This window comes from Dermacentor silvarum, chromosome 7, assembly GCF_013339745.2.
Source record: "Dermacentor silvarum isolate Dsil-2018 chromosome 7, BIME_Dsil_1.4, whole genome shotgun sequence".
NCBI classification, from domain to species: domain Eukaryota; kingdom Metazoa; phylum Arthropoda; class Arachnida; order Ixodida; family Ixodidae; genus Dermacentor; species Dermacentor silvarum.
Window position 1 is genome coordinate 25,641,921 of NC_051160.1, and position 67,935 is coordinate 25,709,855.

A 67,935-nucleotide genomic window follows, 5' to 3' on the forward strand; every position below is an offset into this window, starting at 1 on the left:
AAGTAGGTTACCATCGGTTTCCTTGCATAAAACAAGTAAAAATGAGAAAACACGCAATTCGCTCGCGATCACAAGTGCTAGCTCCTGCTGCTGATAAGGAACCGTGCGCGCTGTTGAACGACAGTGAAAACTTGAATGCAAGGATGCAATAATTGCTCAATTACGGTTTAGAAGAAAGGCGGCGGGTGTTCGACATTTACACTGCGCCTGAAAAATCTGAGGTAACATTTCAATGAGCAACACGAGAAAAGTGGCGTTTTGCCATTAGGCATTAAACATGTCTCCTAACCGGACAGCTTCTTGATTTTCACAGTGGCGTTCCTCTTCGAATATGGGTAAACGCAACACCGTAATACATGAGCCACATTCACGAAGGTGTTTGTCGCGGAGTTTTCGTCGATTGGTCGGTACTCGTCTCGTGCCACCTTTGCAGTGACGACGTCTCATAAATCGTCCTCATGGCGGAGCATATGTCAATTCGGAAGCCATTCGATGTAGATAGGATGCCTGATATGTTTTTGTCGTTGTATGTATGGCAAGCTACAGCAGTCATGTAACATCTAATTTTGCAAGTTTCAATGAGATAACTTCACTTTTCTGCCCAGAATATAATATTACCTTAAGGTGAAAAAAAAAGTACCAGCGGTGTGGGAACTTCTTTCTGTGGTTTTCGTGCCAAAACCAGTTCCGATTATGAGGCACGTGGTAGTGGAGGGCTCCGGATTAATTTTGACCACCTGGGGTTTTTTAATGTGCACTACAACGCAAGCACACGGGCGTTTTCGCATTTCGCCTCCATCGAAATGCCGCCGCCGCGGCCGGGATTCAATCCCGCGACCTCGTGCTCAGCAGCGCAATGCCTTAGCTGACTGAGCCACCCCGGCGGGTGGTGTGTGAACTGATGCATTTCGTAATATAATGCAGATATCAGCAGAATGCTGCTTGTTTCAACAGCGAAGGTGATGCTACTTTAAAGAAAAAAATTGAAGAATTGGTTGCTTGTTCCTACGAAAGTACTTCATAGATATTTGTGTGTCTCCTGAAGAATCGTCTGTAAGGCTGGCCATAAAACGCATTGTATTGTAGTCAGGTATATCAGCGCACCTTATTTGTTGCGAGAAAAGTTCTGTACTGATTTGGTGAACGAATCATACCTATTTTTCAGAATCTCACTTTTCAAACGTTGCCACGTCTGTATTGAACATCAGAAAAAAAGATGTTCGTAAATATTCACAACTTATAATAAGGAGTCTCGTAAAAAAGATCAAAATATGCGGAAATATAATGTAGGTGTTAAGCAAAAGAAAAAAAATCACGCACCATTCCACTGCGATGAGGGTGGATGACCAGCGAAGCAGATTAGCACACGACGTAGAGGTGACACACAATTTAGATGAAAGGTATGAGCAAATGTTTAAGGCGAAAGCCATAGGTGTCTATGTTGGCGGAGTCCTTGGCGGTGACCTTGCGGTGACCTTGGCGAAACGGCGCCGTGATGAAAAATGGCCAATGCCGCAAAGAGTAAAAACCCGTCTTAAAATGCTCGGATTGACGTCTCATTTCTCAGGGAGGTTCCTGTAAACAAAGTAAGTTAGGGGCTCTTAAAGATGATTTGGTACATTTCGGTTTGGGTGGGAAATAAACCCGGGCGTGCGCGGTACGAGACGAGCACGCTTCCCTGGAGCCATAGCTGCTCCGTGGTTCTCAGACTGAAATAAGAAATGTGCAAAATGATAACATAAACCTGAAAATGATGCAACTTTTTGGCGAAGCTGTGCACAACCTCCGGGATCGGCCCAAGCAAGAGGCCGCGCTTCTTCCAGAAAGCTCGCCTTCGGGAATAGCTTTCACCGCCAGGGTTTTCCGGTGAACATGACGGTTAAATTACGGCAGCTGCCGGGAGGCTTGAGAAGCAGTCAGGGATCTTTGAATGCTATCGCGTTGCATTCGTAAGGGCGAACCTTAAGCTTCCTCCAGCAACCTATTTTCCCTATATGATGACGGGCCCTCTTTCATTCTTCACTTCATTGCTGTCTGTTTGACGGGGCCGACAATGCGAATGTTTTTCGCGTCTTGCTGCTGATTCTTTCTGCATCTCGCGCTATGCGCAACGCATTTATTTTAGTGTCTACCCTAGTGGACTCCAATAAACCTGATACTTCAAACGGCAATATTTTTCCACTACTGTATTTACAGCTACATCAACCTTTCCTCTTTCCGATTATAGGTCCTGGCCACGGTTCTATCGGCGGCAACAACACCGGTAATAAACCGCTTCCGGGACTTTCAGGCAGTTCAGGTGAGTACGGCTGCAACATATCCTTATAGATATATATAGCCCGCCGTTGACGCTATAATCGAGTGCATGGATCTTGCTTTTAATTTTAAACATGCGTTGTGGTTATGTTAACTGTTCGTAGTCTTATATTAACTGAGCACCATTCCTACAGAACAATAGCATTTACAGATTGCTTAAGTCAGTAATATTAAACCTTAAAGTTATACCAAGATCACGATGTGTACGGAAGGTTGAAAAAAAAAACATCCTTTCTGCCTTCAGGTTTTCGTCCATGCCCGAAAGATGAAGGCCGATTGCATTGTCTTAAAGCCATGCCAGCTCGTTCTAATAGATGATGTCAAGTTTAATGAAGTATTCACTCTACGCCTTGCCTTACTGCCCAGAAACATCGCAGATTTTTCGCTCATTGGCACAACGGGCTCCCCGCACGCCTCTCCGTTTTGGTGCCCCTAAGGACACGTGACACTCCACGTAATCATCCGTTCTGGGCTTGAAAGGGGCCACCAATTCTTCACAGTGCGCCACTCTAAGAAGCGCAAGATTTCAATCTTGCGTTCAAAAGCAGACATGCCAATTACTCGCTCATGTAAGAGGAACAAGGTCGCAATGCATAAGCTGCAGTTGACGGCAAGCTTGAGAAGCAGTCAGGGATCTTTGAATGTTATCGCGTTCCACTCTGATAGGCGAAGCTTAAGCGTCCTTCGATTTTCTTTAGCTACTTCGACGACTTTTGATGGTTGGGCGATCACGTACAATAACTCGGACTCAAGCTGTCCTCGCGCTCTATCTCGCGCTCTAGATATCAAACTCCAGACGTCCCCTACATCTACTCACCCTCGTAATGGCATTCTGTCGAAGCATAATTCCTCTACTTCCTCCTCTCTTCTTTCAATCCTCCTTCTCCCTTCCCCACACGCCTTTTCTCTTCTCCATATACTCGGTGCGCTTATATTATACCTTTACGGAAAATGACGGTGCCACATGCTCTCGTACCTAAACAATTTACCTGTATTCGGGGAACACTCGACGAAGCCGTAGGATGACAGCTCAAATCTAGGTCACGATAATCTCAGTTTGTATGAAAGAGGTTCGTTCAAGAGCGGTAATGTCACAAGTTGATCACAAGTTGCCATGGCACAATGTCACAAGTTGAATGACTCAAGTTGGTCTGACGGTTGGTTTCAACTTATGTACAGCTCAAGAACCCACGGGCCCAGGGTTTCAAACCGGGTTTCAAATTCGGTTCCTTCAGGAAAGAAGCGATATGCTCAACCTATTAGACCATGGACTACCCTGTGACGCAACTTGGCGTGGTCGGGGAAAACGGTTATACACACACACAGAGAGAGACACGCACAGAATGGACTCCAATAAATCTTATGCTTCAACCGACAAACTTTTGCCACTAATGTATTTACAGATCAATCAACCTTTCCTTTTTTTATTATTATAGGACCTGGCTATGGTTTCATCAGCGGAAACAACAACGGTAGTAAGCCACTTCCGGGCCTTTCAGGCAGTTCAGGTGAGTGCGGCTGCTTCATATCCTTATATATACGCCACCATTGACGGTATAATCGAGTGCATGGACCTTGCTTTAAAAGTTTGACCGTGCGATGAGCTTATGTCAATGTCTCGTAGTCTCACATCAACGGAGCACCATTCCGTCAGAACAATTGCAGTTACAGCGGTCAATCAAACTTCATTGGAAGTAGTGATGAGCAGGAGACGGAGGCTCCTTTTTCAACTAGCAATGAGGTCAGCGCCTTGAAAGAGATGTCCCAGGGGAAAGCGGCAGGAGAAGGTAGAATAACAGCCGATTTAATCATAGATCGAGGAGATACTCTGCCTGAAAAGCTTGCGACCATTTACCCGCAATGCCTCAACACTTAAAGTGTACCAGAGAGCTGGAAGAATGCCAACATTATACCAGGGGCCGGAAACTCCCTATACCTCCCATGGGACGCTCGGTCCCATGCTGATACGCGGCGGCAGCGCCGCTTCCATGACTGGCGGCTGCCGGATATCCTACTGGAAATAATTCACAAACAAAACAATGCTTCCATGACGTCACTGATGAGGTCAGAAGGTAGAGGGAGAGGGTAGAGGGAATCCTGCATTGGCAACGCGGGAAAATTTGGAAAACCTTCAATGAAACGTTCAGGATGTGCCGTGGCGATCCAGTTTGTTAAGTCGTACGCTAGAATCAGTTGCAAAAATGTTCCACAAGCCGGGTGAATTCATGATTTAAAAACTGCTTTACTCCGACTTAACATAACAAATTATTAACAAAAGAGTATAGATGTTTCATCACCCGCGCAAGTGGCATCTTCAATATATGCACTGACACAAATGAGGGGAGGTCCCAGCCTAATCATCACACACGTCCTTGTAAACGTCCGGCAAGGGGCCATGGTTGGTGTTAAACGCTGATGCGTCACGACGCGTGAGTCAGGCTTCCAGGAGTTTTCTTTGCCCCCATTTTTTCTATCGGACCAGCGTCGTCCCATTGTCAAGGTCGAAACTATGCCCTGTCGTTCAGCAGTGTTCGACAAGTTCCGTCTTAGAACGCGTTGCATGGGTGGCCTCGGCAACGTCTCCTTTGTGTTGTTCTTTCAATCTCGTTGCCTCTTTTCTGCCCGTTTCGCCAATATAAGTCGCGTCACAATCCCAGCATTGGACTGTGTAGATGACCTTGCTGTGATCATCCGCAGAGGTGCGGTCTTTCGGTTTCGTGAATACATTTTCCAAGGTATCATGATCATCAGCCTATATTTTATGTCCACTGCAGGACGAAGGCCTCTCCCTGCAATCCCAATTACCCCTGTCTTGCGCTAGCTGATTCCAACTTGTGCCTGCAAATTTCCTAACTTAATCACCTCACCTAGTCTTCTGGGATCCCCGACTGCTGTTCCCTTCTCCTGGCACCCATTCTGTAACTCTAATGGTCCACGGGTTATCTACCCTAGAGCACTGCACGGGCCGATTTTTTCAGACCGGGCCCGGCCCGGGCCCGTTTTTACGTTGGGCTGCCCACCCGAGCCCGATCAAAACTTTTATGGCGAGACCCGTGCCCAGCCCGGGCCCGGAAATAATCTACGTTACCCGCCCGGCCCGGCCCGCCACCCCTTTACCTTAGGCCCGAGCCCGGCTCGAAATCGGCCCGAACCCGGCCCGAGACCAAAAAATATATGTTTTTCACTGTTGAGACGCCCGAGAATAACTCGCTGCACGTTACATACACACCACCAGAAAGCCCGAGCCCGACCCGGGCCCGCGTCAAAAAACCCGAGCCCGGCCCGGGCCCGGGTCAAAAAGCACACGCCGTGCCCGAGCCCGGCCCGAGCCCGAGAAAAAACTGCTCTACCCGGCCCGGCCCATGAGCCGGGCCCGTGCTTTCGGGTAAGCCCGAGCCCGTGCAGTGCTCTAATCTACCCAACGCCTTACATGGCCTGCCTAGCTCCATTTCTTTCTCTTAAGGCCAACTAGTGTATCCGCTTTGCCCATTTGCTCTCTGATCCACACCACTCTCTTCCTGTCTATTAACGTAAGGCCTAACATTTTTCGTTCCGTCGCTCTTTGTGCGGTCCTTAACTTGTTCTCGAGTTTCTTTGTTAACCGCCAAGTTTCGGCCCCATGTGTTAGCAGAATGCAATGCTTGTATACTTTTCGTTTCAACGACAGTGGTACACTCCCAGTGAGTACGAACTTTATTGAGGTCCTGAGGAGAAAGAATTAAAGCGGGGCCGGAGGCCCCGCCAATCAATCCGGTGGCTCCACCCAGGTAGGGGCCGGTAGACAGAGTACTTCGGCGACGGCCCGGGCACTCTGGACAGCCTTGAACTGAGCGATGAGCTCTGTACTTCTGAGCGCTGAGTTCCAGGAGGACTGGTCAGGAAAGCACCCAATCAGCGCTTATAACTTCATCGCTAGTTAAAGAAGGAGCCTCGTATCCTGTTGAGTACTACTTCGAATGAAAGTAGCTTGGCTGCTCTGGGGAACTGTACAGATCAGCATAAAATTCTTCCGCTGCTTTTACTATGTCATCGAAATTGCTGATGATATTGCCCTGCTTATCTTTCAGAGCATACATATTGCCTTGTCCTGCGCCAAGATTTCTTCTCACTTATTTCATGCTGCGTCCATATTTTACTGCTTCCTCGATCTTTTCCACATTTTAATTTCGGATATTCCTTACTTTCTTCGTGTTGATCAGTTTCGAAAGTTCAGTGAATTCTATCTGATCTCTCGAGTTTGACACTTTCATGTTTGGCCGTTTTTTTATTAAGTCCTTTGTTACTTGGTAGAGCTTACCTACTGGTTGCCTTGGCGCTTTATCTCCTACTTTAATTGCTGCTTCTGAGATAAGCCTAGTTACAGTTTCATTCATTACCTCTATGTTGTCTTCATCTTCCTGTTCTAAAGCTGCACATTTGTTTGCGAGCACCAGCCTGAATGGGTCTGCTTCTACCCTTACTGCGTCTAGGTTGGCCTGTTTCTTCTTGACTAATTCTATTATTTCTCTTTCTCTTCAAATTGAGAGAAATCCTAGACCTTACTAACCTATGGTCACTGCACTTTACCCTTCCTAACACTTCTACATCCTGCACTGCTGGGTTTGGTGGAGAGTACGAAACCTACTTCATTCCTTGTTTCTCCATTAGAGCTTTTCCAGGTCCACTTCCTGTTGTTGCGCTTCCTGAAGTAGGTATTCATTATTGGGGAGCCTATTCCTTTTCGCGAATTCAACCGACATCTCTCGTCTAGCGTTCCTAGAATCGATACCGCTGTTGCCAGTTGCTCACCAGCCTGCGTTTTCCCCACTATTGCACTAAAATCGCCCATGAATACAGTATACTGAGTTTGCACTTTTCTCATCGTTAATTCAATATGTTAGTACGGGTAGAAGACGTCCCATGGCGCCTCATATCTCTCAGCATTATAAGTATGCATCATCATCATCAGCCCATATTTATGTCCACTGCAGGACGAAGGCCTCTCCCTGCGACCTCCATTTACCCCGGCCTTACACTAGCCGATTCCAACTTGCGCCTGTTAATTTTCTAACTTCATCATGCCACCTAGTTTTCTGTCGTCCGCGACTGCGCTTCCTTTATCTTGGTACCCATTCTGTAACTCTAATGGTCCACCGATTATCCATCCTACGCATTACATGACCTGTCTCGCTCTTTGGATTGACTTTATTTACATATTGAATGGGGGAAAGTCCGAACTAAAAGTGAAAATGAATTCACTTGACCGAGTTTCGGACCCCCTTTACAAGGCATACAGTAGGATAAACTCTGATTATCTTTGAGTGCATACATATTGCCTTTTCCTATGCCAAGCTGTCTTCTAGCTGATTTCATGCTGCGTCCATATTTTACGGCTTCCTCAATATTTGCCACGTTATAAATTTGTGAGCCCAAGAAGCGTTACAAACAAAGCAACATACATTTCACTATCGAAATTCCAGGCACGTACTATTGCTTCACACATTCTCTGTTAGAAAGAACTACAGAAAATGCAAAGAGTTGCGGGGTTACACACACAAAATGCATGTTAGTTTTCGGACAAGCACATTCACACCGAACAGCTGACGGTATCGTGAACGTGTCGCAAAGATCGAGGGCAGTGTGTTTTTTTTTCTGACAATTATGATATCAATCTTTCTTTCATTAAAAAAAATTAGAAGTGCAGGTATACTGGCCGCGACGGCCGCATTTCGATGGAGGCGAAATTCAAAAACTCCCCTGTGCTTACGTTGTATATTGCACGTTAAAGAACCCCAGATGGTCAAAATTTATCCGGAGCTCTCCACTACGGCGTTCCTCATAATCAGGACTGGTTTTGGCACGTAAAACTCCAGGAAGAAGAAGAATATCCTTAGATGCGTGTTTTGTATATCGGTATCCTAATCTTCAACTGCGATAGCGACATTATGATGTCTTCCCTAGTATTCATGCTATGTTTACATCGTATGGCCAAATTATATGAATAGAGATTACGAACAGGTATTTTATTAAACCGCCTGAGAAGTTGCTTTGTAAATACATTGAAGGGCACGCCAGCTACGTGTCTAACGGTATTTTTCTGAAGTACACACAACTGGTGTAAACTGGATGACGTAGTCTTGCCCCGTACCATTGTAAACCAGTAATTTGGTACTAGGTGATAGGTGATAGAAAAAAATGTAATTTAGCCAAAATGCCCGATAGTCCTTGAAAGTTTGGGAATAATGTGCTGATTATGGTATGATTCATTTCTTACCCTGAATGTCAATTATAATATCGGCTATACCCATTTGCTCTCTGATCCTCACCACCACGTAACAACATATAGCAGAACAAATGATCACATCTCCATCGAAAATATAATATGACCCATAACCGTCATGTGCAATAATCCCATCTGATGATATTAGATCCTTTATAAAAACATGTGTCCATATTAAACGCATAGTATTATTGAATTCGTCAGTTAAAGACCTAAAGTAATATAGGGTTACCTTCTGTACTAAGTTTACCTGAAAATTCGTCCAAGAGACGCACTGCAACAAAGACATCGTTTTTGTCCTAATATAATTTCAAAGGAGCGGTAAAACATGAGAACTTCTTCCTGGAAACCATTTCTTATAAAAGTGCACCGACGTAATGTCTTCGTTCCTGCAGAAGCATATTTATTTATTTATTTAAAATACCTTACAGGCCCATTTAAGGGCATTGGTTAAGGGGGGTACACAGAGTAAGTATTTCAACGGGAGTAAACAACATAAATATTAATACAGGCAGTCACAAGATGGGTAAAGCAAAGTTCAAAAATGTTTGTCTAGGCTAAGCTTTAGACAGCGTAAACACAGTACACATTCAAACACTCATACACACAAAAATAGAAAAATACAAGTATGAAAAACAGGGAAGGAAATCAGGTCAACAACATCCTTATACAATGTTTCTACTGGAAGCTTTGCAATTCTTCGCGAAAGGCTTCACGATTTGTTAAGCACGCAATGTTCCATACTGTTATGACACGTGGCAGTGCTGATGCGTTAAATGACAGTGTATTGCCAAATATACCCAAGAGATGCGCAGGATGTGTGATCAATAATTATAGCAAGAAATTTTTAAAAAGTAGTATTATAAATTAATGTATTTCCATGGCTCACACGCAGTGGACAGTGTCGTTACATTTACGGCTACCTGCTCAAAGCTGATTTCCTCTATGCATTTCACCGAGAGTTGCTACATCATAGTAACCGGAATGCCAACTGGGAATTCGTTGCGCGAGGCCGCCAGTATGCAGTCATTTTCATGCGCACTTCGCAGGTCCCGTGACCACTTTGACTAATGCTAACCCATCAAAGTGTCCTCTAAGATGCACAGATGTCTGCTTGCCGCGACTAGAATTGATTTTTGCTGTTTTCTTTCTTGTAGCTCCTTCGGACAAACTCAAATGCTCGGTGAACGAAACACGAACGACTGAATCGCCCGACTGCGGCGAGTGCAACTGCCTCTACTTAAACCGTGCGGACGCGAGACCTCCTAAATGCACCTTGAAGTTGGTACTAGGCTGCTTTTGCAGAGAACAATCTTTCTGTCGCACAAGCGACAGAACCAAATGCGTTCTCGCGCGAGATTGCTACTGACGAGAGAATCCTCGTTCTGCGAATGAATAAACATGTAGATCATTGTTCTTGAACGAGGTATGCTTTCTTTTGTTTGTTTATGGCTCTTTTCTTCAGCCTTCACTTTCTCGTCTTGAAGAACAGCAAAAGGCATTCAGGAAGACAGACACTTGGCAGTAAGTGACTTGAGGCGCAGGGTAGTCAACGACGGCAGACCGAAAACAGCCCGACGACGACCACGACGAAGGCAGCGGCATGACGACCACACTTCATTGCCATGAAATACAGGATGTTCGTTATATATCGCTCTCAGTCTGTCCGTGAGATCGATAAAAAGTGTGTTACACCACAACTACGCACAACCGTGGTACAATATGGCGGTGCACGACAGCGTTAGAAGGCGAGCGTCGCTCTCTAGCGTTGAGCTCAAACTCGCTTTCTTTGGGCATTACCGATTTGTGCAGTAAAATGGGAAAACACGCGCAAGCAGTATTAATATGTCTTCCTTGCGAGTTAAAGCCATTGACGAGAATTGTGATGATGATGGCGGTGAGGGCGGTGATGATTATGATGATTTCTGTTGTCTTATCCCTCCGCCTTTTTCATGTTCATTAAAACCTCTATCTCGATATTGTACAGCTACGTATGTCTGTAACCAGTCCGGATATATTTCTATTTTTCGTACATTTTTACTACCAATACTGTAAACGCATCTTGCTTATCTCGACTCCTGACACGTTAATATGTTTCCAACAGCGTTGAATCCAAGCGCTGATGGAAGGTGGACATTCCCTGTCCATGAATACCAGCGCTTCAAGCTGCGGCAAACTTTGAACAAGCTCCTGAAACGCCTTCCTTGGCCAAACTATGTTGTCACACAAGTCATGAAATGAACTTTAGCCCAGAAAAATTCAATTTTATACCCACGTCATGCATCCCACCGTAATCACCCTTTTTTGTAGCCTGAATATTAATGCGATATAAGTTGAAGTGTGGCGCGACGCAGCAGGTGAGGGAGCCGCTGCTGCGCAGAAGAGCCAAACCCTTGAAAGAACACAATGCTGGTGCGATGAGAAGCGCCGGCAGCCGTTTCGCAGGCGTGGTACCTTGATGTGGAATGCGCGTAATTAGAGCGGCCGAAAACCACTTGCTTCTCTCAGCGCCCAACAAAAGCATTGGATAATATCGCTTCACATTTTTCTGTACGTTCCGCTCAGGGCAGTGTATGCACGGTCTAGTATGGGTGCAGCTGCTCGGTAGGAATTTTATGGAGTGCGCCCGCACAATGCCCATGTCAGCAGCGGAACGCAGAACGTTAACCTGCCTTCTACACAGCAGATTCAGCGGAGCGTGACGGCACTTACACTTGGCTTGTTTTTTTTTTTTTTTTTTCCTTTTTTTTTGAGCCATTCAAAAGCACAGCGCATCTGTGGAGAAATTCAAACTACCCACGCTTGGGCCGCGCATGCGTAAGAGATACCCTAACAGTACGACGGCGCTACCGGTACACGGGTGTCCTTATAATTGCTACTGTAATAATACCAACGCAGGCGGCGACAGAGGCTCCAAATTAAATGATGCAGTGGGCAGAAGAAACTTTTGCACAAGACGATGCGAAATGTAGGTATGCGAAGGACCGCAGTGCTTCGGTGATGTCCCGTTTTTTTCCTATCTGTTTGTTGATGACAACTACTACCACTGCCATGACAAACATATTCTAGATTTGCACTTGCTCGTAATTCCCATAGACTAGGTGTTCCTTTAAAGAAGTACCGAGTTATATACGAGGGTTAAACCGGCTCAAACCTTCATAAGTAGCACCCTCTTGTTGAGTTGTTGAGTGTGCACCAGCATGGAGGAAGGAAATAAACTATAGGAGAGTCCATAACGTTACGCAGCCAGCCTTGGCAAGCGAACTCTCCGTGAAGCAGGTCCCATAACTTTTTAGTTCTCAGTATCGGCCCAACACTTGGCCTCTGAGACTCGGCGTACGGGCCGAGAATGTTTGGTTCCTTATAGCTTTTTTTTAGATGGTGTCCGAAACCCGAAGTCTATGACATAATTCTGGCTACCGCATTCGCTTCCGCCGCATGCAACCAGCAAACGCATACCCTTCGAGATCTGCATCTGCCTGTCCAGATGCGCCACCACGGATCTGGACACCACCAATCCATGCCTAACACGTGACATCTGAGAGCCAGCGTATTGGCCGGAGATGTTTGGTTCCTGGTAGTTTTTAATTGGAGCGCAGTTGTTCGGCTGCCCTGCTGTAGCGCAGCCTGCAGAGCGGAAGCACTAACGCCTACCGCGCACTCTGACGTCACGATCACGTGTCGGGCCGATACGTTAGGCTTTAGTCGTGCCGCACAATGCTCTCTCCTAATTCTTGCCCTCCTCCATGTATACCAGTATATCAATTCGAGTAGCAGTTTGGTTCATATAATTTGGAGCGCTTCGGCTTTGTATAACACTTACATTGTATCCCCGCCTCTTTTGTTTGAGGTTGGGCCAGAGCAGATATTTGATACGCGGCAAATAAATATAAAAGCCCTGCCGATGTACGATGCGATGTCCGATCCTGCCGATGTACGCGTGGTGCCGCCAAAACGGGGTGATTCCGCATCGCTTCGGCTGCATAAAGACCCGCGTAATCAGTTTTGGGCACTGCGATGCCCTGGGACACCCCTTAAATCCTTCACGGCCCGTCGTCGACGGTGTCTTTCGCGTCGTAGTGGCCCATCCTTAGACGGCACTTCCGCAGCATTCGGCGTCCTGGAAGTTTGGGGGTTCAAATCCGTGCGACGCGAGGAAGCTGCGCCTAACGTAAAAAAACAAATAAAATTTTTTATGCATCTTATACATAGTAACGCCATCAACTTCCCGCTATGTGGCATTACACACTACCCCACTACATAAGCCTTATAGTATAGTCTTCGCCATACTTAACCCTAACCCTCCTCGAACACTTTTCTGCCTCTAGTGTGGAGCGCGCATCAGGTTTCTGGTTCAGTGACTTGATTGTGCTGACTCAATGTGTTGACTCAGTGTGTGTGCCTTCCACAGCATTCGGTGCTTGCTCTTTACGGGCTTCCTTTTTTAAATTATAAGCCCCTAGAAATGTATATTCATTCAGCAGAGCAAAAAAATGGGCAAATGGGATTAAATTCATGGTTTTGACCAGCGCAAGAGGCGAAGACGAACAAAGCGAGATGACAAACATCAGTTCCATGTTTGTCGTCTTTCTTTCTTCGTCTTCGTCTCCTTTGCGCTAACCACAACCATGAAATTGTATTCATTGTTAGGGCTAAGTATAACAGTGAGTGTATACTTCGGACACCAAGACGCCGGCAAAAAATATTCATACAATCAAACTCACTACTTTAGGCATTCAATGTTTACGTAGAAGTTGACTCAATGCCAAGATGGGTGCCAACAGATGTAAACACACTGTAGTGTAAAAGTTGTATATAAAAAGAGGTAAACTGCCTCAGACAGGCTGGCCGATGTTCCAAAGATGAACCTAACTTTATCGAAGACGCCCTCGTCATCCCTGGCGTGTTAGTTGGCGTGTCAAGTAAACGTCGGCCAGCCTGTTTGTTTACCCTGTTTATACAACTTTCGCACTACCGTATCAGAATATAAGTAGATAAGTAAGAAATTGTAGTTGCGAATATACTTGTGTGTTCTAGGTGGTGTAAGCGTTCCAAAATAACGCCACCAGGGCTATTACACAGCGTCTGTTTCGCCCATGTTTTGTTGTTCCGTAAGCTATTGTAAGCTTTCTCATGTTACTTGTCCAAATAATCATTCATATCAAATCGCGGTTTACTGTAAACGCAGGTGTGAGCAGCCACGTTGTTTGCTCCACCTTGTGGCGCATACATTATATTTAGAGAGGGCGCGGAGCTATTACTCCAGTGACCAACAGTTTTTTTACTTAGGTGCTGGTGTAAAGCGTCGGTAGCGAAATAATCACTGCCGTGCAGCCATCTTTTTTTTTTATCATTGGTTTACCACACCTATGTAACACAATAAACGTTTCTAATGCAGTGAACTACGACAAAGCGTCACAAGATGTCGCTACCGGTGTTGTTACTGCCGTCGACGTCACCGGTAACCCGGTTAGTCTACTGAAACCCGGTTTTCCGTAAAAATCAGGGTCCTTCAATACTTCTCTTCTGGTCAGGAAACTCCAGCGTACCCATATAGGGGCGTTTCCTAAGGCCCCCGCAGTGGACGCACAGCGGAGGAAGGAAGCTGCCGCGCCGCGTCGAACAATGGTTCGCTCATGCCAGCCGAGATGTGTTCGCTGACACTACCTAGCACTTTCCGCCACCGACTCTGATCAGCGACGGTTTGGCCACACAGAATCTGACGCACCGAGCGCCTGCGACTACCGCAAGGGCGGAGCGCAGAGCCACTCAGCAAGCCGCACCGACGCGAGCTGGCAAAGCACGTGAATGTCCCAAGATAAGGGAGTTGAGGGCCCAAATAAGACGGTCGCTCACGTACCTTGCCGCTTGGGTCTCGTGATTGGCGCTAGGCCTTCATTCTGCTCGAGTTCCCGCGCGCCGTGACTATACAGTGTACTATAATGTTCTAGTTCACTATACCGTGACCGTGCTAGCCCCGTCAAAGCCTCTCCCCTACGTCACGCGCCACGACCCAATCGGAGGCCCGCGTTGCATGACGCCTCGGGACGCGGCCGCGGGGCTGGGGAAAACAGCACGGGGCCGAGGGACAGGCGTTCGGAGGTTGCTCGCACTGGCGAATGAGCCCGGAGCCAGATAAGATTCCTATACCACCAGAGGCACAGCAGCGCCTCTGGTGGCACCTTCTGTCCCCATATGAAATCTCGAAGGAGGTTTCCTCATTCGAAATAAAAGTACTGAAGGACCCTGGTAGTACGTATATAGACAAGGTAAAACTTCCTGATAACAGGCCACCTACATTTTGCGTTCCGTTTAGGCACCGGGTTCCAAATCGGTACCAATATATCCGCCAGAAATTGGAGGACCGATGTACTACTGAAATCGACGACCCGTTCAGGAGCTCCATTATTTCCGGGTTCCAGATCTCTCTTATGTGCCGAGTAGATGCGCAACGCGTTGAGGACGTAGGCGTACATTTTCTTCTCCCTCTTTACGGCATCCTTTGCTACCAGTGTCAGCACCAATGAAAATACGCCCGCGGCAAAACTGAGCCAGACCATGAAGGTGACGAAACTGCCTTCGCTGAACTCGTACATAGCCTGCGAAAAGGCGAAGGCAAGCACTGATGGATAGGATGAATAAACAACCAGTTACAATGTTCGAGAGTTACGGAGACCAAACATCTTAGTTCTTGAATGTGAACTTCAAGTTTAGTTTGTTAATCTTAAAAAAAAAGATGGACAGCGAACCTAAGGCGTTATTAACACCTCACTAAAGCCTGCCCTATCAAACAATAAGAAAATGCAAACGTTGGCAGGTGATAATCACATATTGGTTACAATAGTAGTGTGAGCATATACAGTAATGGTAAAACAAGTACACCTTATCAAGAAAGCGCCAAATACAGGTTATCGAAAACAGTGCTACATGCGCAGAGAAAGGTCTCGCTAGGACAAACTGAAACAGTCCAGTAGCGACTATGAAGCGGCGGCGCGGCTTTCAAGTTCAGTTGCTGTAATATATATATTTCGGCAGACTCTATTGGCGTGAGTTGTCTCGGATATCAATGCAAATACACATGGCCAGTTTTTCAAGTTACATGGCAAACAAAAATATTGCACATAGTGACGGGACCGCTTAAAAGACTGTTGACAACGGTGATTCTTTGGTACCCTTTTACCTCAGTTATACTACGAACAGCAGTTATGCGAAAGACCCAGCACCAGCGGCTCTCCGGCATCTGGTCCGATGACGGGCGTGTTGTTTTCTGTGGCATCATTCTGCACTGATACCGAGTGAGTCCTTAATATCGAGAGCCGACACTAATAGTTCAAAAATGGCTCGCCACCCCGGCACTACGAGAGTGGATATCCAGCCAAGTTGTTGCAAAACCACCACTACAACTGCTGAGGGTGATATGCGATGCTTTATCGAAGGTTCGGATGCTTGTTTTGAGCTTGTTCTTTATTGAATAAACGTATGCTGTTCTGCGTGTTGCATGGGTGATTTCAATGAATGTATGCACTATTCGCTTCACTTTGCTGAGTGCTCGCAGCCCCTGCATTACGAGGGGGATGAGCCGTTGCATGTTTGCTTACTTAGGGGTTAGGAGTTATTACTGATGATGATAATTTTTTCTTCGCGGACAGGACACCAAAAATGCCGGCCACCGAGAAGCTAACAGCTTCGGTGTAAAAGAGAGCTTTCTTCGCGAACTCTCCCGACCTTTGCTGACCGTGGTTGCCAACGCAACCGTCGCTATACACGCGTCATGTGAGGTAGCACTTGCGCCCTCAAACACCGGTTTCGGTAGGACTCGCGGACCAATAAAGAAACCGGCAAACAATACTTATCCTTGGCCCTGCTCCCGTTCTCCGTCGTGCTTCTCTCTTACACCTCTCCTCAACTTTCTTCCCTCAACAAACATCAGGCATTGACTTCGTCCAACTGACATCACTGCATCGACGTCTCATGACACGCATTCACAAAAACTCATGTTCTCTGCTTCGGCACAGCTTGTAAATGCGTGCAAACATATTGGCACATGAATAGTTTACATTTTTTAATGAACGACGCCTTTTTTTGTGTGTGTGTCTGAGCCAGTCGGTGTTGCAGTGTTGTCTCCCAGCACAAGGTGCACCTTTTAGTATCGGAAGTTTCTTCAAATGTCCTCTCAGGTTCTATGCGTTGTCTTTTATAAGCGAACCTTGTGTAATCCAATTGTATGCGCGACACGAACTGTGTAGTACTTTCTGGAAGGAAGGCGACCACCAGCAATTATAGGCTGGAACCTTCGACGCACCACGCATGAAGGCCGACGCACTCGACCCGCAGATAATATTTCGAAGATCGACGAATGTGCTCGTCACTGTGGTCCTGCCGGAGTGTAGCTTCTTTTGCTGAGCACAAGGTTCGCCCTACGACGACTTAGTTTTGTGACTTCGCCGTTATGCAATCAATTCTTCACTGGTACGACAACATGACCGGTATTTTATGCCATTTTATGACCTTTGTGATGCATAAACGTAAACGTATGCATGTAATTACACGCCGCATAGGATGACAATAAAAAAAATGTACGCATCGCATTTAGTTTTCATTTGTTTGGTAGGACTCGATCGATTAACCGCTTCGCGAAAGATTCGCTTCACATAAATTAATTAAGGACTGATACTTACTGATACTGACTGATACTCACATGAATAATTAAGGACTGCTACTTACAGCGCGAGACGGGAATACAGAAGAGAAGGAACATGAAGAAAGCTTGAGCGTAATAGAACTTTTGCAAGCCTGCTATATTAAGAAAAGTAGTAACACCTGTATGAGTGACGCGACTGCATCGCTGTATGGCGCGAAAAGGTCATTTTTGAATTATAATGTGCTTTCTAGATACAAAAATTCAGTGTCATTTCACTCTGTGAAGGTGGATGACCAGCAAAGCTGTGTTATGTGGTGATTGACCGTGGCTCCGGTGAAAACTTCCATGTTGGCGGGATTCACTTCTACGCTGCCAACAACCGCGCTCGTCGCTCGTCCGCACCGTCTCTTATCTCCACACGGCTCTGACCTTTATGCGCCGTGCATTCGCCACTCAGTTTCCGTTGAAGCGATAGACCGCACGTACCTTCGCCCGCTGCGGCGTATATACGCTCGCTGCCAGCGTTTTGACAGTCGTTGTCTGCAGTCGTTCAGTGTGATCTATTCCTGTTTGTTTGTGCGCGCTCACACCACGCTTGTTCATTCAGTTAGTAATAGTCGGGCCACATTTTCCAACGCACACTACACATGCAATGCGCCCGGATCGGCAGTGCAGCACTACAGGTGTGTCCCTTCGCACGCGATGCCCACGGGAAGCGCTTCTCATCAACACCACGGTTTCACACGCGCCTTCTCGTGGTCATCGAGTCTCTCTTCATGTCGGTCTACTTACGCCGCAGCACACCTGCTTACTTAATCAGCTCATGTTTACTACAATTCATATTGCTACCAAAGCCGCTCACCTTACTTCGTATGACATTGCTGTGTTGCTATCGCATTCATTGCTTCACCCTTAGGGCGAAACTGCACATTTTTTTGAAAGACGGATACACCAAGAGCAGCGCGCGTACTACCGCTGACGCGCTCACGTGGCCCCAGGGATGAGCTACGTTACGTAATGAAGAAGTAAACATAAGTTCCTGCGAAAAGTGCGGTGTGGTGCACTAGTTTTTTTTTACAATCCCGAAGTTTAAAAACGCCGCCATCGCGACGTTTTCATACGACGCCACAAGGTGGCACTACGCGTATACTTCCGGTCTGTTTCCGGACGCGATCTCCTGGAACGTAGCCTATAACAGCGTCTGAAATTGTTTTACGATCCCGAAGTTTAAAAACGCCGCCATCCCGACGGGTCTGAAATTGGTGATCTATCTACTTCCGTTGCCGGGCGCGATCTCCTGGAACTATAGCCTCTAACAGCTTCGTTGTAATATTGTGCTTCCCTCAAGCTTTCTTCATGTTTCTTCTCTCTGTGTTGTCCGTTTACCGTCTCGCGCAATAAGTATCCGTCCTTAATAATGAACTCAATAGGCCCACAAGATGTTCTGCTATACGTTACTATTTTTATATAACTTCTGGCGTCATAGTTATACCTGCAAAGAGCGACGAAACACTAATGACAAATAAAGGCGAAGGAAATAGACAAGACACGCACTGTGCTTACAAGCCTCTTAGATAGCTTAAGGATCCTAGATAAGATTCCAGATAGCGCTATTCTGCCTTTCCCGGTCCTCTCCTCATCTAATCGTACTTCTATGTAGAGCGACGCTAGCACCCCCAAAAAGTTGTAAACATCTCGACACGCGTACAAAAAGGAGTTTCTAGTTCGTGTCGTACTACATTCATTATCAATACTCGTTTCTAAACTCTATTCCATGCAATAAATCCTTATTCATGTGTATGCTAGCGTGAACCATGCTACATGAAAAACTTTGGAACCTTTTGGGGCACTAGCAGTCACGTGGAAATGCGACGTGACCTCACTACGCCAATCACGCACGGCCAAGTACGGGAGTGTGCAAGGATGAAGGGGATGGGCGGTGGATAGATGAAAGGGTAGCGTTACTTTGAAACTGTGTCTAGGGACCTAATTATAGCTATGACTCGTAAACCCAGGGATAGTTATGAACCCGCATCCACTTGCAAACCTTTCAGTCACCTCTGGTCTTAACGACCATATGCCAAAGTCCATTCATTCGCCACTGCACATCGTTGTGGGCAGCCATAAAAATTCACCGACGATTACGATGCTCCCTAATGCGAAATTTGAACGCAGCTTTCCGAGTGTTTTGAATTCTACCGGTTGCGCCACTCATTGTTCAGAAAGAAAGCGCGAACGAGGAACGCATGTCTCGCGCGGAGCGCATTCTCACGCGCATTCTCTAGCGGCGGCTGCGCGGGTGAGGTAGCGCATGCGCAGTGGGTCCGAAGGACACGCCGGCGTATTGTTTCCATATATAATATCGCTGGACGCGCTCGCCCAGCGCTCGCCGCATGCCTAGTAATTACGTCATCGGCGCGCTACGGCGCAGGCTACTACGGCGCCATCGCGTAGTCTCGTGTGGCACTCTGCTTTCCTCCTCACCTTTTTGCCGTACTCGCCTCCTCGCGCTCTCTTCGCTATCGCCATCTTTCATCCCCCGTTGCGCTCCGCTTTCGCTCTTTGATCCTTCGCTGTGCTCGTTCGCTCGGTTACGCCGAGGTACGCCGACGCTCAACGCGGGAACGGGCGCCTGCGCTCTAAATTAAGTTCAGCGGCGGATGGATGCGCTCGACCCATTTCCTGGCTTATCTCTATAAAAGGCGAAGGCGGAGTAGCGGTTACGGATACTATTACCAGATGCTGTGTAGTCCATTAAAGATGCAAAGAACAAGACCTAAAGATTTCGCAGCAGCTCGCCATTATCTTACGGATTTTTACAGCAAATACCGGGGTCTGTTTGACTGTCTGGATGTAAAGGAGGATAACGTGACATTCTAAGGGAATCAGACTCACTCTGCCATTTTTTAGAACTATTTTGCACCAAAACGGCTCAAGTAGAAAACATCCTGCGCCCGTTCTGTCGCACCGGCGCTGATGTTCTCACGTGAATTTTAACTATAAGGAAGTTTTAATTTCTGAGGCTGAGTATTGACTGCTTCATTCCAGCTTTATTCCAGAGAAGCATGTGCATATGCATGGCCCTCAGGACAAAAGGCCGGGTGGGGGGGGGGGGGGCGCAGCGGCTTCGCGGTGCTTCCTTCCCCAGATGTGCGTGGGGTATGGCGGTACGCGCAAGCCAATGAGTATAGATACAAGTGAAAGATCATTTTATGAACCTCCCCGCCATTCAAAAATTACGCAACGTAACATGAACTAAAAAGAAAGCAACTACGTAATATCGACATAACATGTTTTCAATACTAAATGAAGAAGAGTAGCAGAGCAATGCAAAGCAAACACACATACTAATGAAAAAATTTTCACCGAACTGGGAGAGAGATCGCTGATCGAGGTGCGACATAATCGAAACACGTTTAGTGCGGAGGGCTCTGCTTTGTTTTTTTTTTTTTCTACTTAGTGAAAGCAAAACCAGATTTCGAAATAATATTTTACCAGCCTAAACTTATTTAGGGTCTTAATAATTGTTTCTGATGTAATGTCATGTTTCTGTTCAGGTTATGCATGTACATCAAGGTCAAGCCATGCTTTATTTATTTATTTACAGAATACCTGCGTCGCCTCGAAGGCACTATCGCAGGGGGGGGGGGGGGGGGGGGGGTTCCAGAAAGATGCGGTAAATCATTCACAGAAATAAACCATAAATACACAATGCAAAGTAACATCAAGGTGGAACATACAATGAGTTAAAATTTTCTATCTGATTTCCGCGCCTCTATCAAGCTGCAGCTCGCAGCTTCCAGCCATTCAAACCAGTCCAATATTGATATTGGGGAAAAAAATTCGTTGGCCCTTCCTCTACCGGGAACACGGGGCACGCGAAGCTTGTGGTAACCTCTTAATTGGGTGTCGCGTTCCCTGGCCTTGGCGTTCGCTACCCTTCGTTGACGCTGGCCTTCTGTAAGACGGGCTTTTGACGTGGGATCCGCTGTCTGCCGCTGTAACCGAGCTCGGGCTTGGGCTGCCTTTAACTCAAGAACGGCACGGCGAGCGCGAGCCTGTTCCCGGCGACGTTTACATCGTTTCTTGTCGAAAGCCTGTTCCGCTACTGACCAAACAACGCGTAGTCTTCCCATCCGTTTGCCGAGCGTGCACTGAAAAGGGGACCCGACGCAACGCGCGCGAGGCCCTTTGCTTCCTTTGCCCATCCCCCAGCGCGCGCCCCCTCCTGATTGGGTGCTCCCGTCGCGTGTTAACGGGCGCGCTCCTCCAGCACTGTACCTCCCTAACGTTTGTATCTCCAGTGTTTTACCAGAGGTTATAGCCTTTCCCGCCGTTTTCCTTCACTTGCGCGAGACGGTTTTATTTTCGGTAACACCTTCAACGACAGACACTTGTGAGGCAAGGCAAGCTTCGCCTGAAAAAAAAATGTAGGAATTGATTTAGTGTCCACTTAATGAAAACGCCTTTTCATAAATACCTGATGGCACACGAAGCAGCATATTCCCATGGGCGCGATTTCTGAAAGCAACATGTGCAATATGCTTCGCGTCCTTATCGATTTTCAATAATTCGCTGTTTCATTGTGAGGGAGCGACGACCATTGTACGGGATGACGAATTAGTTGTGTCGCTTCATACCTCGACCTTGTGGCCGTTCTCAGACTCTGCAAGCCGCACATACAGGCGGGCCCCCCAGCACGGCGTTGTGACGTTCGGCGACGTCGGGCACGAATCCAAGAGCGGCTGGCGAACCGTGTTTGGGCCTTGCAGCGCGCAGGTGAGGTGTTTGCTGAAACTTTCGTAGGTCGCCAGCAAGCCCGCCAGGAGGAACCACGAGAGCATCTCCTGTGGTCAAAAGGCGTTGAAGTCTGGTTATGTTAAAGCGCGATAGCTTTTTTTTTTTTTGGCTGTGCCGCATACTTAACGGTTTGTGTGCTTCTGTCTGGCCGTTTATGTGCGCTTGGCAGGGGCCTACATACATACACGCATGTATGCATGCTTGTTTGTACACACACATACATACATACATACATACATACATACATACATACATACATACATACATACATACATACATACATACATACATACATACATACATACATACATACATACATACATACATACATACATACATACATACATACATACATACATACATACATACATACATACATACATACATACATACATACATACATACATACATACATACATACATACATACATATAATGTGAATCTTCCACAGCGCTTCATTGTGCCTTCGATATATATATAAAACCATTATGCCATGGACGCAAAACACCTTTACTAATTTCTCGTGCAACTTACTTTTGACGCCACCCCGTACAAATCTTTTATCGGGGAAGAGGCCACAAGCCTCAGACAAATCCAAACCGATGTTTATCCGCATCTCTTACAACTCCACGCAATCTCCCCTACACAGTATCAATCTAGATGCCCGTGGTGTGGAGTCAGACCAACCCCTTCCCACATTTATGCCCGCCGAATTAAAATGTTCGAAGTAGTCGAATGTCAAATCTTCAAGTAGAAAACCCCGATTCGAAACAAAACTATTCAAAAAATTTCTGGCAGAACTCCGTGGCTATTCAAGTATGAGGCTAGCATTCTTTTGCGACAAAAACTCGGAAAAATAAAAAAAAATTCATTAGAGACCGCCATGGACGAGGTCACGCCCACATTTTACACCTCACTGTATGTCTCCGTGATCGGCCCATATTTTTATACTAAATTTTTGGGATAGGCCGACATTTTTAGACTGCGCTGTCTTCGGGGTCGGCCGACGAGAACGGTTAGGTAGGTAGCCGGAAAGAAAACTTGTCAGGCAATGGTCAGAACGCTATTGGCTTTAAGATAAACCGAACATGAAGCCGACGCTGCAAGTGCGGATGGAGTCTCTTTACAGTTGCTATGGCAACCAAAATCGAGCGTCACGCACTCACCGCGATGCCGCGCAGGAGCAGCGCGACGTTTGCAATGCACGCGGTGAACAGGAGCGCATTCAGCAGGAGCACGAGAGTTGACGCGAGCCACGGGTATAGGTGACGGTTCCTGATGGCGCGCAGCTCGCCCGCTACCCAGTACACCAGCTGCGCCAGGCCGGAGTACAGCGTCGCCGTGCTTATCACCCGAATGGCGAGGTCCAAGCCGAGCAGCGTTGTCGGCAGCATCGGACGGACAAGGGGCCACGTCTCCTGCAGCAGACGCGCCCAAAACAGGAGCCACCGATGAAACGTATCCAAGAGCACGCCGCAAACCAGCGCTAGATATATTAGCCTACACTAATGGATTACTCTTTCGAATCTTTTTTGGAAGAAAATCTGAAGAAGTCAAGAGCAAGCTTCCCTTCTTTTTCAGCATTTTGCGGCGAAAGTAGCGAGATGAAGTCTTTCATTAGCGTAAAACGCCGGGTACTCGGTTTTTCTTTCTTTTGTTTTCTTCTTCTTTTATTTTTTTGGGGGGTTACGGGCAAGCATTTGTTCTTGCTGTGGTAGAAATCGCACAAAAAATACGAAATATAAATGTGCCCGACAACACAGGTTCCTGTTGTCTACTCTCTGCGTTTCGTGTTCTACCAAGATGACTATGTACCAACTAGACCAACAGCAAGTCCTACTCAAGCGTTTGTTTAAAGCACATTTATTTATTTATTTATTTATTTATTTATTTATTTATTTATTTATTTATTTATTTATTTATTTATTTATTTATTTATTTATTTATTTATTTATTTATTTATTTATTTATTAGTATACCCTCAAGACCCAGAGGGCGTTACAGAGGGGGTGGGTACAATGAAAATAAAAAACAAAACAATAAAAGGAATTCACAGGAAAACAACAACATAAGTTTGCAGCTACACCAGTAAGTGTTCGGTAACTGCAGACTTGAACAATGCTTGGTCCTCAGTGGCAGCGATGGAGGGAGGAAGGTAATTCCACTCTCTACTTGTCTTCGGAAGAAAAGAATGTAAAAAAAGATTAGTGCGGCACAAAGGAACGGCTTCTTTATTTGGGTGGTCAACACGTGATGAAAAGTAGGCAGGTTCTGAGATGAATTCCTGTCGAAGTACTTGATTATGAAAAAAAAATTTATGAAAAAGCAGGAGACGGGAAATCCGCCTTCTCATTACCAGGTCTGGAAGTTGAAGAGTGGATTTCATCAAGGTGACACTGGCAGTACGAGCATAATTATTGAGTATAAATCGAGCTGAACGGTTCTGGACCGATTCTAAGGTGTCAATTAGCGTTGATTGAGCGGGATCACATACGGCTGAAGCGTACTCGAGCTTTGGACGGATTAATGTTTGATATAGCTGTAGTTTAAGGTGTGCTGGTGCTTGGCGAAAGTTTCGGCGAAGGTAACCAAGAGTACGACAAGCATTGTTAGTAATGTAGTTAATGTGAGAGTGCCATGATAAATCATTGGATATGTAAACACCAAGGTACTTGTAAGTACTAACCTGCTCCAATTTAGTTCCATTCAAGGTGTAGGTAAAAGGTTCAGAAGTGTTAGAAAGACGCGAGATTGCCATACTTTTACATTTATTTACGTTAAGAGTCATAAGCCATGTACTACACCAGTCAGAGACGCGATTAAGGTCGGCTTGAAGAAGGTAGTTATCTTTTTCGTTAGTTATTCTACGGTACAGGACACAGTCATCTGCAAACAGTTTTATGGATGACTTGATGTTATGCGGAAGGTCATTGATTTATATTAAAAAGAGCAAAGGACCTAAAACTGATCCTTGTGGAACGCCAGATTTAAGTGCGCAGGGATGTGAGGAACAATCATTAGCTGTTACGTACTGAGTGCGGTTAGTCAGAAAGCATTCTATCCATTTGAGGATATTGGGGTCGATGTTTAGCGTGCTGAGCTTAAGTAGTAATAGTTGGTGCGACACTTTATCAAAGGCTTTTGCGAAATCTAAAAACATACAATCAACCGGAATTCTATTATCTAGCGCTAAGATGACATCATGCGTAAAAGACAGAAGCTGAGTTTCGCACGAGTGGTGCTTACGAAAGCCGTGTTGGAACCTGCTGAAGAATGAGTTGGTTTCAAGAAATGTTATAAGGTTAGAATAGATTACATGTTCAAGCATCTTACAGGGGATACTTGTTAACGAAATTGGTCGGTAGTTTAAGGCAGAGTGTTGGTTACCGGATTTAAAGACGGGAATCACCTTCCCCACCTTCCAATCAGGTGGCAAAGTGGAGCACTGAAGAGACTGCATGAAAATGTGTGACAAAATTATGGAAGAGTACATTTCAGTGTTTTTCAGAAATTTCGCGTTTATCTCATCGGTGCCGCAGGCAGACGACAGCTTAAGTTTCCGGATTAAGTTAATGACTCCTTCAAATTCAATCACGAGAAAATCCATTGGAAAAAACCCGCGGTCGCATAGCTGCGGCACCGAAATTGCTCTTGAATCAGAAAAACATTGCGAAAAAACATTGTTAAGAACGAAACAGCATTCTTCGTTGCGCAGTGCACGCCCATCGTAATCAGTAAGTGTTATTACAGTGTCTTTCATTGGTTTAACGCTTTTCCAAAACTTGGATGGGTCAGTAGACAACAGCGAAGGAAGCGTAATGTTGAGATAGTCACTCCTGGCGTTTTTGATAGAAGTGCGATATGCGGAAAGAGCTTCGCGATAAGCGTGCCAACGAAAAACACTGCTGCCGAGCTTTGCAGACCGGAAGAGGCGCTTTTTCTTATTAAGAAGCCTTTTTAGGTTTGTTGTAAACCATGGCGCTCGCTGCTTTTTGGATATAACTTGTAGTGGTACGTGCCTGTCGATCAATGAAGCGACTTCGTCTCTAAAGAGGCTCCAATTCTGCTCGAGTGACCTGTCAGAAAAGCCAGGCATATAATTATCGATGAACTGTTCCAGTTCCTTATTTATCGCTGCATAGTCCCCTTTCTTGTAGTTTCTTATAGTTTTGGTAATAGTAGTCCGGGGTGAAATGTCGACGTTTAAGGTAAATTCAAGGCAGCAATGGTCACTAAGACCAGGAAAGTAAGTCAGTGAGTGCACTAAGTTTGGTGTCGTGGTCAGGATCAAATCCAACACGTTAGCAGACGTAAGGCCTACTCTTGTTGGTTAGGCATACGGAACCCGATCGGAACCCGATCGCAGTAGTGGTTCGTTAAAGCACGTAAATACGATCTTGTATCTCACCGATTATTTAAAACCGGGTATTTGAACCAGCAGGGTCATTATACTAAAACATTATTTTCACGCAAACATAATTCCTTGTCCGTCACGTAGTACTGGAAGCACTGCAAACGACTTCTTTACCTTTATTCCTGTTCCTAATGTGTACGGGGGAAGGACAGTTAAAGAATAATGGAGCCATAGTTTGAAACTTTCTACTCCTCTATTTGAGAACCTAAATTATTTAGTAAAACAGCAGTAGATCAGCTCAGATCTAGCAGAATATGCGGTGCGGGCGACCGCCACCACAGCCAGTGCAAGCGTATTTGTTGGCAGAGTAGAAGCTGCTCCCCCCCCCCCTCCCTCCCACGTTGCCTTCCCGCTTTTTTGCTTTCGCGTGGGAGATTGCGTTGCCAGTTCTGCATCTCTTCGATAAAACTCCTGCCTATTAGCACGCTGCGCTACTCTTCAGCCCGCTATTGCAATTGTCATTTCATAGAGTATGTTTTTGTGCAACATCAGTTCTGATCTGTGTGTCCTTGCCGTCATTGTATCCCCAATGACTTGCCTTGCTTCTTAGTTGTAATTACCAATTCGACACAGTAAAAAAAGCTCTTTTTTATTCCAGTGTAGGATCTGTGAAATGCATATAAGCAATTAAATTAAATTCAAAAGCAGTGAGTAGGCGCCACCAAGTTTCGACACGTTAAGGAGAACTGGGGCGTGAAATTCAGGAAGGCATGGCCGCCTGTCTTTCGTTAAAGTCATTTTGGGCATTATTAGGGTTTCACTTCATGAACTACAGCCTCATTTGAATTTCCGAAAGTGTAATCTGTCAACCAAAGTTAACTTCACGTTTACTAATGAAACAGACTGTTGAAGGAATTGGTACAAGTTCGTAGCTACAAAACCGCGCATGAATCGAGAACAAAAAAGAAGAAAGACTGAACTAGCTCCTGTCCAGTGGCCCTGTTGTCCTTGTTTTCGTCCCTTGCTTGATTTCTTAGCTAGGTACGTGCTTATGTTTGGCATACCTTTAATATAGCATTAAACATTGATAACTCAAACCGTACAGGTATTGGAACTCTTCGAAAAGTTCCATCTCGGTGCTGCTGAGCTCGATGTCGCGGGTTCAAACCCGGCCGAAGTTCCCGCATTCCTATGGGGACGGTGAACAAAAACGCTCTTGTACTACATTGGATGCACGCTGAAGAACCCCAGGGGGGTCAAAATTATCCCGGAGTGCCACGCTACGGCGTGCCTCAATCCATATTGTGGTTTCAGCACGTAAAACCCCACAGTTACTTTTTTTTCTATCTGCATTCGCCCAGCGAAATAAGCCATGGTAGCACAAAAAAAAATACGGAGCCATACCTTTTCATTACGTCTTTTGTCCAAATAGCAGCGATGGTGACGTCAGTGTTACGTCACGTACATAGCAGTATTTTGTAATTCACCCGCTGTGGTGGGTCAGTGACTCCGGTGCTGAGCACGAGGTCCAGGGTTCGATTGCTAGCCTCGTTGGCCTCGTTCCGTTGGGGACGGAATAGAAAAACGCCCGTGTTCTTAGATTTAGGGAAGTGTTAAAGAACCGGAGGTGGTAGAAATTATATCGAAGTCCCAAATTATGACGGCCCTTGTAGCTCGCTTTATAACTCACTATATGCGGTTTCGAGACTTAGAACGTGGAATCTTTTCGCAACTTCCTGCGGCACCAAAACTTCTGAGAAGTTAAGCTCATTTTTTTTATCAATTCGGATCCGCAAGACGACTTGTCTTCTGACTCCTGCCTTGATAAAGACAGTCTCTCTTGCGAACGTTCGTTCTTTCCTGAAGCTCTCTTTGTTCGCCCGTCGTTGATAAAATAAAGTCTCGATTTCCATGTGATCCCATTATCTTTTTTTAATAACGAAACAGTCAGTTCTCTAACGATACCTTCAATGCGCACTGTGTTAGTCCAATGAAATGTTGCATTTCATTAAAATATATTAATTAATCATATAGGAGGTTATTACATTCTAGTGCAATTTTTATTAGTTCCCTGTCAATTCAGTAGGAATTCGCACTGGGTGCATATTAGTCTATATGGAAGTACTATTAGTGCTTGTAGAGTGTGATGGATCTTGCTGATAGGCTAAGAGAAATATTTATTAGGCAAGCCATCAATTAGGACAAACAGCTGGTAAAGCTTTCTGACCATGTAAGTTGTAGTAGCAGAATAAGCTCATGTACATTTAGTGTTGGATCTTGTATCGTCATTGTAGCCAAATGACAGTTGGTTTTGATGGGGTTTGATGGTTGCACGTGGTGAAACGATAGGTGAGTAATTGAAGTGAATTGCCATTGCGTGTTTGCGTATAAGTTTCGCAAACTTAGCGTCAACATTTGGCGGACCTAGTGAGGCAAATGGCTACCAATCTGCTAAACGGGTCCTAATTAAGGCCAACGTTTCCAACTGAAAATCCCGACATTTTACTGGGCTGAGGCTATTGGGCACCAAGAAACAAATGGACTCCTGGTTCTACCTACAAGAACTTATTAGGCTAATAGGCTATTACTTGTATTATAGGCCACTTGCCTTTCTATTGGAAACTTCGCTAGGATTAGTCGCGAACCCATTTGGCTGATCTTGCATATAATGGTCACACAGTTTGTTACCACAGCACAGGAGGCAAGAGACAAACGTTTTTTGTGCTGCAAAGGCCTAAGCGCAACGTTTTAGACTTGGAGGTGACTCTACTGTGATCACTAAGCAGTGCGTTTTCGACTCACCCAGCAGCAAAAGAGATAGCACAGGTCGTCCAAGTCGAGGGGGCCTTCGGGTTCCGGCAGGTCGTCGCAATCGCGCTGGCTGTTCCTAGAAGACGTGTGACGCTCCCGGTCCGGCTCGGTCAACTCGGTGTCCGCTTGTGCCTTGGCTGCTCCTTGTTTTTCGACTGTCTTTCCTTCGTCTTGTTCACCTGGCGGCGCGTCGTCCCCTGCTTCATCGCGATTCCGTAGCAGCACCCACCCGTCGTCTGCATCAAAGTCGGCTTGCTGCTCTTCCCGGTCGCACGGAGCCATGACCTCGCCTTGTCTCTGGTGGAACTCCGGGAAACGGCCAGCTGAGGCCTCTGACCCCGGAGTGTGCGCGGGTGGTCACAGGCACCCACCCCCCAACCTCGCGATGTTGTTCTTGACCGTTAAATATATGGCTCGTACCCTCTATGGGGATTAGCCAGAAAGCTAGCGGTTAAAGTGCGGGGATAGATAAAAAAAACATAAAGCACAATTAAGTAATACAAATAATAATAAATATATTTATTATCACGGGGCAGTAAGTATTGAGAAACAGGTATGATTTACATAAGTATATGTGAAGGTGAAGTGATTTGGAATACTATCGAACATTTTTAGAGGGGATCGCAATATATTTCCATGACCACGTACACGTTCCTGTGGCTGAATCCGAATGTAGAGGCTCCGAAGGCGAGAATACATATTCTCAGGATTTAGAGCAATACTTAATAACCGAACACCATGTGTATATATGCTTTCCTGTGGCTTGTGAATCGACGGCTGGTTAGCAGAAATGGTCAACGGATTCGGGTTAATTGCAGGTTTGGTGCTGCTCGGAAGCCACACTTGCTGTTCTTCTTATTTGTCCCGACATTGATTGCTCATAGCCAGAGGTGTGCTGAGAATTGTATAAACGATCCATAATGATAGCAGCAGTCAAAATCCTGGCATAATCAGAGCACCCGGAGCTTCTCTGGATGACGTCACACTATAAAACTGCGCAGACATTTATTGTGGTTTCTCATGTTTGACAGTCTTTCACGTTACTGACGGCTTGGTTTCCACCACAGGTCGTCTGGCGAAAGACAAGCGGAGCCATGAAGCTCGTCTTTTTTTTTAAGACAAGAACAAAACCGCGATCACTAAAGAAGCATAACTGATCTAACGAACCATTCTACATTTCAGATCATAGTATTCGCCTCTTAAGAACGCCCAGAGAATGGTTTCTTCAAAACTGAAAATACACTTCTGTGAGTTCGATGCCTTCAATGGAAAACTTCCCGCAGAAACTTTTGAAGATGACGTAATAATGAAGGATATGTGAAGAGCTTCGTGTTTAGTTTTGTATTCCTGTACAAAATGTTTTCTTTCAGCTTAGGTGATACCGGTAGCAATGTTCTGCCTGTTGCTGCTTCGTTAATTTTATTGCGTTAGCATTATTTTTCATCCAATTACTCCTCTTTCGTGACTTCACGCACTTTTTAGTATGATGTCCAGTTCTGACCCCTTTCACGGCAACTTGATCCACTTGGTGTGCGCCCAAAAAGGCAAGTTCAGAAAAGACAACTTGGACCATTTGGTATGTTCGACTGGGGTAAGGCATGTTGTTGGCCCTGGTCGGTTCATAGATTCAGCAAAATACCTCAACTAAAATAACTAAACAAAATGTCTACTCCGGGCTCTTTTATTCCGCCCAACAACCTGCGCTTTCTATGTTTCTGTTCACATCTTGTCTTCTTCGCGCAGTGTAAATACTGTGCAACTGGGCCGGTGTCTCCGGGTATGTGCAAAAATAGGCAACTTGGGTATATGAGTATGTGCGACTGCGCATGTGGCACCAAGTATGCGCGCATTCTAGGCCAATCCTCGAAAATGGGTATACGTGCTGGTGCGGCGGTGCCCGGATAGACAAGCAGAACAAGTTGCACCAAGTGAAAAATGTCACAGTTTCGCCCTAAGGGCGAAGCAATGAATGCGATAGCAACACAGCAATGTCATACGAAGTAAGGTGAGCGGCTTTGGTAGCAATATGAATTGTAGTAAACATGAGCTGATTAAGTAAGCAGGTGTGCTGCGGCGTAAGTAGACCGACATGAAGAGAGACTCGATGACCACGAGAAGGCGCGTGTGAAACGCTGGTGTTGATGAGAAGCGCTGCCCGTGGGCAGCGCGTGCGAAGGGACACACACCTGTAGCGCTGCACTGCCGATCCGGGCAGCATTGCGTGTGTAGCGTGCGTTGGAAAATGTGGCCCGACTATTACTAACTGTGGTGTGAGCGCGCACAAACAAGCACGAATAGATCACACTGAATGACTGCAGACAACGACCGTCAAAACTCTGGCAGCAAGCTCATACGCCGCAGCGGCGAAGGTACGTGCGGTCTATCGCTTCAACGGAAACTGAGCGGCGAATGCACGGCGCATAAATGTCAGAGCCGTGTGGAGATAAGAGACGGTGCGAGCGACGAGCGCGGTTGTTGGCAGAGTAGAAGTGCCCCCCCCCCCCCCCCCGCTCCCTCCGGCGCTGGCTTCCTGCTTCCTTGCTTGCGCGTGGGAGATGAGTGCGTTCGCTCTCCGTGATAGCGCGCGTCCCCGCACGCTTCCGCTCGGGCATACGGCGCGCGGCGAAGATTTTATCTATACGGAACCTCACGGCGACGGCGACGGCGACGCCGACGGCAGAAATCCGGTGGAAGTGTCCATATAATTGCTATCGCAATAAAAATATAGGCAACGGAAAATTTAACTCAGATACAGAAAATTGAAAAAATAGGCCGCCTCAAACACAATCGAGTGTGGGCAAAGAAGTGAAGTGAACAGAAGGGCACCAGAATGTATTAATAACGGGAATAGCGTTGTGAGCGGTTATCACCGATCAACCCGTCCTATATGCTGGCTTTCGTCCTTAAAAGATCCAGCTGGACGTCTCAGTCGGTGGTCGGTATGCTCTAGGGCTCCAAGAGTACTCTTACACAGTGGTGTATAAGACAGGCTGACCCCATGAGGACGCCGATTGCTTGTCGTCCAGTCGACCCAACAGACCTTCCTGAGACCGGCGAGTCAACTTGCGCCCTCGCGCATACCGCGTTTGGCGACATCGCCGATGAGCAACGACGTGACCCTTACCTGAGAGACATCAATTTCAGCCTGACGGACCTGACCACTTCCCCCTCTTTGCGTGTGTTTGTGCTGCAAGGTTGTACATTGTACCGTCACAACATGCACCCTGATGGCCCTGAACTGCTGCTGGTCGCGCGCACGGGCTTCATCTTGTATGCCTGTCTTCTGCCCGTTCTATATAACTTGCAAATAAGGGTGTTTCAGCGAACACTTTCAAAATTTATTAAAGGTTACCTGTGTCAGATAGCCCAATTCTAGTTAATGAGCTGGTCTACTCGAAGAGGCGGACATTACTTGCACAAAAAATTGAAATGCATAATCGACTAATTACCCAAAAATCGTTAATTAAGTTTTAACTAATTACCTGATGGCCCATATTGCAGTTTACAAATTCTAGCCGTGGAGTTGGCAAGGCAGATCCACTTGGAATTAATTCTCGGGATGACACCAGTTTCGAGATATTAATTCCCGAACTTTGCGGAGAAATGTATTGGCGTTCCAGTTAACTTTGTGCTTCAATGCATAAAGCGATGTTTTTTGCCAAACTGCCAATGCATTTCTCCGCAAAGTTCGGAAACTATTATCTCGAAACTGGTGTCATCCCGAGAATTCATTCCAAGTGGATCCGCCGTGAGAACTCCACGGCTACAATTTGTAAATTACGACATGGGTCATGAGGTAATTAGTTACGAACTTAATTAGTAAATTTTTGTTAATTAGTCGATTATGCATTTCAATTTCGTGCGCAATTAATACCACCTCTTCGAGTAGAGCAGCTCATGAACTAGAATTGTGCTATCTGCCACAGGTAACCTTTAAGAATTTTTGAAAGTGTTCGCTGAAACACCCTGTATATTGACAGGCGCCTTTTCTCCCCGTAACAATATTAACGATTAGGATTCATTTGTTATCTCATTCTTCACACAATCGTCCTCATACCGTCGTCATGCCATTGTCGTAACTCCAGCGTCCTCATCTCATGTTTGTCACGCCGCCGTCGTTACAACACCACCTCCTAACCGCCGTCGTCACTCTATAGCGTCGTCATACCGTGATCGTGATGTAGTCGTCGTCCCATTATCGTCGCCATATCACTGTCACCACTTCTTCTTCTCCACACGCATTGGATGTTGGAAGCACGAGCGACGCCACACTCGCGCTGCTAAGCAAAGCAATTGCTCCCCCGCTGGAAAAGTCTCCTCGAAGTGTTGGCTGCAGTCGACATTCCGTGTGGAACCCCAGCAAACTATTTATTACTGTACATTGTTAATCATGCAGGAACGCAGTTGCCTTATTTCTGGGTTAATAACGCTGAGATGAAACAAATGTAGGCCGCATTGCAGCGAGGGCACCAGAATGTCTCCAGTACAGCATCAGGTAGCAATATTTTCTAAACGGACAACGTCATTTACGTATTTCTACGCATCCTTGACCATGCAGGAACAAGGTTGCCTTTTTTCTAGTGAAATTTATTCCAATTGAAAGAAGATTGCTGCAAAATTTTGTCGAAGGCACTAGCTATTACTGAACATCGCCATCGCATATTAGTGTACATTTTTGACCTTGACGGAACCGAGTTCTTTTTTTTCTGTAACAATGCATTCGAAATGAAAAAAATCAGAGCCCGCTCACTACTGTGAAGATACAGCGAATTTGGGACTATGGTGGCTCTGCTGTAGTGAATATTGCCCCCATAATGAGAAAGGGCGTTTCGTCGTTGGGCATCACCCAACCGAACATGTCTATCATTAACTTTCGATGTCTTTCGTATGCGTTGCAGGGGGAACGTACACAGTGGCGATCACCATACCATCCAAGCGTTTTATTAAAGACGGCTACGCCAATCGCGGCGCGCACACAAGCGCGAACGTGCTCACGTGGTCACGAAATTCGGCGAAAACCGCGGTATAACGCACTCTTCTTTACAACCCTAAGTTTGAAAACGCCGCTAACCCGGCGTTTTGATACGATTCCACGAGGTGGCGCCGAGTCGGCGGGACGCAAAGAAGGAACGCCGCCGGCTTAGCCTCGGGATCCTCCCAGCAGGGCTCAACTCTAGTCTGGCGCAGCTTCTAGCAGGCTTGCCACGCTAGCCTCGCAGCCGAGCCCAACTCTACTTCAGGGGGGAACGCGGCATAAAAGAAGGTCGACTGGCGCAATTGAAGAGGGATAGCGGGGGCTCAGCCGGTCGGGATCGGAGGAGGGTCCATGCGCTCAAAAGGACGAGGACGCTGGAGCCGATGCTGATGATGATAGTTTTTGTAGCGTTAGCTACACTGGCCTAGCCAAGCCCGTTTCGCCCGGCACATCAAGAGCCGTGCTGCGCATGCGCAAGGATCAGTGATGTCACACGGCTTGCGCACCGGAGCCACCGGAGCCGGCACCTCTCGCGCACTCCGCCGCCGCCGCGCGCGACTCACCGCCGCCGGTCTGCGCATTCCAGAGGAGTGACGTCGTAGCCGTGGTAGACGCACTGGCGCCGGCGCGCGCTCGCTGTGCAGTCGCCGTCTGACACTGCGCTGGAGCCGCTGCGCTTCTGACTGGCATTTGCCAGTGTGGTATAGCCATGGAGAAGGAGAGCGCAAATGCTGCTCAACAGCGCAGAAGAACGGAGAAGCTTGACTCATCGGATCCCGAAGTAGTTGCCTGGCAATTAGCGGTTGAGCGTAGGAGGAATGAACAGAAGAAGGCTAAACGTGCTGCGGAGACACTGGAGCAAAGGGACGAACGTCTAGCAAAGCGGCGTCGCCAGGAGGCTGAGCGACGTGCCCGACCACCCCTGCAGCAACAACAAAACGCCGTCGATGACGTTAAGGCTCGCCGATCGACTGAATATACTGTGAAACTCAGCGAAAGCGCCAGTGCGACTCGGACCTTCAGCTGAACCTTTGCTAACGCTACGTATATCCTGGCATAGCCGAGCTAAGCCACTGCAACTATTTTTTTCTACGCGCGGGCGCGATCCTGAGGGACCCTAGCACTCAACAGCTTCGCTATAAAAAAACATTTACGGGAAGTAGCCCCAAAAGCACCGCAGCGTCTCGCTTCGTAGACGCCGCATCTGGTTTCAGGAATCTCGTGGCCAGGGAGAGCTGCACACAAAAATAAGTGTAATACCGCATGGACATCTCATAAACAAGTATGACTTTTTTTTAGATTTCTATTAAGGGGGAACCACAGGGGATAACAGGCCGAAAAATCATCAAAAGAAATAAAGTTCCGGAAAAAAGAGCTTTCAGAAACTACATCTATTCATCTCTTTGTCTCCCAAGTTCATTTTATGCCATATGTCGATATTTCAGCCGTAATATCAATTTTACAGCATGAAGGGCAGGGGTCTTTCACCTACGCTAAAACGGCAGATATTTGACACAGCGCTCGCGTTCTAGGGCCTCGCGTGCCGCTGTCAGCCAATGTTCTTGAAGACTACTAAAGCGTGAACGTGTACCCATCTATGACTGGTCTTGATTGGATGTGACATTCTTGTTTTCTTCATTTTCTCAAAATACTGGAGTGGTGGAGTTGTCTTGTAGCTACAGGTAGGTTTAGCCTGGCAATCGAGGCTGGCAGTTGCTTTTTAGAAAATAATAAGTGCTTCTTTAGAATGAGAAGAAGAATCTTAGCAGGCCCCTTAACTTTTATGATGTATACCTAAAAAAAGACAGCCTGAATTCAAACCGATGTTACCCTTTAATGCGAACGGCGTTCCTGGCATTGTCAGGCCCGCTTACTTTCCGGCTATATAACCGATCTCGCGAAGCCCCCAGAAAGATCTTGATCATCAATTTCAGCACACGGATGTTATCAACAGCCCCGATAATGCTAGCTTCGATAATGCGAATGATAATGATAAGGCATCGTACCGAGCAAGTGGAAACACAGGACGATCCAGAGCTCTGACACTTTATCCCTGCGGTTCGGAGAAATGCGCCGCCTATGCACTGAGCAGGTGCGCATTGACGTCAGTAGTGACGCACATCGCGCTCGCTCTGCCCTAAGCGCGTAGGGAGTGGCATCAGGTTCTCGGAACCGCGCTCACTCTGAAAGACACTTCTTGCGAATCGAGCTCCGCCTTTGGCGAGCGTGCGTTACATCACGTGCTCTATAAATTAGAGGAGCCTCCTGTTCCACTTCCCTCTGCCCTGGTTCCTGCGTCGAGAACTAGTGCACCACTTAGGTGCACCATCTAATTAGGGGTACACGGTGTGTAAAGTTTACAACGTGTATAAATTGTGCATGGAACAACAAACACTCACTCAGTGTGCCATGAACTCATTTTTATTTCAATAGAATGCTATTCGCATACTTGGACAGTCATCGTAGACGCGGTCTGCCCGAATTTTAATTTTAGTTTTTTCTAAATGCGTACCCAGCGCTGTCGAGTCACGGCCTGTCCGAGGACAGGACTTGCACGATCCACTGCAGCAGCGCTTCGTTTATGATGTAGCTCGGCGTCCACTCCTAGCGAGTCGGTGGATATCCTTCCGCGAGGTATTCCTGTATGATCTCGCCGATTGCGTCAAACTCCGGGGTGTACACCTCTCGGAGGTGGAGCAAAATAGTGCCCCACGTGGCCTCGACATCGGCGTATATTCCAATCATCGAAATGCCCAGCATAAGTGTGCCGAAGAATGTGAGGATATCCACTATGTCGGTGAGCCCCTGGTAGCGCTCGAGATGAAACCTGTACAGCCTCGAGCGATATGGCATTTCCTGCGGAAATGGGCCGCGAGTGCGAACAGGGGCACTTTCGAGTGAAATGAAACAAACCAGCCGCGGGGTTAGTCTGTAACTGCACTACAATTGGCCAACTGCAACTAAATCTCACTTTGACCAAGTCTGTTCTGAATGAACAGTATAAACCACTAAAGCAATGTTGGCAAAGCTGCAAGGCTGGTAATTGCACAGTTTTCTAGTTGTCGTTAGACAGGACCTAAGCAGACGGCTAGTACACCTGGTGGTTGTCGCTACGACGCGAGTCCCACGCATGCAGCCTTCGAGATTTTGGCACCGCCTTTTCGCGGACGTCATCCCACGGAGCCGGGTGTCTAGGTCATGCGTCACTTCCGGAGAGCAGTAACGGTGGTGTTTTGTTAAGTTTCGATATACATGACGGTTGCTTTTGCGAGCTTTTCGTGAAGCTACCGCACGTATACTTCAACATCAGACTTTGCACAGAGGTTCCTCAATACTTACACAATCTTAAACTAGGCTTTTTACGCGGCCCAAAATTTTCTTGCAGTAGGTCTTTAAGTCGCACGCAACACAACTCAATATTTTCCAAGTAGAAAGTGAGTTATATAAAATTGCGCTTTGTAGCACAGTGGGACAACAACCCCTTTTCACTACTTGCAGGGTCCGTTCGCATAGCAGGAGCAGGCATGCCTCCCGCTAGGCAACGGTAGTGTTCCTGTATATGCTTTCAACAGTTTCGCAAAGATCTGCCATCTTGCGATTATCTTTCATGTGGGGAAGGCGCTGTTCGCGTTTGCGGTTGACAGGCTATAAAAATGTGGAAAGAATCTGTAGCAGTTTATATTATAATGGTGACTCGAACAACACTTGGTGATTGTGCACTTGGAATTACCCTCTTTGAAAACATTAGTTGTCGATATTCAACTCCGTGTCATCTGTTACAGGAATAATGCCTCCGCAGCAATGGTTCCTCTACCCTACAACAGATGGCGTGACAGCTTTCAATCAGGCATTTTTGTTAGTTATGCTTCGCTGTCGAGTACGAGAGTTAATTTTAAAAAGAACAAGCACTGTTAATAAATGTAAGATAATTCTAGAGAAAGCATTCAGGCGATGGTCGTCCATGTGCTGAGTTAGCCCTCGGCTAAAATTTGAGCGTGGGCCAACTTACATTTGGGGGCGGGACAACTTAAATTTGGGGGTGTGCAAATTTAAAGTTTGGACATGGGCAAACTTGCATTTCGGGGTGGGTCAGCTTGGAATTTGCAAGTGGCCCAACTTAAATTTGGGGATGGTCAACTTCAAATTTGTGGGTGAGCGAACTTGAACTTTGCATGTGAGACAGCTTCAATTTCGGGGTGGACCAACTTGAAATGGGGGGTTGGCACCACTGAAATGGGGGCTTGGGTCAACTTGAAATTTGGGGGTGGACCTACTTAAATTTGGGGGTAGGATAGCTAGACACTTGGGTGTGGGTCAACTTGATATTTTGGGGTGGTGCAATGTCCAAATGAACGCAGCTGTGCGTCCTTCGAGTTAGTAGTAGAAGTAGTAGTAGTAGTAGTCTCCCCTCACGCAACACCTCTCGCGCTACTGCGGCGGCAGCTGGTGGTTCCTTTCGCCCGCTCTGCTCCGTCGAGGTGCGCTCGTGCCCTGGCGTTCCGGGTCAATTGGTGCGATCGCTTTGAAGGGGCCGGATGTGGAGAGAAATTCTGACAATCATCTACTGAAGCCTAAGCATTCTTTGCCACCAGAAAGGTCATGGGTAGACGCGCATAAGCTAGCAAACGTAAGTAAGCAAAATCGAAGTCACAGCCAAGCCAAGCAATGCTTACGCATTAGTAGACAATCCTCAGAATTTCTGACGCTTTTTCTCAGAATATGGCAGTACTGAAACTAAGTCTCACCGTGGAACTGGCACGCAACTCGGAATACCAAGTTGCGAAATTCGCCAGTAGCGTCCCCAGGTTCATCACCGCCAGTATTAGCAGCAGATGGAGCATCTCCGGTTGCTTGACAACGCTCGCCTTCGCTGCCGACCAGAAGATAAAGCGCGCCATGCAGGAAAACACGGCTGCCCTGAACACTACGCGCATTATGCGCTTTAGGCAGGTCCGCAGGAGTCGAACAGGGTTTTCGTCCTCCAGCGACGGCTCGCAGACCCCTGGGAACAGGTGCAGGCCCTGCGCACAAGACACCAGCCCACGGAATAAAGTACCAACATTAGAGAAAGAAAACTGTACCTTACACAGTGGTACGAAAATAAGAAGCGGCAGCACATGGAACTTACGCAAGCATAATACAGATGGTGCTGCTCAAATGGGAAGCGGAAATGAAGTTTTTATGTTTTTATTTAGAGCAAAATTCAATATGGCCGCTTTTTACCGGTAGCGTACGCTGGTACGCGCCATGCTCGCCCGGCTGGCTTTGCGGCATGCCGCACTGCCTTGGCCGCCGCGTAGTTTTTGCGTTCTAATTGCCAGGAGACCAAAGAGCCTCCTACTGACGCCCATAAAAACAAGCCACAAGTGAGTGAACGGAAAGTGCGACTTTATTGGCAGAAGACAAGCAGTGCACCTTCTCGTACAAGAGCAGAAATATAATTTGCATGTCGAGATACGCTGGAATCATTATTGCAAGCTCGTAAACGGCTCGCCTTCGTCATCGCACATGGCGGTCTGGTAACGAGCGACAACCAGCAGTGCAACCAGATTGGAGAGTACCCCACCTGTTTGCACCGACAGTCGCCGTTGAAGATGAGCAACTTGCATTGCGAGGCAATTGGGTGACGCAGGCATATGCTGCCGCAGCCAACATAGCGGCATGGACTACCCGGTAATTTAGCGTTATCTTCGTTTTTTTTTTTTCGGAAGCCGCTAATGTGTAGCTCACACTTGGTGCCCCTCTATCTCTCAGAGCGGACATGGTCGGTTTCGTGGGCATCACCTTCGGCAGCCACTTATGCGGGCATTTCCACCTAGGTGGCTATCAACTTCACACACGTCAGACCATGTAAGCACGTATGCTGGTCTACGATTTGGGAAGTTACCGCAAAAAACACACGAGACGAAGAAAGAGACAACCCAAAGCGGTACTGACAACTGTTGATCAAATGAAACGAACGCCGAGCTTATATAGATCAGACACACGTGTGCACCCGAAAAGCAACGAGAAAACCAATGAAAACACAGAGCAACCTTCAACAGGGCTTCGATACAAATGCTAAGATAAACGCTGATAGACTACTGAGGCACCTTACACGTGTGTATCACGTGGAAAGAAACAAAAGTTATTTCTGGGTAACAGCAACTGACAGCGAACTAGCGCAATCATGATCCTGAAAGCGTCACATGGCTACTGCCTCTGCAATCTCTCTTTCCAGCTGGCCATTTTTTCTGCCTATAATCTGCTGTTACCCAGAAAGAACTTTTGTTTCTTTCCACGTGATACACACCTGTTAGGTGCCTCAGTAGTCTATCAGCATTTGTATCGCACCCCTGTTGAAGGTCGCTCATTGTTTTTATTGGTTTTCTTGTTGCTGTCCAGGTGCGCACACGTGTGTCTGATATATATAAGCCCGGCGTTCGTTCAATTAAATCAATAGTTGTCAGTACCGCTTCGTGTTCTCGTGCTTTCACCGTCCCGAGTGTCTTTTCGCGGTAACTTCCCAAATCATGAATCACCAACTGGCCCGCAACCACACTCTCCTAAATACTGGTATACGCTCATGCCAAATCGTGGCCGAGGAAGACCACGTGCGCAATTTGCCACGGCTGCAGCAGGAAAGGACCGAACGGGGAGCACCAGTCACGGTGCGCGTAAATTGGGAGTCTATGTCGTTGTGCGGACTACAGGAGTAAATGCTTACCTCGGGAGACTGCTTCCCAATGCAGCTGGCGAGGCCACCACATCCGAGAAACGCAACACGGCGACCATAACCAAGTGAAATAACAGTGAAATGAGACTCTGCAATCAATGACCGCATAACGTTCAGACTATACATTATACATTGGTTAAGATCCATGCGGTCACTTACATGGGTCGCTTACGGCACATTCAGCTGTCCGACTACAGGCATAGTGCTTGCCTCCGTCACACATGGTGGTCTGGTAACGACCGACAGCAAGCAGCGCAAACAGATTGGGCGGCGTGTCCCACCTATTTACAGTGACGGTCACCGTTGAAGATAAGCAACTTGCATTGCGAAGCAATCGGGTGACGCAGGCATGCGCTGCCGCAGTCAACACAGCGACATGGACTACCCGGCATTTTAACGTTAACTCCTTTCCAGCCTGCACGTTTCTTTTCTTTCGGGGGCCGCTAATGGGTGGCTCACACTTGTTGCCCCATTTTGTCTCAATGTGGACAAGTCGGCTTCATGTGCATCATCTTCGGCAGCCACTTTTGCGGGCCATTCCACCCAGGTGGCTATCAACTTCATGCACGTCGGACCATGCAAGTACGTATGCTGGTCTGTCTTCCCCACCAAATCGCGACTGACGAAGGCCACAAGCAAAATGGCCTTCGTCAGCAAAATGGGGGGGGGGGGGGGGGGGGGGGGGGTTGTCCTGCCCCACCAGTCCAACGTGCACCTTCAGTGATCTGTTCACATTGTCATAACTCAGGAGGTGGCTTGAGGTCGAATTTTCCTGATTAACAAAAACACTCTATCACTGTCTTGTATTTATTCATTCACTCTTAAATTACTTCGAGTAAAACTGCTGCAGAAATATACCTCGTCATCATCCTTGGTGTCATTATTATTATACCTATTAGGCATTTCATTTGCTGTTGGATTCCTCTGGCTAAAGCAAGGAAATTTCATATTATGCAAAGTGCTTGCTTCCCCCCCCCCCCTCACCATAACAATTCACCCCCCCCCCCCCCTGGCAGACATCCTGGTTGCGCTACTGTGACACAGTCCTCCGTAGACTTGATATCTCATCTAAATACTTCTGCATCCGCTTCTTTGTTTGTGGTGTGAAAGCCTTGCAAATTCGGTTCCAGCCCCTTCCTGTTGGTGTAGATGGGGGCTCCTGTGATGAAGACCAAGATGTGCTTCGTGCAGACTTTGTTGGGGCAGAACAGTAACACATGAGATACAGCACAGATTAGCCGAACTCATTTAGCGTTTTCTTTTATGTTTGAACCAATTATGCAGAACCGTAAATATGAACAAACATTCATATCACCAGCTACAAACAAATGACATGTATCTCAAGAGTAGCAAGCCAATACAGCATATATCAAGCATATTTATTTCTGAACCTGGTGTTGTTTACCTTCTAGTAGCAGCCAAAGTCAACACAATGGCCTTGTTGTAGCAGGAAGTAGCTTGTGTTTACTTCGTGGAGTGTGCTGCTATTATACTGGTGCCATCCTCTTTACTGCATGTCTGGAATAACAATTTTGACTGCATCAGAAATTGAAAAAGCAGAATCTTGCAATATGAAATGCAAGAAGGTGTGACCACGGTGTAAGATATATACTCTTTAGGTAATGACACTCGCCAGACGCGATCGACCAGATAAAGTAGCAAATGCGCACGCCGATAGGCCCGGTGACGGCAGCGGATACCTATCGGTAGTACGACGCAACTTCAACACAGAAAACTTTTTATTGGTCTAATCTCCCGTTGGCATAGCAACCGGCGCTTCGCGGGAAATCCTAAATGATTGAGTGACGCGCGAAAGCAGGTCACCGGGGAGAAGGGATAACTTGGGGGAGAGGGCATGCGCGCGTTCCTTGTCCGCGCAAGATCTCGCCTGCGTTCTAACTGAAGTTGCGTCGTCACCGGCCCGATAGACGCGCGCCGTTGCTACTTTACCTGGTCGATCGCGTCTATCAAGCAAGCCGAGAAGTGTCCCCACCTATCGAGTAATATATCTTACACCGTGGGTGTGACATATACGTTGTAATGTTTTTAGACTGCAGAACACATGCAAATGTACACTGTTCTAGTGTGCTTAAACAACATGGTAATTAAATGAATATTGCTACTGTCCATAAAATTGATGTCTGTCTAACTAAAATGCGTGTCAACAGCCTAAGTGTTATTAGGATCACAAACGAGAGCATGTGTGCGCTCATTTATACACTAGAAGATATCACACTGCTGGTTCCACAAGCAAATGCATGACATACATGAAGCTATTAGAACTGATGCATTCTTTTTCTGCACGAACGTGATGCACTGCTTCCTCACTTAAAGAATAAAAGCCCTAAAGTAAATCAAACGGATGATGATGATGATGATGATGATGATGATGATGATGATGATGATCAATGGATTTCATTGCCGCAAGGGCCAGATATGGCCAAAGAGCGACAAACTTAACTGCAAGAACACTTGGAACCAACACGCACAAAATAGGGGCGAAGTATCATGCGTGCAAGTGTGTAATACATTAAATTCACTACCTTGACTTCAATTTACCAAAGGGTTATCCGGTTTTGCAGGCGAAAGAAGTTGCCGGCGGACTCGAAATATATATATTGATAAGGCTACTCAGTCGCCCCCGGCCACGGCTACAACGAGATGGAAAATGTGACGCGCGTTCCCATATCGCTGTCTTTCTTTCGTGTTTGTGTGTATAACGACAGCCTCGCAACTTAAGATTTATTTCGGAAACAGCAACGGAGGGTCCTGACGGTCCATATGTAATGCAGGATCTAGTTCGTTAACTTGTCTCCGCCTGTAAGTTAACGAGACGAATACTACATAACGATTCAAGCAACGATGTTGAACGACTCACCGGTATTGCCGTCCTCAGTAGCAGCAGAATCCAGCTCCTCTTTCGATGGAGCCTTGATCCGCGTGGCTCACGACCGAAACCTAGCTTTCGGGCTTACATCTCCGCTCGCAAGCACGTCACTTCACCCCAAGTTAAATAACACGAGGTATCGAAGCGCAATGAACTGCTTTTAGCACAAAATAAGCAGCCAGCATAAGTGTACGATTCTATGAGTCCGTCCTTACCATGTACGCGTAAATACTGGTAAAATTTTTAAATCCAGGCTACAGGTCACGTGGGAGGTCGATGATGCTGAACGTTATTTTGCGAGTATAATGACAAAAAAAAACAACGGAGTTACTACTCAATAGCACAATGTATAACCCCTTCAGTCACAAATTATGATAGACTTTCGATAAATGTATGAAATGTACAAATATTTATGCCAAGGTACTGCATGCTCCATTGAAAGCAAATCTAGGTAGTGGAAGGACTCCTTGTGCAAATTATGATGACTCATTATAATTATAGAGTAATCGAATATCTGCTTAGTGATCGGTCAGTCATACTACGTTTCTTCATAAAATAAATTTAGTAAACCGCTCGAATTACATACACAATTTAATTATTCGCTGCAAGCATTACTAGAAAGGTAAAAAAAGTAATTTCACAGCTGCTACCAAACCGCTTCACGTCGAACAGCCCGTCAAACACGGTAGTTCCTTCACCAAAGCGGTCGTCTATAGTGACACATTGCACTCAGATATAAAATGGAGGTGCATTAGGTAAGCGGAACTTTCAGGTTACTATAAGCTTAATGTTCGTGATCTATTCCTTGACACCACTGCAGAGAAATTGCGAAAATAAGTCGCGTACACAAATGTGTACGCCGTGACTGAAGGGGATAATTAAGAATATTAATTTTGTGCTCTTTGTCATAAAATAAAGACGCTTCCATAAGTGTGGGAGTAAGTTTTCAGGTTAAAATTGCACTTATTACAGCGCCTCTAGCGGCAGCTATTGCACTCACGTAGGCATATTTTCGAGTGGATGTACTATGCTAGGTTTATTAGCAGTGCCGCGCGGTCGATGTTTTCGCCCTCTGTGGCTATTTGGTGAACTCGAGAGCGTGCGGGGCCTGGCCAGCCGTTATCAGGAATAAGCCAAGCTTGAACCCACAGCTCAATCACAAAACCGCTGCGCCACCTAACGGCGTTCTAAAAGGGATACTAAAAGCAAATATTAGGTCAAGCTAAAGTGATAGATCAGTGCTCGAAAACGTCTAAGATGCCCATATTATCGCCAACAGAGCTTTAGTAATCGTGAAATTGAGCTAAATGCAGGACACGATTAGAGACTCCCCCGGGACATTCAAGCCCGATAACGAAGGCACTCCTCATTGCTATTATTTCATTGGTACTCAAGCACTCGTAACAAAACGGTCACTGTACTGCATTATAAGACGAAAGAAAATGCTAAGTGGGCAGTTCTATTTGATATTTAGAAAGAAGAACTCATTGATGTTACCCTTGACAACGACGCGGGCGGCAGACGAAAAAGTTTCGTTTTCTCCCCTCTGCGTCGCCCGCCCTTTCGTGGTACAGTAGTTTCGTTATCGCGCAGCGCTGCGCCGGTTTTGCTTCCTCGCCAAACACGCACAAACTGCAAGTAGGGTTTACATGTAGGTTAGATCCCTAACTGCAACTGACAGATAACACCACGTCCATGTGATGTCGTGAGATTCCAGAGCAGAGGCCGCGGCGAATCCTACGCTCTGCCTTGGCTCGGTTTCTCCATGGCCGTGCGTTTGCGTTTTGCGCAGAAAACCGTATAGCGCAGTCTGCCGGACACCGTTTTAATCACCAATGGCAGTAAATTGCGGCGATGGCGTTTGCACGTCACCACTCCTCGTTATGGGGGGCGAATGATTCGAATTGCTCTAATGGCATGCGGACCCTTCAGACGCAATTGTCTCGTAAACAAGGTCTTTGCTTGGCACGAAACAAGCTCTACGAGTATTCTAGAATGGTATTTTAGCAGTTCACGTCGACGTAGTATTTGCCTTTAGTGTCCCTTTAAGCGCCCAACACGTCAAGGTCGGAAATAACCGATCCGCTATATATACAACTGGGGGCACCCACGCTTCCAACAGATTTCCAACAGGCCGAGAAGTGACTTTTCCAGCGCCTACTCCGAAGGAGCGGATGGTTCTTACGCACGCGTATGTTTCCGTAGTCGGTGATGACCTCGCGATGGCCACTTTAAGGATTTTGTGAATCTTGTGATACCAATACATTTCTGCTTTAATCAGGGTTGCTTATTTCAATTATGACCACCGCGTATACTAGTATATACGACTGTGTACTTTACTACTAATACTTAATCGTCCCCGGCGTGCGCGCAGAGAGCGTCGGTACATTGTGACGTTGCAGTGACAGTGAAGAACTGCATGGTACCAAAGCAGCGAGTCGCAAATTGAACTCTTTGTTGGGCCAACTTGTGACCAGACAAACAAGTGACAATGAAAGCGCAGTGATAGCGGCCAGCGTAGTCGTCAAAAGTCGAAATGTGATATACGGGTCAAACACCTAAACTACTTATACATGACTCCTCGTACATTCCAGCGTAATGGCTAGTGCTCGCCTAGTGTTCGAGAATGTACGCCTCTATTCGCGTCGCGCACGAAATCTGATTAGACAAGGTTCCATCGCTGCAAAATTGATGACAACAATCGACCGAGTAACATGTTATACGTGAAGGCACGTCCTGCTTTGACCGATATAGATTTAACATTTGTACACGGGTGGAAAAGGGTCCACGAAAAATATAAACGAGTATCCGTGTCAATAACTTATGCGGCTTGGTGCGTACATGAGCCAAACGAGAACAACGTGAAATCAGGAGCCAACATTTCGACAAGTGCACTCGTCTTTTCAAAGCGAGATATGCTCTCCTCGGCAAAGTATATATATATATATATATATATATATATATATATATATATATATATATATATATATATATATAAGTACGGTTCTTCTAAAGTGGAGAGCGGGTAAGGCAGGTGGGCGATCCAACGACCGAGGGTGTGTTGGCGGGGAGGGTGTAGAATTGAAAAAGAAAGCTGGGCTACTCGACGTCGGTGGAGAAATGTGAGGTAGCGCCGTGTGTCAGCCGGTTTGAGGTGTCACTGTAGGTTCCCCCTTTTCGAGGAAGGGGCCTGGACAGGCCCTTTCCTGTGTAAACTATGGTGTCAACTCACCCGGATCGCAGGGAAGGGGCTGTAGAAGACATCCCAGATGGCGCTGCGGACGCTACCCTCGTCGCGCGCCGAGGGCTGCAACTCCGTGCGCTTTTCTGTAGCTTGGGCGCTCTTCGGCAGCTCAGCTGCACTCCAAAGGCTTTCCTCCTTGCCTTTGGCGTCGCCAACTCGCTCCTTGACTCGGTCGCCGTCGTGCTGCAGAAAGATCCAGTCTTCGTCTGCCCGCGGCTGAGCCTCTGTCTGCCGATGGTCTGACGTGGCCATGACCTGTGCTTCCCCGTCTCCCTCGCGGAATCCGGGGCTGCTCGGCCGCGTTCGTTTGTCCCTCCTAGAAGGGACCAGCCGTCTCTGGCGGCTCCGTTATCCGACGGAGCTGCTGCGGCAAGCTCGGAGGCTGGGCCGCCCGCGTACAAGCGGGGCTCTTCTGCGCAGGCTTCTCTGTCAGAATGGCGGAACCATCATTGCGGTCAAGCTGAATATGCGATGGCGATGTAGATTGCTGGCGGTGCTGTTGCCGCTTTCTGACGCACTCTGATTCAAGTGTTCGTCATAGAAGAATTGGAGGTTATTTAATTTGTGCAAAACAGTTGCCGCCACATTTGTTTCTCCTTATTGCATGAGAAATTTGGCACGTACTCACGAAGGAGGATTGTCCAGGGTCGGCCGTGAATGTAGAGTAAGTATTCCTCAATATCCAGCCACTTCGTTCTCCAATTTAGTGGATAGGTCCGGTAGCGAGTCAGCGGAGGTGTGTGGAGGAATGGTCTATGAGGTGGAACGCGTGGTTAAAATAGTAATGTGTATTCGAATATTTGAAAATGCACTAGCCCGACGGTGATGACGTAAATTGCTTCAAAATGGCAGCATTTAGAAAAGACTTAGCTTAGGAATGCAGATGAGATACGATTAATGCGGTCTCACATTCTTGTTTCACGAAAAATTTGACGTTCATTTGATGCAAGCGTATAGTAAGAGATAATGGTTTGATAGAATTTCCCAAATGCGATTGAAATTGCATATTTCACATGTGAGAGTGTGAGAAGTTTGGAGGTCAATAATACGTTTTGCTGCATAACCCTGCGTAGTGTGTGCTCCTACTGCGTTGGCGACATTAGCGACACCCCATTGGTACGAAACCGCCAGGGTGTGACCATCCACTGCTACGTTTACTAGATGCCTTGTCTCCTCTCACACTACCGGTTGTCTCATGCTTGGGAAGCTGCTTCGACTGATTGGAGCGCTTTCTAGACAAGTGTCCTTACCTAGCTGTTGGTGCATTTTTAACAAAATCTGGGCTGCGTTCCTTCGAGAACACGCCTCCACAACCATTAGTGAAATTTAGCATAGCATTACCGTTTTACCGCTACCGTTACACCGGATATCACGAATGCACATGCGCCGAACTTACCGTGCTCTGGTAACCACTGGAATGGCTGCCGTCGGTTGTTACCGCGAAAGCGTAACGACATGACAGTTCCCAGGTTGCCCACTTCCAGCCTAATTCGCCCATGCTACTAACTGTCGGTCGCGATAAGAAGACGTAAATTGTAAAGTCAACAATACCACAGAATCATCTCACGCCGAGGATGAAGTATGAGCGAGGGCTCGTAGTTATGAATGCATTAGCATTCTTAGGGCACTTTCCGGGAACTATCAATGTTTGTATCTATGTACCTATCTATGTTTGCATCCAACCATTTCCCGCCCACTTGGGTCACTGGTTAGTCCGTAGTTCAATGGGTATCGCATCGGGCTGCTGTGCTGAGGAACAGGGTCCGAAACCAACCGTCGGAACAACTTGGGCCACTGAGTATGTGGCAATGTGTACATAAGTGCCGCTCTTCGAAGAGCCTCTTTCTCGCCGACAACGGTCCCTGTAAAAGCGGAACTTGGAATGTACCGCTCTTCAATAAAACTCTTTGACGCCGACCTCGGACACTGGCTTTGCGCTAGTCGGTCTTTACTGGTCTTCAGTGTACCGTTGCGTCCCGAATTGGCAGGGCTCATTCTTTGGTTGTTTCCATCGAGGCAGCCCCTTTCGTCAGCGTCGCTCACACGGCGACAGTACCCGACACCGACTGTGATGGGCAAACAAGCGTGCCAAATTGGCAGTGCGCATCCTTGGGGTGTTTCCCCCCGTTCATCAGTGCCGTCCAGACGGCGACAGTGGCCGACACCGACCATGACAAGCCGACCGTCACGGACATGCCACGGATTGACGCGAGAGGCCAACTTCTTGGAATTACTACCGCGGGAACGGCGACGATCTCGGCTTCCCAGATGGCCCCGCAACTGCGGCAAATGCGAGGGCAAGGATGCAGCATTAGAGGCGGAGTTCAGTGAACAGCACTACCCCTCTGACTGGCCGCACCAAGGTCATCAGATTCCCTAGTCGGCTCAACTAGGGAAGACGACTGCTTTATAAGCGGACACATTTGGTTCATTCGGGGTGGCCTGACGTGTTCTTGTGTGTACCGAGACATCTAGTGATGCTGAGAGTCAAAGTTCTCCTACATGGAGTGGGCTTCCATATCTGAAGCCACTGTAATATGTAGAATAAACCCTTTTTCTCTCGCTCTTACTCCCGAACACACTCATCCCTATGGCTGAATGATCACCGGCTCAAACGCTACCCCGAGTCCCAACAAACTGGTGGCAGTGGTGGGATCAGCCCTTCAGCCACGACCAGTCGCCGCCACCCGGTTCGCGAGCAACTGGATGGCAGCAGCATGATGCAGCCTGCAGCAACGCCAGTTGCCGGCAAGTGGTTCGTGAGCGACTGGATGACAGCGGCAAGATGGAGCCTACAGGCAACGCCAGTCGCCAACTGGTTCTCGAACGGCTGGATGAACGCAGCGCATCATGACTGCACGGTGCAGGGTGAGTGTCTGGCATTGTGCTTGAGTCATCGGATTATTTAGCCTAGACTTTCTAAAAACCGATGGAGCGTGTACAACTGCCCATTTTGATAATGTGGTTGTTGCGCATCTCAGCGGAAAGCCAGAACTATCTACTAAAGCCAGACCTCGTACCTATGTGGGAGTAATCGGGACGTAAAGGCCTACCGGAATTCTAATCAATTAAAGGTGACTCAGGATTTACGTCTTCTTTCAATTGATTCGATGCGGTGGAGGAGAACTTTTGGACTTTATGCTACTTCTGTGGATAGGCGTCTGGTTTCTGCTAAATTTTACAGGCTTCAAATGCCCCTAGGAAAACAAATTGAACGACTGGTAGTTTTTACTTGCATTCAAATTTAGGCGGGTTTCGCAGCAAGTATTGCAAATACCTGAGCAAAGCCTAAAGTAGTGACCATGGACCTCACGAGTTTGACGAGAGCTAACCTGTTGCAGTTGTGTGAAGAGCTCGACGTTGAGGTAGAGGATGACACGCCAGAAGCCAAAACTAGAGTCATTTTAGAAAGCAACAGGGACCAGAAATACTTTGAATACTTCGGCAACAATTTCTCGCGGGCAATTAAGCCAGCGCATTGAGACGCCTGGCGCGTTTCAACTCTGTTCGCCAACAGGATGCCGCGCGCGTAGCAAACGTGCAACACGGTCACCGTCCCGCAAATCGTGGGCCTTTCGCGGGAGCCAACCGTGAGTTAATGAAGCAAACATGCAACAGCTTCTGCGAAGACATGTTTCACTTTCGTGTTCGACCGATCCCATGAAAGAGGGATCGACCATATTTTTTTTTTCTCTTTAGCGTCCATTTATCCCTTGTTACGACTCACCCCTACGTCGACAACACCTGCAGCACTTGACACATGTCTCGAGCGTTTTGGGTGTTACGTGATGCCCCCTGACTTCAATCGCTGCACTTTTGTACGTCTCGTCGCTTCAATCGTGACTTTAATCGCTCCACGTCTCGTCCCTGCCTGGCCTCCTGGTTCCCCGTCACCCATGGTCAGTGGCCCTCGGTCACCTACCACATCGTAACATTCAATGCTAAACACGAGGCTCGAGGATACGACGTCGTAACCCCCCCGCAATGCCAAGAGTATCACATTGCTAAGCAGAGTTTCCTGCCTCAAAACTTACAGCAGGAGCGTTTTTGATATGCTGGAGTGAGTTTTCAGTTATGCATAGTTTAGACAAGCAATTTACTAATAAATTATTTACTATACCAGTTAAGTTCAATCTTAAGTAACAGTTCATCGTGTGTATGCTTTTACAGGTTAATTTTACTTGGCTAGCACACAAAGGGGGAGCGATTTGTTCTAATTTCCATTTATGTAGAACTGTGTTTGGACATTAAATGGTTACGTTTGTATGCATGCTTGGTTTCTATTAAAATAGAATGTGTGGCATCTTTTCGCGACTCCTGCTACCCTATCACGTTCAATCTCCTCAACTTATCCGAAATAAGGCTACATCTGCTATTGCTAACGTACGACTACAAATCCCAGTGCCAGCGTCACATCATGAAACCACTTCATGAAAAAATTAAGTTGTCACATCGTAAAAAAGTAGGGTTGTCCAAGCAGACACCTTAGACAAATACTCTATAAAAGCAGCCCTTTAGAATGAGGACATATTTTTTATTGAATACGAAAATGCTTCGAAGCACCTTATTCTGCCTGATATGTGTTATGCGGATTTTTTTTTTTTAATTTCTTGCCTTCACTGCTTTTTGTTGCATGTGAACCATGGTGCGCCACTTAATTACTCGTGTGTTCTGTTTACTTGTTCTACGAAGTCAAACCGTAAAAAAGGTTGCTTTCGCCCAGTGATACCGTTGTTATGATGAACGCTGCTACTACTAAGTGGTTCGTTATGAGAAAAGGAAAGGTTGGCGCTATCTTCTGCAGCCCTTCTGCTGTTGCTGCTTATGATGTATTGGCCTCTTTGGCGCCTAATTGTTCTGCCCTATGGTCTAATTCTAGAAAGATGGTGAGGCAGCACCTTTGAACAAAACATCGCGAAAAGGAGGCAGGGTGAGCGACACCGCGCTCTGTGTGTTTGTTTGCCACTCACCCTGTCTCGTCTTCCACGCTGGTTCCTTCAAAGAACTAGTGCATTTAGACATGCCCCACACGACAATAAATTTCCTTAAATAAACTTCACAAGGCCGACATATTTCCACTGATTTTTCTCTCGTTGTTTAGCGCTTCCGCTTTGCGCTGTTCCATGAGATCTATTACCCGAAATCCGAACAACTACGTGCCAGCCCGTAATCAGTGGCCCGAATAGACGCCCTCTATATGAGAGACGGTAGAGAAATAGCTGGGACCATGAAATTAGGAAATTTGCAGGCAAGTGGAGATCACTGGGAGAGGCCTAACGATGACGCCGTTTCGACCGAAGCGCGAAGCATCGATTGCGATAGAAAATTATTAGACGGCTATACGAAGTAAGAAAAGTAGTTTTACCGGCTACACAAACTTTTAAACATGCGCTTACTAACTAAATTACCAAGCATGGTGTCACGCGCGCACACGCAAAGATAAACACATCTCACTCGATGACCGCGGACACTTGCTGTCAAAACGGCGGCGTGAGGAAAAGCATCTGCAGCAGCGAGCGAATCGACCTTCGTGCTGCCTCACGATTCAACGCGAAGCGAGCGCCGAGAACACAGCGCACACGAAGCCATCAGCCCTCGGTAACCTAGACTCTGTACCCACCGCAGATCGTTTTTAAGATAGGGTCCGCGAAGCCACACTCAGCCGCGTCAAAGGCAGCCGCCGCCGGAGTAGAACGCTCCCTGCTGCCTTGCGCCCAATGGAAGACAGCGCGCTTGCGCGCGCGTGATCGAGCCACTATTCTTCCCGGCTCAACCTTGCATGCTTTCACTCGCACCCACAGCATACGGCGTGTGGACGCGACGCTAGCGTACTTGGACTTTATACGGAGCAACACGACGACGACGACGACGACAATGCAAACGATGACGGCGGAAATTCACCTGGAGTGTCCATATAAGAGATATCGCAATAAAGATGATGATGATGATGTGGAAGCTGTTCTGCCGGAATTTTCCTTATTGAAAGAACCAACAGAAAAAACGCTTAACCTTGCACTTGGCCACGCAACGCTTGAAACAGCGAAGCTGCATGGGCGAGCGTAGCTCAGTATTTTCCGGAAGTGCGCGCGAAATTTTCATCTTATTATACTCATGATGATGATTTCTTTTCGCGCGTCTTGGACTTACGGCCGTCACTGCGCGTTGCATAACGTAGCTTGCAGCACCGACACCGCGTTCCAGGAGACCTGCTCCGTGAATGCGTCTCTCTCTCGCTCTCATAGCGCACAAAACCTCTTCACCTCCCAGAGCACGAGCATACGAACGCGCCAGCTGTGGACGAAGACGACGACGCTCGAACGCAATCATATGGTTCGCATAAATGCGAACCATATTTCAAAATATTTCAAAAGTTATCCTTATTAGACTCCGATAATTGTTTTCCTTCAATCACCCGATTCTTGGCCAATCCCCCATAGTGGGTACGAGCCACTTTTAAAGGCAAGCAAGCAAGCAAGCAAGCATAAATGCATGCTCTGCAGGCGTGGCTGTTTAGCCTACTGGTTACGACGCTCGCTATCGGACCGGGGGTACGCGGGTTCCAATCCCGCCTCAGCAAGAAAGTTTCTTTTCTTTCTTCGTAGTTTCTTGCTACGCACAACAAATTACGGCTGGCTTAAACAGCTTCGCTGGTAAAACTTCCAGTTAATTATCTGTAAGTTCATACTTGAACACGAAACCACGTTTTATTTTAAAACCGCATTTTTTTTTAACACGAAAGTGTTTTATGCCGGGGTCCAGCAAGACTTCACTGACGTATTTCCGTCACGGAAATACGTCACACGAACATACACGAACATAATACAAAGAAAGAAATCAGAAGAAAAAGTTCCACAAACATGCAAAATTTGGAAATCGAACCCACGACCTCTCGGTCCGCAACGATAGATCGCCGAGCGTTTAACCCATAGCGCCACAAACGCATTTGCAGAGAGCTACACAGACGCGCCTTATATATCTAACACTCCTCCGTGTACCCGCGCTCTTGCTCGGGGCGGTGCCGCCGCCTACGAGCAGAAAAGAGAAGTACTGCATTATGACACTAACGCGCACCGACAGTGAACGCTTCGGTGGTCTCAGCACTACGACGCCTCGATGCCAGCATTCGAAGGGACGCTGGCATCAAGAAGCACTACCAACGCCACCTAGGTGGCGTTCACCGTACTCAGCACAGCGGAGCGTGGCCTCCGCAATTAGCTCTGAAAATGTTTCTGAAGTTGATCGCGGAGGCTGCAATTACGACGCGCTGTACGCGCTGATTTGACTCGGTGACGATTCAGTTACGTGCTTTGTCTTGCGCGTTGTATTAGTGTGTCAGTTACGTGCTTCGTCTTTCGCGTTGTGCTAGCGTGTGCAGCGTAGTGCAGCTTCCATATGCACGACGGTTGCTCATGGTCATCGACGTTGGTAGTCGTGATGGAGGAGACGTGCCACCAGGCGTCAGCGTGGGTGCATCAACGCCTAAGGGCGCTTTAGCCACAAAACACCAATAGACATTATATATCAATGTGCAATAAACATTACACTACTTCTGTGAAGACACGTTTCACTTTCGTGTTCTATACCGATTCCTATATAAGAGGGATCAACCACATTTTTTTTTCCTTGTCGGAGCCAAAGTCATAGCAAGGTCCCGCGATAGGACTCCCCCATTTTGCCGAGGTGGTTTTATGGCGCAAGAGCAAAATATGACCAAGAGCCCCAGGCTTGGCAATAAACTGGGCTTATTCCGGAGATAGGCCAGCTCGAAAAGCCACCGGACACTGCGCAAACAAACACCGAATTTAGGGCGAATTAAGGCGGCCCGGGCCGCTAGGTGATGCACGTGAGCGCACAGTGAGCTCCCAACACCAACGAGCAGTCGTCGCGCTGTCCTCGTCACTTCACTGCCTTCTTGTCCTAGTGATAATTACTCCGTTACCATGTCATCGACATCTTTCCGCAGTTTTCGCTCTGTCGCTGTCATGGCGTGGTCATATCGTCATCGCGCTGTCTTTGAGCCCTACTCGTCATACCGTCGTCCTCAGAAAGCCGTCGTCATGCCATCGGGGTCGTTCAATCGTCATTTTATCGTGGCGATTGCATTGCCTCAACCCATTGTCATCTTACCTTTGTCGTCAAGGCGTCGTCGTGATTCAACTTTCGTCATTTCCTTGTCCCCATCTTATCGTCGAGTCTCCGCCATCGTGATCATACCAGTGTGATCGTTTTAACATCGTCATCCCCAATGACATCGCTCTAGCATTGGTTTCACTTGTCAACGCACCGTCATCCTCACTCTGTCATCATGCATTCTTCGTCAAAACATCGTCCTCATACCGTGGTCGTCTAGCCACCGTCGTCACACCAACGTCTACACACCTTCGTCGTCACTATATAGCTCCGCGACACGCCATGATCGTCATGTAGCCGTCACATTATCGTCGTCATAACCATTGTCGCCACTCTTGCACACATTTGCGTCGTCTATACCTTTCAGAAATTCTTCGCATGAAATAGTCACCAAGGTTGGTTGCTACCTTATTTTTTTATCATTAAGGCGAAAGCCTTATATGTCACATCGTTCAGTCGACCTTCAACGTCCTTGAGCGAAAACAGGCAGTCATCAGGTATCGTATAAAAAAAAAAGATTAGTGAGCTCTCCAGTAAGTTAAAGGCAGTTAAAGGGAGCCAAAGCAAGATGAGGCAAAAGTGGATGACAAAGCGAATTAAGAGGAATCAAATTGAATTCAGAGTATCGAAGCAAATTAAGAAGAATCAAATCGACTTTGGGAGGACAAAGCGATTTAAGAGGAATCAAACTCAATTAAGATGAATCAGTGTGATTTAAGTGGATTACTAAGCGAATAAAGCCGATGTCCAAAACAAATTAAGAGAAGTCAAAGTGAGTTAAGAAAGAGTACGAAGCAAATTAAGAGGAATCAAAGCGAATTGGAATAAAAGCAAATTAAGAGATATGACAAAGTTATAAAAGTGGATGGACTCGGCGATTGAAGTGGCTAGTTAACGTGGCTAATTAAACTGGCCAATAATGCATTCGCACTTGGGCTTTCGCCTTCAAGTCGTCTTAGTGATAACGGACAACCAGTATATTTTATTAAATACTGATTTCCCTCACCCTGCTCTCAGAACCAGCTTATTCTTCTCCTCCACACACATTGAGGGTCCGGAGCACGAGCGGAGCTACCAATGCGCTGCTAAGCAAAGCAATTGTTCTGTTGTTGAAAAGTCTCCTCGAAGTGTTGGCTGCGGTTGACATTCCTTGTTGAACCACAGCCAACTATTTATTACTGCACATTGCTAATCATGCAGGAACGCAGTTTTCTTACCTCTGGGTTAATATCTTTGAGCGGAAACAAATTTACACAGTACTGCAGAAAGCGCACTATAGAATGGTCTCCAGTATAGCATTAGAGAGCACTGTTTTCTAAATGGATGACGCCATTTATGTATTTTTACGCATCCTTAGGCGTGCAGGAACACAGTTGCCTTTTAAGCCTGAAATGCCCCCGTTGTCGGAGACCTTCAAGTGATCTTGAGCCAAAAGCCAGGGCCGTTATATGGGCACTCAAACGAGAGCTTCCGCTAGTTACTTCCCAAACAAGTTGCAAAAAATATTGCTTCCGATTTCTTGCTAAAGTTTGTTCCCAATATCGTTTAAGCTGTAACTTCGAGTACGCTGAAGTTTTATTTGCCACTTGCAATAGCGACGTTCCAAAGGCAGATAGAGGGCACCATAGATCTTTTGGTGTTAAAACAGGGTTGCCTGTTCTCTTTTGAACGCCAGCGGTTCGTGAGTCGTGAGCGGTCCGCGACAAGAAAAAAAAAAGTAGCGACAGACGCTGAGCACGCTTTACTGTTGGAAGAAGAAAAGTGGTTGAAGGCGGTGGCACCACAGGTAGAAAAGGACGCCATAGGGTAGCCATTTCATGCTTACTTCTACTCCCGATTACGGGAGAGCAAGCATTTTTTTTTCTACGTCAATGTAGTCAAATTGAAAGAAAATTTCGGGGGAATTTGTCGAAGGTATTGAAATATTAAAGAAGGGTATCGAGAGCAAGGTAAAAATCTTTTAATGAATATCGTCATTCGCATATTAGTGTACATTTTGGACGGTGTCGGAACCAAGATTTAGAGCGAAAGCCATATCTCGCAAGGTCATGATCATATATCGCCTCGAAATGACCTTGAGCCGCCGGAGTGCGTCCGTGGAAGGTGTGACGCGACGCCACGTGATCCGCTGCGGAGAGGCGGCACAGCTGCGCTCGGAGGCCCGCCGCTGCAGTACCACGTGACTAGGCAAGGTTTTAACGACTACTGCGCCGACGCTTTGTCGATCAGTCTCACCGTGGATGGCCCGCCGGCTGGGCCACCTGTGCGTGTGCTTCAGCGCAAACGACAGGCTTAATCCGATCATCCAGTAGATATAGCTATAGACGGCAGGCTGCGAAAGCTCAAACAAAGGCAAAGTTGGGCTGCTGAAACACCGGAGCAAAGGGAGGCCGGATTAGCACGATATAGAGAAGCTTACCAAGCGCGGAAGCGGGCATTAAGACTATGAACTTTATTTATGGTCTTGGATAAACCAAGCAAAACAGGCCTTTAGCTCGTGATAACTAGGTTTACAACGAGAGTTAAACCTCTTTCTTCGTGTTTTCTTTCTGTACCATGCATTAGGATTTGAAAAAAAAAGAATTGCGGGAAGTAGCCCCAAAAGCACCGCAGCGTGTCGCTTCGTAGATGCCTCATCTGGCTTCAGGAATCTCATGGCCAGGGAGAGCTGCACACAAAAATAAATGTTACACCCAATGGATATCTTATAAACCACAGCAACTTTTAAGACGAAAGCCATTTTGAGGTGACCTTGAAAAATTGGTTCCGAAAATCGGAAAAAAAATGTACCAAAAATTCCTAACTCCGTAACATAATGCGAACCCCGTAACATTATATATCAATCGATGAAAAATGTATATATATATATATATACATTTCTCATCGATTGATATATAATGTTACGTTATATATAATGATATATAATTGAATACAATGTATATATATATCAATAAATGCTCATAGTAGTAAATAAATAATCAAGATAAATAGCATGACAAAGCGGAAAAATGGGTCGAAAACCCGAAAAGTGGGCAAGAACCGAGAATTAATTATGGTACGTAATAGGTGCAAATATTGCTCTGATGGTAATGATAACAATAAAATGGGTATGCAGAAAGGTAAATGAGGTGAATTTATAGTGAATTAAAGGGGTTCAGTTGGGGGGTGATAGGAGTCGAACGAAAGGTAATGATGAGATAGAGAGAGCTAAGGTAATGAGTAAATGAGAGTGAATTAAGAGTGAATGAAGGTGAATCAAGTGGCGATAGGCTGAGTCAAGAGTGATGACAATTGTAATTTGGAGTAATAGAGCAAACCAAGTGTTATGGAAGTAAAACCTAGATTATAGAGTGAATAAATGTGAAACAATCAAAGATAGGGTGAATCAAGAGTGAATAAAGTGTGAATTAAGAGTGAATCAATGGGTTATGAAGTGGGGAGTGACTTGCAAAAAATGTTTGTGAGATTCGAGGGTCCAAGTGAGAGTGAATGATAGGAAGGGTTACTTCTAAAGAAACATGATGACTTGCAAAATGACTGTAAATCGTTGTTACAGAGTCATGCTGACTGAGCAAAAAAGGGCTGACTCATGGTTCGAGTTTGGTGAATAAAGGCTGACTTGCAAAAATGCGTGCATAATATGCTTTCAGAGTGACGATGACTCAGCAAAACAATGTGCAGAGTCACGGCCCGAGTTTGTTTAAATAAGGATGAGTTGGAAAATTTACTTTGCAAAATGTGGGTTCGGAATGAAGATGACCCTGCCAAAAAGTTCTCGTCGTGTCATTAAGTTATCGGCGCTCGTGCTTTCGACTTGAAGTCCTCTCAGTTCGAGCATAAGGAACCCCAGTATTTTTTTTTAGGATTTTATGAAGAGGAAACCAGGATCACCAGGCCGGAAAAATCAACAAAATTTAAGTTCTGGAAAAAAGAGCTTTCACAAACAACATTTGTCTTGGTATATGTTCCTGAAGATTACTGAAGTTGTGGGTGGGAATGTGATTGTCCTTGATTGGATGTGACATTTCTTTGTTTTCTTCATTTTCTCAAAATACTGGGGTGGTGGTGGTGGCGGTGTGTTGGAGCTAAAGGTGGGTTGAGCCTGGCGATCAAGGCCGGAAAGTACTTTTTAAATGACAATAATTGCATTCTTTAGAATCAGAAGAATAATCTTAACACGCCCTTCAACTTTCATCAAATACGGCTAATAAAAGAAGGCCTTGAAACCCATGTTCTCTTTTAATGTGAACAGCTTTATTGGCATTGTCAGGCCCACTTCCTTTCCGGCTATCTAACCACTTTCGCGAAGCACCCAGAAAGCTCTTGCTCATGAATATCAGCGTACAGGTGTTATCAAGAGCCATGCTAGCTTCGATAACGCTAACGATAATTTCTCTGCTATTTAAGCAGAATAATTTGGGATAATAAGACATCGTATCGAACAAGGGTAACTAGAGGACGATTGAGTAGTTCCGACACTTTGTTCCTCCGGTTCGCAGAATTGTGCCGCATAAGCACTGAGCAGGTGCGCATTGACGTCAGCAGTGACGTACATTGCGCTCGCTCTGGCTCGCTCCGCCCTAAGGGCGTAGGTAGCAGAATCTGGTTCTCGTAACTGCGCTCGCCCTGGTACACACTTCTCGGAAATCGAGCTCCGCCTTCTGCGCGCCAACGTTGGTGAATTAGTTGGTCACGTGCTCTATAAATCAGCGGAGCCTCCTGTGCTGCCTCGCCCTGCCCTGGTTCCTGCATCGAGAACCAGTGCACAACTTATGCGAACCAACTAATTAGGTGTACATGATGTGCAAAGTGTACAAAGCGTATAAATTGGGCCTGGAACAAAAAAAGACACCCACTCAGTGAGCAATAAACTCATTTTTATTTAGAAAAATGCTCTTCGCATACTTGGATAGTAATCGTAGATGCGTAGTTGCGCTATGCCCGAATTCTAATTTTTAATTTTTGTAAATGCGTACCAAGCACCGTCGAGTCAACGCCCGTCCGATGACAGGACTTGCACGATCCACTGCAGCAGCGCTTTGCTGATGACGTAGTTCGCCGTCCACTCCTCGCGAGTCGGTGGATGTCCTTCCGCGTGGTATTCTTTTATGGCCACGTGGATTGCGTCAAACTGCGTCGTCTAGAGATCTCGGAAGTGGAGCAAAAGTGTGCGCCACGTGGCCTCGACATCGATGTAAATGAATTGCATCGAAATGGCCAGCAACATTATGCCAATGTATGTGAGCACACGCAGTATCTCCATGAACCCCTGGTAGCGCGAGAGATTACAGATGTTCCAGTCCGAGAGGCAGTTCAAATCCTGCGGAAATGGACCGCGAGTGCGAACAGGGGCACATTCGAGTAAAATGTAACAAACCAGCCGCGGGGTTAGTCTGTGACTGCACTACAACTGGCCAACTGCAACCAAATCTCACTTTGAGACAACTTTGTTATAATTGAGTAGTATAAACCACTAAAGCGATCCTGGCTAAGCTGCAGGGCTGGCGATTGCATAGCATTCTTAATCTCTTTAGACAGGACCTAAGCAGACGGCGCGCGCTCTCATTGGTTATCAGTCCATCGTGAGTCCAAGTAAGTTATATACTAAAACTTCTGCAGTGGAGGTGGCTAACCGAAAGTGAGGCTGGGCGCCGCCATTTTGCTCAGGCCAAAAAGCCCCGCGTCGCAGTGGTTACTCGTCGCAGCCGACCAAGACATGCGTGCGACCGCGCTGCTGTTGTAATTGTATTTAATGATAGCGGCATATTTTTCTAGAGCATTGCAGCACCTCTGTAGGCCATGGTGAAACCATGCGTTGCGTTCGGCTGTATACATGCCGGGAATAACATTTCACCTGTGAGTACACCTTCCTCCTTGCTCACGGCCGCCTGTATGGTGCGCGTTTTCTCCAGTGGGGAACCACTGGGAGGTGCAAGTACATGATGTACTACATTACACGTGTCTCGATTACGCCTTAAATACTGAATGGCGCGTCGCTGCGTGTGGTTGGATTGGGATTTCACCGCTAGCTTCCAGCGTCGTCGATTTGTGCTCAAATAGTTCTGATTGTACGTACGGCAATGTGTCTGCTTCTAATAGGATTTAAGCACAAGGGCACTGATGTACCAAGCATTAGGTACTAGTGGGTATTAGTAAGTAGCGATGGATGCGCTTTAAATTTCGAGTTTATCAAAGCGTCAGCATTCCTTGGCGCGTATTCTAGCTCCATCACGCGAAAAGTATCTCCGCAAAAATGCATAATTCACGAATTTAGGATATTTATTTCTTTTAATGGTGTAAATGTAGATGATTGGTATTTTTATAAGCGATTAGAAACAATTTAAACCAATAGCAATTATCAGAGAGAATACCCATAGGGATACATGTCATAGTACTCTGCAGAAAACGCATGGGGAGGCTTATAGTAGGGGTACGTCAACTGAAATCCGAGATTGACCAACTCCAAAATTAGGTGTGGGCTAACTGAAATTTGGGGGTGGGCCACCTTCAAATTTCAGTTGGACCACCCTCAAATTTAGTTGGCCCACACTCAAATTTCAAGCTGGCCGACCAGCGAATTTAAGTTGTCTCACCCCCTAATTTCAAGTTGGCCCATCCCTAAGTTCAATATCGCCCACCCCCAAATTTACGCTTGCACACCCCCAGATTTAAAGTTGGCCTATTTCTAAATTTAAATTGGGCCACCCCAACTTTCAAGTTAGCCCATCCCCAAACTTCAGTTAGCCCACCCCCAAATTTTTAGTTGGCCCACATCAACATTTCAGTAGGCCTACCTCTACTATAAACTTCCTTTTGTATTTTCTGTAGAGCCCTTTGTATTCCTACAGTTATTCTCGCTGACAAACATTGTTTATTGGTTTAAATTGTTCCTATTCGCTTATAAAGCTACCAATCATAAACATTTACTATATTACAACGATTAAATGTCTGCAAATTACGCATTTTTCTGCAGGTACAAGGCATTAAACTTTTCGCGTGAGGGAACTGGGGTACTCGCAAAAGGATGCTTACAAATTGAAAGAAGCTTATAATCAAAACACTGTCACCCACACAAAAATGTCGCAGTTTCGCCCAAAAATCGAAGCATCAATTGCGATAGCAAATTAGTAGAGAATTAAACGGAGTAGGGATAGTAGTTTTATCGGCCGCATAAACTTGACACATTCGCTTACTATCTCAATTAACAAGCGTGGTGTCAGCACGCACAAGCAAACATGAATAGATCACACACGATGACCGCAGACAACCACTGTCAAAACGGTGGCGTGAGGAAGCGCGGCCGCCGCAGCGAGCGAAGGTTCTTGCGGTGCGGTCTATCGCTTCAACGGAAACTGAGCGGCGAAAGCACAGCGCATACAAAGGTCAGAGCCGTGTGGAGGTCGCTTTCAACATACGGTGCGCGCGACAGCCCCCGCAATGGCGCAAAGTGCAAGAACGCATTTGTAGGCCGAGTAGAGATTGCGTTGCCAGTTCCCCTTGTGCCCGGTTGCAAGATACGCATTTGACGCCGCAGCACAGAGTCGCCCCCCCCTCCCTCCCTTCCTCCATACCCCAAGGCTTGTCACGCGACGGAAGTCGCGTTTGTTCTCGTTTGTTCTCCGCCGCGTGTTCGCTCTCCGCCTCGCGCTTTCACTCGCACTTACGGCGCGCAGCGACGATTTTATCGCCCTTGGACTTTATACGAAACCTCACGGTGACTGCGACGCCGACGGCAGAAATCCGCATGAAGTGTTCATATAATTGCTATCGCAATAAAAAATGAATGTTTCCTATATTACTATAACTAAATTGACTCACCGCAAGTAAAATTGTTACGTAGGACAAACAAATATTTTTGTGCAATTTTTTATTGGGGAACCGAAAATATTCGTGGAGCCGCAACATTCATATGGTGACGAATTACCAGCGAAGCTGTTTAGGCTGCAGACATGGGCTGCATACATTTTGAAATCATACTTTTCTGAGCGAAGCTTCATAAGCCTAGGCGAAATCGCCTGTCCACAGAAAGCTATCATCATCAGCAATGGCTCGAGCGTCGTCTTGTCTTATGTTGCTGGCTCGTGCTCGCGCTCGGCATGCGCTCGTGCCACTACTCCCGCGTTGTTTGTTCTCGTCTTCTTCCACAGCTGGCTGCATTGCTGCTAATCATTCCAGCGTAGAACTTCACTTCTGTCGTCGTAATGGGCAGGCCGCGTTTACGAGGGGGTGAGCCATTCATTGCGTTACGGAAATGACAGATGTAATTTTTCAAGCAATTTATATGTGAAGAATCGCAAGCGGCAATGGCGGCCGAATGCTACACTAACCACGCCGCCGAGCAAATTCGAGACATCGAGCGCAAACGACAATGGCGGACTGCGGGCAGATACCGTCAGTGACGTCATTCTCTCTGTTGCAGCCTAACATGTGTGTAAGCTCATAATTGAGAAACACTTTAACGAACCCTGGGAATTAATAACCCAGTGATAAACACCAGGGCCGCATGTTGCAGCTTCGCTGGTTAACCATCTATCTCCACGGAGGGGAAGGGCCGACGAATTTTTTTTTTTTTTTTCATACGGCACCACACTACGCCGACAATCGCGTTGATGCGAGCGCCGGCACGAAGCTTAATTCGCTCGCTGCTGCTGCTGCGCTGACACTCCAGTATTTTTCGGTCATCGAGTGGGATTCGTTCATCTTTGGTTGGGTGCGCGTGACATCTTGCTTGCTAATTTGCTTCGTGTGTTCGTGTTTACAAGTTCATACGGCCGGCAAAACTACGATCCTTACTTTGTGTACCACTCCACTAATTTGCTATCGCAATCGATGCTTCGTCTTTCGGGCGAAACTGCGACCTTTTTCGGCGCGCCGCGGGCAGCCGCGTAGGCGCCACCTTATCTCGGCCGTCAGGCCAAGGACCCGCACGCTCATGCGTCACTTCCGGAGAACAGTAATAGCGGCGCCTTGCTAAGTTTCGGTATGCAAGGCGGTTATTTTTGAGATCTTTGCTTGAAGCTACCGCTCGTATTCCGACGTCAAACCTTCACGGAGGTTCATCTGCATTTACCCAATCTTAAACTATAGGCTTTTTACGCGGTTTAAAATTTCGTTGCAGTTGGTGTTTAAGTGGCACGCCACACAATTCAATGTTTTCCGCATAACAAATGACATAAAAATGGGCTTTGCATCACACTGGGACAATCACACCGTTTTGCTGTTTGCAGAGTCCGCTCGCTCGGCAGGATCAGGTTGCCTCGCTCAAGGCAACGGTAGTGTTCCTGTATGTGCTCTCGAAAGTTTCGTAAAGATCTCAAATCTTGCGATTACCTTTCATGCGCGGAAGCCGCTGGTCGCGCTTGCGGGAGAAAGGGTATAACGATTGTGAAAAGAATCTGTTGCTGTTTACATTATAATGGTGACTCGAATAACACCTAGTACTTGACTTTGACGTATCTTTGACGTATCTAACACCTAGTACTTTGAAACAGTACTTGACGATATGCAACTCCGCATCCTCTGCTACAGAAATAATGCTTCCGCCGGAATGGTGTCTCTACCGTACAGCAGATGGCGGGACAACTCATACGCCGGCATTTTTGATATGCTTGACTGTCGAGAACTAGAGTTAATTTTGAAAACAACAAACGAACACTGTGTATAAATGTAAGATCATTCTAGAGAAAGTACCATTGCGATAGTGGTCGCTCTTCCGGGCGAAATTGCAATTTTTTGTCTCGTCCTTCGCTAATGTTTAGGACACCGCTGCGATCGTACACTCGGTGCTACGCAAGGCCAGAAAAAAATGGAAAATGAAACTGAACGCAAAAAACAAAAGAAAAACGTATTGAGGTCAGGTATTCCGAGACCAAGGATCCCGAAAAAAAATTGCGATGGCTTGGCCATTTGTGTGTAGCCTGTAGAAATGGGATTGAAGCCATCAATCGTGCAAGCTTTATTCGAATGTCGCGCTATTCACCCAACGATAAATGTGAACACTGTAAGCATAGCTCAAGTTATATACAAGCGCCGTCGCAGTCAGTGATATCATGTTTCCCAGTGTGTGAGTTCAGCAGCTTTGAAATTGCTGAAGTGTTTGCTTTCTTTAAAGCGAGCCTTTCTCTTGCGAGTTTACCCCGACATTGCTGACCATCCACGGCTGCGTGGTTCTGTCTTTCCGAATAGGTCATACTTTTTAAAAAAAAATTATTACGCGCCCGTTGCGGGGATTCAACCTTGGTCAGCCTGCACTTCAGCCTGACGCTCTAACCATTAGGCCACGGTTGCACGTGTTTTTTTGGAGGTGCCAACACCAACTAGTGCTTTGATGATTGCCGCGTTTGTCACATGGCGTAGCACGAGTGGGCCACAGCCCATGTGGGCGCACCACTTTTCTTTTTGCCAAAGGCGCAGCAATAAAATCCGGAAATTTACAGCATTTCAAGTCATACAAAAAAAGTGTCGCTTCACATATATTTCGACATATGCGTTAGACCATGCATTATCAGAACATGCCAGGATTAAGAGTAAAGCTCACCGTTTCAGCGGCACGCAACTCGGAATACCAAGTTACGAAATTCGCCAGTAGCGTAACCAGGCTCATCAGCGCCAGCACAAGCAACAGATGGAGCATCTCCGGTCGCTTGACTTCGCTCGCCTTCGCCGCCGACCAGAAGAGAAAGCGCGCCGCGCCGGAAAATACGGCAGCGCCGAGCACTACCCGCGTGAAGCGCTTTACGCTGGTCCGTAGGACTCGAACAGGGTTAGCGTCCTCTCGCGACGGCTCGCAGAACCCTGGGAACAGGTACATGCCCTGCGCGAAGGATGCCAGCCATTAATCAGAAAAGTCCAGCTTGAACCCGCACCTCAATCAAAGAACCGCTGCACCACCTAGCGCAAAACACAAGAAAAAACGCATGAAGGTAGGATCCACCCGATTCATCGTATATACGAATAGTGGCACAGATGCTTCCAACAGGTTGCGATAGTCCGAGAATCGACTTTTCTATCGCGCAGTCCGAAGGATCAGGCCGTCCTGACCCACGTTTGCTTGCCGGCACTTTTTGTACGTTTACGTGGTCGGTGATGACCTCGCCACTTTATTAACTGCAGTGAATATTGTGACACTTCTGTGTACCAATCCGTGTGGTTTACCCCTTTTACGACGGCCACCTATACTGTATAATACGACTGTATAATATTGTCGCGAGAGGAAAAGACAAGCAGTCAGTTCCGAGCGAACGGCTGTTTACTGTTGTTAGCCGCAGCAGTCACCAAAAACACCTTCTTCGTCCTCGTCCTCTGGCGTTACTAACGCGCGGCATTACCCCTCCCTTCAAAAAAAGTTGGTGACGGGTTAAATACGACAGGGAGAAAATGAAATTAATGAGAAAGGCAACGGGCGTGAGGACAGCTGGACCGCACCACAAAGTTTGTGAATTGGAGTCAGCGCGAGTGGTAGGGCTTCATCCTGCTGACATGAACGATGTCATAGGAACGTGGTCTACGAGACTGGTTGCGATGTTTCTGCAGGGACAACTTTCGTAGTTGACTGAGGCGATGCAAAACTTTGTACGGTCCAAAGTAACGGTACAATAATTTTTCTGAGCGGCCTCGTATACGTATAGGGGTCCAAACCCAAACGAGATCTCCCGGCTTGTATGTTACGTCCCGCTGGCGTATGTTGTATCGACGAGCATCTTGACTTTGCCGAGATAGAATTCGTTGTCGTGCAAGCTGCCGTGCTTCTTCGGCACGCTGAACAAAAGCGTCTGTACCTGGGAGGGGGGGTCGTATAAGACGAAGTTGGTAGGAACATCACCGTAGCATATTAATGACGTCGCGTCCCTAGACCAGACGCAAAGGAGGAAACCCTGTGGTTTCTTGAAGCGCAGTGTTATACGCAAATGTCACATACGGGAGCATTTCATCCAATTTTTATGATCCGTGGCGCATACATGGAAGCCTATCTGCAATCGTTTTGTTGAGACGCTCAGTGAACCCATTAGTCTGCGGGTGATACGCAGTGGCCGTAAGGTGCGTTGTACACTCAGCTGCAGAATATCTCGGACTAACTGCGCGGTGAAGGCCGTATACACGGTCTGTGATGACGACAACTGGAGCACCATGTCGCAGGACGATATTTTTGACAAAGAAGTTGGCCACATCTGAAACAGTAGCTCGCTGAATGGCTTGGGTTTCGCAGTATCGAGTCAAGTAATCGGTGGCGACAACAATCCAGCGGTTATCAGCTGAAGATTGGGAAACGGGCCGAGTAAATCCATCCCGACTGTTCAAAAGGTGAGGAAGGAGGTCGTACAGGCTGAAGCAGACCAGCCGGTTTCATTGGTGGAACTTTGCAACATTGACAATCACGACAAACTTCTGACGTACTGCTTCACAGTTTTTGTATGTTTTCGTTTTGTATGTTTTTGTATGTTTTGCTCAGTCATGCTGATGACTATCACTTCCACCACAATCCCTTAGTGTTTCGTTCCCTCAGTACCCACGTCCGAACCCATTTCAGTGGTTTCTGAGTGTTAATATTGTTTCGCTGAGTCATTGTCATTTATGCTGAGTCATGCTCAAGACTACGATTTCTATCATCATCATTGAGTGTTTCCTTCACTCAGTGCCCACGTCTGAACCCATTCGAGTGGTTTTATAGTGTTAATCTTTTTTTTTTTTTTGCTGAGTCATGCTCATGACTATGCCTTCTACCAGCAGCCTGTAGTGTTTCATTCATTTGCTTCATTGTTGCCGTCACTTTCATCACGTTTCAGTCACACGACCATAATTGATAT

At 46.8% G+C, this 67,935-nt stretch overlaps 3 protein-coding genes across 3 annotated transcripts in view; all 3 read right to left on the reverse strand.

Annotated features, from left to right (window-relative positions):
- Positions 1-12,362: 12,362 nt before the first annotated feature.
- On the reverse strand, positions 12,363-29,522 carry LOC125947287 (uncharacterized). The gene is made up of 5 exons (XM_049671704.1): positions 29,173-29,522; positions 23,183-23,434; positions 21,857-22,063; positions 14,874-15,174; positions 12,363-12,741 (listed from the first exon to the last, which is right to left on the reverse strand). The coding sequence occupies exons 1-5, from the start codon at positions 29,461-29,463 to the stop codon at positions 12,575-12,577; spliced, it is 1,218 nt and encodes a 405-aa protein (XP_049527661.1). The 5' UTR covers positions 29,464-29,522; the 3' UTR covers positions 12,363-12,574.
- Positions 29,523-36,589: 7,067 nt separating this feature from the next.
- LOC125947288 (uncharacterized) lies at positions 36,590-47,442 on the reverse strand. The gene is made up of 3 exons (XM_049671705.1): positions 46,991-47,442; positions 38,902-39,177; positions 36,590-37,012 (listed from the first exon to the last, which is right to left on the reverse strand). Exons 1-3 carry the CDS (start codon positions 47,252-47,254, stop codon positions 36,761-36,763), a joined length of 792 nt encoding a protein of 263 aa, XP_049527662.1. The 5' UTR covers positions 47,255-47,442; the 3' UTR covers positions 36,590-36,760.
- A 12,590-nt stretch (positions 47,443-60,032) lies between these two features.
- Positions 60,033-67,935, reverse strand: part of LOC125947289 (uncharacterized) — a 28,042-nt gene continuing 20,139 nt past the window's right edge. Inside the window, exon 3 of the mRNA XM_049671706.1 lies at positions 60,033-60,452. Coding sequence (XP_049527663.1) covers positions 60,273-60,452 — 180 coding nt within the window. The 3' untranslated portion in view covers positions 60,033-60,272. The remainder of the gene's footprint in view (positions 60,453-67,935) is intronic.

What these genes read in the sequence shown, in the direction of transcription:
- LOC125947287 (XM_049671704.1), bottom strand. Translation starts at nt 29,463, where the DNA reads ATGGCTCCGTGCGACCGGGAAGAGCAGCAAGCCGACTTTGATGCAGAC. An exon ending in GCTATCTCTTTTGCTGCTGG is followed by an intron (nt 23,435 to 29,172) that starts GTGAGTCGAAAA and finishes CGTCTGCTGCAG; the next exon opens with GAGACGTGGCCCCTTGTCCG. An exon ending in AGAACGGCCACAAGGTCGAG is followed by an intron (nt 15,175 to 21,856) that starts GTATGAAGCGAC and finishes GCCTTTTCGCAG; the next exon opens with GCTATGTACGAGTTCAGCGA.
- LOC125947288 (XM_049671705.1), bottom strand. Translation starts at nt 47,254, where the DNA reads ATGGCCACGTCAGACCATCGGCAGACAGAGGCTCAGCCGCGGGCAGAC. An exon ending in GCCCCTTCCCTGCGATCCGG is followed by an intron (nt 39,178 to 46,990) that starts GTGAGTTGACAC and finishes TCTTGTGCGCAG; the next exon opens with GGCCTGCACCTGTTCCCAGG. An exon ending in AGTTGCGTGCCAGTTCCACG is followed by an intron (nt 37,013 to 38,901) that starts GTGAGACTTAGT and finishes CCATTTCCGCAG; the next exon opens with GAAATGCCATATCGCTCGAG.